This window comes from Miscanthus floridulus, chromosome 6, assembly GCF_019320115.1.
Source record: "Miscanthus floridulus cultivar M001 chromosome 6, ASM1932011v1, whole genome shotgun sequence".
Classification (NCBI taxonomy): domain Eukaryota; kingdom Viridiplantae; phylum Streptophyta; class Magnoliopsida; order Poales; family Poaceae; genus Miscanthus; species Miscanthus floridulus.
In genome coordinates, this window is record NC_089585.1 from 5,336,131 (window position 1) to 5,388,045 (window position 51,915).

Consider the following 51,915-nt stretch of genomic DNA (forward strand, 5'->3'; position numbering starts at 1 on the left):
GGCACTTGTTCAGTTCCTTCAAACTTTTTAAAAGTGCACTATATAAAAAGAAGATTTCTCGTCACATCAAATTTGCGGTACATACATGGAATACTAAATATAGACGAAATCAAAAACTAATTGCACAGTTTACTTTAACTTTGCGAGACGAATCTTTTGAGCCTAATTAGTCAATGTTTGGACAATAATTCATAAATACAAACGAAATACTACAGTAGAGAATCTTCGCTATGCAACGCAAACTTTGGTCAACTAAACACCTCCTGACGTCCTGGATTTCAAAGGCGGACGGTTCATGGACCGCCGGAGAACTTAGTACTCCTCTCGTTACTGCCGTTGAGTTTCCGTTCAGGCCTTGTGTGTCTCAAGCACAGCAAGCATGCGAGCATGAAGTGAACGTGCGGCGCGACGTGCTCAAATGAAGAAGAAAAACAAACGCAGGCAAAAGAAAAAAAAATGGCTAGATTCATTGAACCCAACAGTTGCAGCCGTTGGATTTAGCTCAGATCTCTCTACCATGCAACAACTAAAAATAACCTGAAGAAATTTGTTTCCCCTCTTTTTGCAAGCATGAAAACTGAAATGACAGGTCAGACACGAGACGGAGGCCTGCCTTGTGAACCGCGACTCCGGAGGCCCGCCTTGTGAACTGCGACGCAACCCTCCCGGTGGGTCCCGCAAAGCGGGCAGGAACGACACTACGACAGGACAGGACAGGACCGGAGGTGCTGCCAACCACGCCACTCCACCTCTCACCATGCTCGTCACGTCTCATCGCCCTGCCGCAGACGTCCATGCTTAGCGCCATACATTTTGGCGTCGAGATCGGTGTCACGGATCTTGACGTCGACCTTGGCACCATGTATTATGGCGTCGAGGTATTGGCCACGTCAACGCCATCCAGATCTCGGTTAGGAACCTCGGCGTCAAGATTTGTGGCGCCGAGACGTGTTACCTCGGCGCCATGAGTCCTGGCGTCGACCCTCAGAGTCCAAAGATGAGTTTACTTCTGCCAGAAAATCAAATATAAATTTTCTTCAGAAAAATGGCTAACTAGTAAAAAATAAATTGGGATTGTTGCATTCCTGAAGACGACGCAAAGAGAGGGCTGTGACTATCTCTAGCAACCGCGAACCAAAATAGAAGACCCATTCACGTAAAGGGTTTAATATTTATTTTTTATCTTTTCCAACAATAAGACCCAAAAGATAACTCTTTCTGTAAATGAATTTTCAGGAGAGAGAATACTCAGATTTGAGTTATGCGACATCTAAAATAGATCTTCCGTATAATACCCTGTTGAAGACTATAAATATTGTATTAGAGACCCATTTTAAGTTTGGATTCACGATCTATCTCCCGATGAATGGATCAACGAGGCCACCAACATTCCACAAAACAACATTGATTAACTTGTGATTGCTAGCCATTACACTACAACAATCCGGATAGGCGGTTGGCTAAGCCGCAGAACAAGCACAGGTTGATCCAAACAAAATAGACAAACACAGCAAAGGAAAAGAAATACTCCAGAACAAGCTTGCGCACACACACACGGAGGGAGCGCCCCAGCACAAGACTGGGGTAGCAGGCTAGCACCCAGAGGACTGAACTAAGTCCTTGATCAGCACGGCGATCCTTCCCAAATCCAACTAATCGCCTGCCGTGTGTCTAGATGTCATCACAGTTCGTGGGTGCAAATAAGAACTTGCTGTCGTGGACATCGAAGAGCACGTGGAAATTCTGCTGCTGAACGTTGCCGATGATGGACATGCTCCTAGCGGGGACCACCGCGAGGCACATCAGCCCGGCCCTCGGCTCTTGGAAATAGTTGTCTCTTGGGAGCACCATGTCCGCGCCTCCGTCGAAGTGCAGAACCAGCGGCGGAGTTTGCACGGCGCCCATCGCCACCCCGTTCGGCAGTGCGAAGCACACCTCGTAGTCCTTCACGCTTCTGTTCGTCAAAGGGTGTGGACGGAGGACTACTTCCTTCGAGGCAATGAACGCCGGCTCCACGAGTTGGCCGACGGTGGAACCTAAGTCCACCACAGTTCCCCCGTGCTTGAGCGCAAATGTAGCCTCCGGCACGTCCAGCCGCCTAGTCCCGAGGGACAGGCGGACCAGCGGGACGTGGTAGAAGAATGTAAACGATACCGGGTTCCTCAAGATAGGCACACTTTGGATCGGCCCCGTCCTCTTGCATCTCCCCAAATCAGCCCATGCACCGAAGAAGAGGGGGCTGCTCTTCCGGTCAGCATAAGGCGTGAGGCAATATGAGAACTTGGGTATCCCAGCTGCGACACAACCGCTGGACTCATCCCCAGGATGCCGGAGGCGCCGAGGAGGTTGCCGTCAGTGATCGCGCCGCGGCCGAAGCCGAAGCTCAGGTCTCCCTGCTGGTCCTTTCGCCGAAAGAGAATTCTTCATAGGCGAGGACGCCGACAGCTTCCACGCTGATGTACGGGTAGTCGTCGTACCGGCACGTCTTGTTGGAGCAGCTCTTGCTGCCGGGGTTATCCTCCGTGCACAGCTTGCTGCTGCAGGCGACGAAGGCAAAAGATGACGACTTGGCTGAGTCGAAGAGAGGCAGCCCCGGCCCTGGGGGTTCGAGCTGTGCGGTGGCACAGGGCCCTCGACGTCAAGGGGCCCCAACCCCATAAACGTAAGCTGTATAGGAGCCCAATAGCCCATAGGAAAGCCAAGAGCCCAGGACACGGAGAGGCACGTACGTGAAAGTGAAACACGTCCGTCGTTTTGGCTTCCGCATCGGCGCGTCAAGTTTCGCCCTTCTGCCACGCGGCCGCTCTGCTGCGACCTACGACTGCGTGTTGTGCTTGTGCCATCGTCGATCGGGCGTGCGCCCCTACGTCATGGAGCAACCAGCACGCGGCTGCTGGCCGGCGGCGCCCAGCCCGCTCTCTGTTCAGGCACTAGGGCACTCGTAGGCAAGACACCAAAGTTTCGTAGGGAGGTACCTAATAATTGCCCTCCTTTGATTGATGTATGTTAAGTATATATAATTAATCAATATTTAATTTATTTTTTACCCTAATATTTTTTTATTAGAATACAGGATTTAGGAATCCCTACGAAGTTACGATATGATGTTAACTAAAGCAGCGAATAATTTTTTGGAGTTATATTTAAGGGCTCATCTTCCTAGCTTCGCTTCAGGTGTCTAAACTGAGAGGACCGGGCCTGAAGAGAGGCTCTCGCTGCTTCGGCCCCGTTCGGCTGGCTGAAACTTGGCTGAATTGGCTGAAAAATACTGTTCTGGCTAAACTGTTGTGAGAGAAAAATATTTTTCCAGCTGAAAAATAAGCTGAATAGTATGGATTATAAGGTAAACCGAACGGGGCCTTCGCCGTGTCGTTGAAGAGGTTGCACTACGTCCAGGTGAGGTCGCTGGCGGTGTCGACGATGAGGGTGTGCGGCTGCGGCGGCGTGCCGATGCCGACCGTAACCGTGTACGCCTCGTTGCTGATGTGAGCGAGGGGCACGGACATGTTGCACGTGAGACGAGCTTCGAGCCTCGCCACCCGAGCCTTGCTCACGCGGGCGGAGCGGCGCCACATCTCGTGCACATGTAGCGAGCTGCCGGCGTACGGGTGCTGAAGCTCGACGCGGAAGCCGGCGTCGCTGCGGGCGAACGGGTGCTCAAGCTCGGCGTGGTAGGCAGCGGACGCGGCGACGAGACAGAGAAGAGAGAGGAGGATATGGAGGTGTAGATGACTCGCCATGGCCGACGCGGTGGGTGTTGATTGTAATCCTTGTGTGCTAGATTAGCTTTCCATATTTTTCCAGTAGCTATTTAGGCGCATGATCATTGATTGTGATTGTGTTCAAATATCTTGATTAGTTTCCTTGTAATAGCTTATTTAAGCATGGCAATACAATCAGAAACGTTGCCGCTTTGCAGCAACAAATCATCGTGTGTCCACTGTGATCGCGTGTGTTCTTCATCTTCTTCCTCTCGCCGGTTCGGGATTCTAACACTTGGTACCAGAGCCAGGTCCCGACGTCGCCATGTCGCAGTCACCATCCAAGAAGCTCCTGACGGGTGATGCCTCCGGCGAGAAGAAGGTCCAGCCGTCGAAATCGCCGCCACGTCGCCGTGGCCGCTCTCACAGCCGTCGCTCGCGCAACCGGGACGCCGGGTCGCGCGTCATCGAGCGCATCATTGAGCGACCATCAGCGAACGTCGCGTGGCCGATGCTGACCCGGACAAACTATCCGAAATGGGCCCTGGTCAAGGAGGTGAACTTCCAGACCCTCAGAGTCTGGGACGTCGTCCACCATGGCATCGCCGAGGACCCCGACGAAGATGAGTACCACAACGACCGACAGGCGATGGCCGGGCTTCTGCGCTCGGTGCCCTCCGAGCTCTGGAGCACCCTCGCCGTCAAGCGCACGGTGAAAGAGGCGTGGGACGCGGTCAAGAACTCAACGACCGACAGGCGATGGCCGGGCTTCTGCGCTCGGTGCCCTCCGAGCTCTGGAGCACCCTCGCCGTCAAGCGCATGGTGAAAGAGGCGTGGGACGCGGTCAAGAACTTGCGGATCGGCAACGAACGCGCACGCGACGCCAGCGCGCAGCAGCTCCGCTGGGAATTCGGTAACCTCTCCTTCAAGGAAGGGGAGAGCATCAACGAGTTTGGCATCCGCATCACCGCGCTCGCCACCAACCTCCGCTCCCTCGGCGACAACATCACCGACGTTGAGGTAGTGAAGAAGCTGCTGTAGGTGGTCCCTGAAAGGCTGAACCAAGCCACTGTCTCCCTCGAGATGTTCCTTGATCTGAACAAGGTCACCATCGAGGAGGTGGTTGGACGGCTGCGCGTGTTCGAGGAGAGCACCAAGCCGAAGCAGGTCACGGACGCCATGGGGCGCCTGATGCTCTGCGAGGAAGACTGGGAAGCCCGCCGCAAGGCATGCCGTGAGCAGGAGAACTCTGGTGGCGGCTCCAGCTCTAGCAACCATGGGAAGCGCCGTGGACGTGGACGCGGGCGAGGCGGTGCAGGATCCTCGTCGCGCGATGGCCGCGACGGCCAGAACGCGGGCGCCGACAACGCCGGTGGCGGGAAGCCACCGCCTGGCACTCTCTGCAACAACTGCGGCAAAAGTGGCCACTAGGCCAAGGATTGCCGCGGGAAGAAGAAGGGCGCGGCCCATGTCGCGCAGGCCGAAGAAGAAGAAGGGACGCTGATGTACATCGCCGCGGACGCTAAGGCCCGCATCCACCTCGTCGAACGGAAGGTTCTCCTCCACCTCATCGAGGAGGAGAAGGAGGCCGTGGGGCCTCACCGCTGGGTGCTTGATACCGGCGCGACGAACCATATGACGGGGTCACGGTCTGTCTTCACCGAGCTCAACATCGGCGTCACCGGAACTGTCAAGTTCGGTGATGGATCGGTGGTCGCCATGGAGGGAAAGGGCACCATCCTCTTCGCCTGCAAGAACGGGGAACATCATCGTCTCGACGGTGTCTACTATATCCCGCGCCTCACCACCAACATCGTCAGCCTCGGGCAGATGGATGAGGACGGTTTCAAGGTTGACATCGAGTCTAGGATCTTGTGCCTCTACGACTTGCAGCGACAACTCCTCGCCAAGGTACATCGCTCGCCGAGTCGGCTGTACTTCCTCGACATGAACATCACCGCTCTGGTGTGCCTCACCGCGCATGTCGGCGACGTGGCGTGGCGCTAGCATGAGCAGTATGGTCACCTCAACTTCCAGGCGCTGCGCAAGCTCGGGCGTGCAGACATGGTGCGAGGACTACCGGCGATCGACCACGTAGATCAAGTCTGCGAGGACTGCGTCCTGGCGAAGCAGAAACGCAAGTCGTTCCCACAGGCCGCGAAGTACCGAGCTCTGGAGAAGCTCGAACTTGTCCATGGCGATATCTGTGGACCGATCTCGCCGCCAACACCATCCAGGAACGCTTACTTCCTGTTGCTGGTTGACGATATGAGCCGCTACATGTAGCTCACGCTTCTGCGATCCAAGGCAGATGCACCGGCGGCAATCATGGAGTTCCAGGCTCGCATTGAGCGTGAGATGGGCAAGAAGCTGAAGGTCTTGCGGACTGACAATGGAGGGGAATTTACTTCTGTCGAATTCGCTGAACATTATGCAGGTGAAGGTGTTGAACGTCACTTCTCGGCGCCATACTCGCCACAGCAAAATGGCGTTGTAGAGCGACAGAACCAGATGATCGTGGGGACAGCAAGGAGCATCATGCGCGCACGGGGTGTGCCCAGACACTTCTGGGGGGAGGCGGTGCACACTGCCGTGTACCTCCTCAACCGGGCACCGACGGCCGCACTCGACGAGAAGACCCCCTACCAGGCCTAGTATGGGAAGAAACCCCCCGTGCATTTTCTGAAAGTGTTCGTATGCATCGCCTACATCAAGCGCCTTCACCCGCACCTCACCAAGCTCGACGACCGCGGCCAGAAGGTCGTCTTCGTCGGCTACCAGAGCGGGTCTAAAGCATACCGCTTCTACGACCCCATGACAGAACGAGTCCACATCTCGCGCGACGCGATCTTCGACGAAAGCACGCGCTGGGACTGGGCAGACACCTCCATTGACCTCGACCTGGAGCCCTTCACCATCGAGGAGGGGTACGAACTCCAGCGTCGTACTACTAGCATACTGTCGTCGGATGCATCATTGTCTGCACCCGCGACACCGTCCACCGCCCAGAAGTCCCTTACGCCTACCACATCGCCTGTACCTGCTACATCCATCGATACACCGTCGCCACGTACTCCGATCGCTCCCACAAGGATGCAGGTCGAGTTCGCGACGCCTCTCAGCGACGATCCCAACCTCGACGCTGATGATGACGAGGACGTGGAGCACAGGTATAGGAGGCTGGACAATATCCTCGGAACGGATGCCGTTCCAGGTCTGGCGCACCGTGACGCCGTTGAAGCTGAACTCCATGCAGTCAGCGTGGAGGAGCCGAAATCGCTGAAGGAGGCAGGCGGCGATCCAAACTGGATTGCTGTGATGGAGGAGGAGATGAACTCCATCCGTGACAACAAAACTTGGTCGCTGGTGGAGCTTCCACGAGGACACCGCACCATCGGGCTCAAGTGGGTGTACAAAGTCAAGCGCGGCGAGAACGGGAACATCGCCAAGTACAAGGCCCGCCTCGTCGCCAAGGGGTACGTACAGCGCCCCGAAATCGACTTTGAAGAAGTGTTCGCCCCCGTTGCCCGGCTGGAGTCGGTGCGGCTGCTGCTCGTCATCGCGGCGCACTACGGCTGGGGTGTTCATCACATGGACGTCAAGTCGGCGTTCTTGAACGGAGAGCTCCAGGAGGAAGTGTACGTCCAGCAGGCACCCGGCTTCATCGACGACCAAAATAAGCACAAGGTGCTCCGACTCCACAAGGCACTGTATGGCCTTCGTCAAGCTCCACGCGCATGGAACCAGAAACTCGACGCCTCGCTGGTGTCACTCAGTTTCCATCGCTGCGTGGATGAACATGGGATGTACACCCGTGGAAAGGGAGGAGGACGCCTGATCGTAGGCGTGTACGTCGACGATTTGATCATCACTGGTGGGGATGCAGTTGCAGTAAGCAAGTTCAAGGCTCAAATGAGGAACGCGTTCCGCATGAGCGACCTCGAACTCCTGTCTTACTATCTGGGTCTTGAGGTCACACAGGGACCAGACGGGATCACACTCCGTCCGAGTGCCTATGCCACAAAGATCCTCGAGAAGGCAGGGCTGGCTGCTTGCAACTCGAGTGCTACACCCATGGAGATGAAGTTGAAGCTGTTGAAGGAAGGGTCGACACCAAGTGTGGATGCCACTGAGTACCGTAGTCTCATCGGGAGCCTCAGGTATTTGTGCAATTCCAGACCCGACCTGGCGTATGCAGTGGGTTACCTCAGTCGCTTCATGGAGGCACCACGGCAAGAGCACCTCGCTGCCGTGAGGCGTGTGTCTCCGCTACGTGGCAGGCACGGTGCATTGGGGCCTGCACTGTCATCCAGGAAGGAAGAATGAAGGCACTCCCAAGCTGCTGGGCTACTCCGATAGTGACCTGACCGGAAGAGCACCAGCGGCCTCATCTTCTTCCTTGCCGGTGGGCCGATTGCATGGCAGTCGGCGAAACAAAAGGTGGTTGTGCTGTCGTCCTACGAGGCGGAATACATCGCGGCTGCTGGAGCTGCGTGCGAGGCAGTTTGGCTGGCACGCTTGCTGGCTGAGCTCGTCGGAGGAGCCGTCCTCGCACCCAAGCTCAAGGTGGACAACAAGTCCGCCATCGCGTTGATGAAGAATCCTGTGCACCATGACCGGAGTAAGCATATTGATGTAAAGTTCCACTTCATCTGGGAGTGCTGCGATAGGAAGCTGATCGACGTCGAGTTTGTTGGTACTGAACTGCAACTGGGCGACATTCTCACTAAAGCGCTCGGGCGCGTTCGGTTTCAGGAGCTTCGAGGAAAGATCGGCATGTTTGATGTAAATAGTAAGCATAACAAGACTTAGGTGGAGATTGTTGATTGTAATCCTTGTGTGCTAGATTAGCTTTCCATATTTTTCCAGTAGCTATTTAGGCGCATGATCATTGATTGTGATTGTGTTCAAAGATCTTGATTAGTTTCCTTGTAATAGCTTATTTAAGCATGGCAATACAATCAGAAACGTTGCCGCTTTGCAGCAACAAATCATCGTGTGTCCACTGTGATCGCGTGTGTTATTCATCTTCTTCCTCTCGCCGGTTCGGGATTCTAACAGTGGGGAGGGCGAGTGGGTGATTGAGTTAGCTGGAGGAGCTGGTGAAGAGGTACAGGAGAACTTTTTATGCGAGACAGAGAAGAGGGAGGAGGAGATGGCTCGCCATGGCCGGCGCGGCGGGGAGGGCGAGTGGTAGATTGAGCTGGAGCTGGGGATCGGAGGAGATGGCTCGCCTGCTCGCTTTGCTTGCTGCTCGCAACCATGGTCCGTCCATGGCCATGGCCCCCCGCTGTTGTCGGGAGATGGCTGGCACTGTTCGTGTGTGTCGCTTTTCCTCTCAAATCTCTCATGCACCGCATACACTGCACCCCTTCATAACTCACTGCGTCGCGTCTCATCCGCTGCAAATTGCTGCATGGTTGCAACTGCAGCAGTAGGGCAGCTATGCAGGTGAAAATGTGAAATGGGACAGTAATAAAGGGTGAGGCTTGAAGGCCTCCTCACTTCAGCAGTTCAGCTGCAATGCCGTTAGAAAGGAGAGCATGAGGATCCCAGTCTCCCAGGCATCCACGGCGCCTGCGCCTGCGCCTGTCAACGAGTACTTCCACTGGGGAGAATCAGAGTTGACACGCTTTGGCCTTGTGCTGTTGGCCTGTTCCTGAGAGCGAGAGGGCCCCTTCTTCCACTAGAGCATTCATTCACATAAAGTGATATAATAGCTGAAAAAGTGGAGACCTGAAGACCAATGTGAAGCTGCAATTTCCTTTATTAGCAAGGCTAGATATGTCCGTTTAAGGCTAATACTTGTGTCTACCGTGTTAAGTGCTTTGCTCAACTGAGCAGTGAGAACTGCTGCTTAAGCAGTAGGAATTGTGTGTGTTGTCTAGTTGAGTGCTGCTAGAGCAATTTACGGTTAGTGGCAGCAGCATTTGTCAATTCTGGTATAATATGTATTGTAGATTAATGGGTGGATTTAAGAGGAATTTTGGATATGAGAGAAGAAGGGGAAGAACAGTGAAGTTGGAAACACTGACTGGATCGATCTTCTCGATCCTTATCAGGTACTCCATCTTATCTATTTCCTATTTTACATTTTAGTCCCCAATTCTAATTATATTTACAACTCACACCAACACTCCCCCTCAAGATGGGGCAAAGATATCATATAGACCCATCTTGCTACCAAATGAAGAGAGAGTCTTTTCAGGTAACCCTTTGGTCAAAATATCAGCTATCTGGCTAGCTGATTTTACATAAGGTAGGTAGATAATTCCTCTATCCAGCTTCTCCTTAATAAAGTGACGATAGATCTCAATATGCTTGGTTCTATCATGATGAACAGGATTGTTAGCTGTATCAATAGCCGCTTTGCTGTCACAGTATAACATCAAGGGCCCACTCTCAAACAATTTCAATTCAGTTAGAAGAATCTGTAGCCACAACAGCTCACACACACCATGAGCCATAGCACGAAACTCTGCCTCGGCCGTAGATCGTGCTACAACACTTTGCTTTTTACTTCACCATGCAACTAGATTACCTCCAACAAAGGTACAATACCCAGAAGTTGATCGTCTATCATCCAAAGAACCAGCCCAATCAGCATCGGTATAGCACTCAACTTGCAGGCTTCCTTGTTTAGTGTATAAAAGACCCCTCCCTGGGCTATTCTTAAGATACCTCAAAATACGATAAACAGCATCCATATGAGATGATCTAGGATCATGCATAAATTGACTCACCACACTTACTGCAAAGGCAATATTAGGTCGTGTGTGAGAGAGATATATAAGCCTTCCAACCGGTCTCTGATAACATTCTTTACCCACTGGGGTACCAACATCTTTACTTAAACGACAATTTTGCTCAATAGGTGTGGTTGTAGGACGGCATCCGAGCATTCTGGTTTCCTTTAGTAGATCCAAAACATATTTTCTTTGAGATAGAAACATCCCCTTTGGTCCGCGGGAGATTTCAATTCCAAGAAAATATTTCAATTGCCCCAAATCCTTTACTTCAAACTCTTGAGCAAGATATTTCTTCAAATCGACAATCTCAGCAATGTCATTCCCAATAATCACAATATCATCCACATATACTATTAGGATTGCTACCTTGCTTGTAGCATGTTTATAGAATAGTGTATGATCAGCATTACTTTGGATATAGCCTCTTTTGAGCATTGATTGCCTAAAGCAATCAAACCAAGCCCTTGGGGATTGCTTCAATCCATATAGAGATCGACATAAACGAAGCACTTTTCCATTTGTTTGACCTGTTTCAAAGCTGGGTGGTATGTGCATATATACTTCTTCGTGAAGATCACCATGAAGAAAAGCATTTTTTACATCCATGTGATATATTTCCCAATCCAAGTTGACAGCACAAGATATAAGAGTTCTTACCGAATTCATCTTGGCAACAGGTGCAAAGGTCTCATCATAGTCAATCCCATAAGTTTGGGTGTATCCTTTTGCCACAAGACGGGCTTTGTACCTTTCAACCTTCCCTTCAGGTGTGTGTTTAATGGTGAAAACCCACTTGCACCCAACAGGTTGCTTACCTTGCGGTAGATCCACAAGCTCCCAAGTTCTATTCTTCTCCAAAGCTCTCATCTCTTCAAGCATTGCCTCCTTCCACTTAAGATCCTCTTTAGCTAATTTCCAGTTAGTGGGTATGGATACAGAATCAAGAGATGCAACAAAACTCTGGAAGGATGGGCTACAACATTTATAGGAGATAAAATTGGAAATGTCATGTTTATAACCAACATAATCTTTAAAACGTGCTGGAACATTGGAAGATCTAGTTAACTTTCTTAGGGCTATAGGTAGATCATTTTCAGGAGGAGGTTGAGTAGATAGTTGATTATCTCCTCTCTCCAGAGTGCTAGATGGAGCATTAGGACTAAGAGAGTGTGAGTTGGTACCAGGGTCCTCGTGCATAAGAGACTCTATGTTTTGAAAATGCAAAGTACCCTGTATATCTCTATGGCAAGAATTATTACCCCCACTCTCGTTATCGTTATCAATTTCCTCCCCCTGACTATGAACCGAATTATTCCAATAGGAACCAACTGAAGGAGGAACAAGAACGGAGCCCATATGAATACCTCCACTGTTACTCTCCCCCTCTTGTCGTCCTTCAGGTGGAGAAAGAGTAATTCCAGTATCATTGGTTGGCTCATAATAAGGTTCATATTCACGAAATGTCACATCCATACTTATAAAGAAACGATGTTCAGATGGACACCGGTAACAATAACCTTTTTTAGTAGAAGAGTAACCAACAAACACACATTTAACAGCACGAGGGTCAAGTTTTCTAATATCATTTCTGTAGTCATGAACAAAGCAAACACATCCAAAGACCTTTGGAGACACAACAAATTCATTCGAATTAAAAAGTAACTCAGCAGGAGATTTATTGTCAAGAACTCGAAGAGACATCCGATTAATTAAATATGCTGCAGTCTTCACAGCTTCCCCCCAAAGAAACTTAGGAACATTCATTGTAAACATAAGAGAACGAGCAACCTCAAGTAAATGCCTATTTTTTCGTTCAGCAACACCGTTTTGCTCTGGAGTGTTAACACAGGCTGTTTGATGTTCAATACCATTAGAAACAAGGAACTATTCAAACTCCAGGTTAACATACTCCGTACCATTGTCTGAACGTAAGACCTTAATAGTGTTGCCAAACTTATTTTTAATAAGGGCATACAAATCTTTAAAAACAACAAAAACATCACTTTTGTGTTTCAACAGATAAAGCCAAGTATATCTACTAAAGCCATCAATAAAAGTCACAAACCATCTATGTCCAAAAATAGAGTACACCTCACATGGTCCCCAAACATCAGAATAAATCACATCAAACGGTTTGTTACTTCTTAATCCCAAACTAGGATAGGGAACTCTTGTATGTTTAGCAAACTCACATGCATCACATATAAGAGATTCCCTAGGACATGCATTAAAAAGCGAAGGATAACTACGAGACATAGCAGCAAAAGAGGGGTGTCCAAGCCTGCGGTGAAGTAATAATAATTCTTGACATGGAGACATCTTGGATGCAAAAGCGACTCCATCACTTCCTTCATCAAGATAATAGAGTCCATTATGCACGGTCTCAGTCCCAAGAATTCTCCCTGTCCCTAGCTCCTGAAAAGCACAATGAGAAGGATCAAACCAACTTCTACAGTTGAGGGATTTTATCATAGAACTAACAGATAATAAGTTAATAGGGAAATCAGGAACGTGCAAAACTGGTGATAAGGATAGGGTTTTGGTGCACCGTATAGATCCACGTCCTGTTATAGGAACCATGGATCCATCAGCTACACGCACCTTATCCTTACCTGAACAAGGAATATAGGAAGTGAAAAGATTGGATGCTCCTGTCATATGGTTAGTTGCTCCAGAATCAATAATCCAAGGTTTATTTGTATAGGCTTGAACATGTTTTATACCTTGGGAAGTAGCATGGTAACTGGAATTAGTAGAGGAACCTTGAGTGGAAGATGAGCCTTCAGAGAGCTTGAGCTTAGAGTTGTATTTCTCAAGAGCTTGAGCATCTACCACTGGAAGCTCCTTTTTAGATGCTATATGATTAGCCCGATTCCAGTTAGCACCTCGAACTCCCCCTGGTTGGGATTTCCCCCCTTTTTTCCACCTAGGTGGAAAACCATGCAGCTTAAAACACTTCTCTATGGTATGCCCCTTATCTCCACAATGATCACAAATCACCTTGCTAGATGGAAAACCATGCAGTTTAAAGCACCTCTCTATGGTGTGCCCCTTATCACCATAATGATCACAAACCACCTTATTTTTTTCTTGGTCCCCTCGGGGAACAGAAATGCGGCCCTTCTTTATAGATAGGGCAGCACTAACATCAACTGTTTTATAATCATCCACTTTGGGATGTGATAGTCTAGTTTCCTCTTCTATGATGCTGGAAATTATCTAATCAAGAGTAGGCCATTCAGACTTAGAGAATATAAGCTGTCGACGAAGATCAAATTCTTGATTTAAACCATCAAGAAATAGCTTGCTCACAAAAGATTGGAACCAGGTATGATGAATAGCCAAATCCTTTTTGTCAACCGCCTCAAATGGATGATAATAGTGTAGGTCTCTGTACATTTTTTTACCTCACCAGCATATTCTACTACAGACCTTGAGCCTTGCTTTAAATGAGTCAACTCATGCATGATTCGAGTAGCTTGCATTTTGTTTGATTTTCCTGCAAATTGTCTCTCCAATTCTGACCACACCTCTGCAGACGTAGTTAAGGTTTCAACTTGTTCTCTGATAATTGGTTCCATACTGCTTAACATCCATACTAGTACTCTATCACTTATTTGCTTGCTTGCTGTATCAACCTCCCTTGTTTCTTTATCAGAATCGACAAGTAAACACTCATATCCATAGGAGCTTAGAATTAACTTACAATGACGGGCCCAACTGACATAGTTCTCTGGTCCAGATAATTTTACTGGATTAGACTCGAGTGTGTATTTGAGAATATTAGAAGTCACCACCTTAGGCTGCTCTATCAATTTGCTAAATATTTCATAAAGTTTTTCCACGTGATCTACTGATTTCTCTCCACTAGTTTCAGCCATGAGCAGCAGATTCAGTATTTAGCAACAAAAACAACAACAACCAAGAACCAGTTCCTCCTTGATACAGGAAACAAGCAAGCAACTAGCAAGCAGATCACGGTCACCAGCAAGCACGCAGCTTTTCTCTCCACCGCCGGCAAGCAACCAAGCAAGCACCTGTATCTTGCAGGAATTAGTACATCAGTCTTCGTGTTGGCAGAGGTTGTGGCCACAACGTCTCCCACAGAGCTGCTTCTAGTCTGGGCGACGACGACTCCTGTACAAGGATGGCGACGACTACGGCATCTCCACCACCTCTGCCCCCAATCAATTAACGAAAACGAGATGGACACGACAGGATTAACCCGCTCTGATACCATATTGTAGATTAATGGGTGGATTTAAGAGGAATTTTGGATATGAGAGAAGAAGGGGAAGAACAATGAAGTTGGAAACACTGACTGGATCGATCTTCTCGATCCTTCTCAGGTACTCCATCTTATCTCTTTCCTATTTTACATTTTGGTCTTCAATTCTAATTATATTTACAACTCACACCAACGATATGTCAACTACTCATTTGGAAATTTTGGCAATCTAGTATGCCAATTCTTTTGCTATTGAGTTGTATCTCAAAATTTCGGTGCAAATGTGTAGAGTAGTAACCACAGTTCATATTTGTCATGCCAACATGTGGGGAGGATGAGGTCAAGTCAAGGCAGGTCACATCATAGGGACGTGGAATCTTCTCTCATTGCCATGCATGTGAAGATACCAGTAGATGCTTTCCATGACGTGGAGTATGTTTGACCAATTTTTATAGATAAAAAAACTATAAATATTTATAACATCAAATAAATATCATTAGATTAAATATGAAATATGTTTTCATAACAGATTAATTTGGAGTTATAAATATAAAAATTATTTACTAAAAACTTAGTTACACGTGAATAAGTTTACCCGGCACTAGCTACAGTGCACAGCATGGCCTCTTGCTACTGAAGGAGTAAGGTCAAGGAAAGGCAAAGTAGGAGTATTGATTGTTGACTTTATATGCTGCCCTGACGGCCAGCAGCAGAGACTCGCGCAAGCAAGCTTGTGACAGAGCTACCTGATGCTTTCTTTTTTTGCGATTTTTTTTTTTGATAAAGAGCAAATTTATTAAAATTAGCAGCAAGATGCTGCGACGACGGTGATGGAATCACCTGATACAGATTTTATAGCTGTCAAAAGGGACAGTTATTTACATGCAATGGAATTGTACATGTAGATAATAACTCATGGGAAGTCCTATCAGTAGAGCCAGAGCATCTCAAGAGTTTCCAAAATTTAGAGCCCGTTTGGAGGAGCTCTGGAGGCTCCGGCTCTGGCACTGTTCACGTACTGTAGCACAGAGCTGGCGAAGCTCGAAATTGAGGCTTCGCCGGCTCCTCCTCTTTCCGGCTCTTTTTAGTTCATTTTGGTCCTCGATTTTCGAAACGGCTCCTGTTACAGTGTTGCTACAGTACCACGGGGTGAGGAGCCGGAGCCCCCGGAGCAGCGCCAAACGCGCCCTTAGTCCCCAAAATCCTTGTGTTTTCCAGGTCCTCAAAAATAACGGAGAGAAAAAAAGAAGCGTATCTCCAACCGTTTTCAAAAAATTAACTCCTAAAATATCAAAAAGTTAGACCACGGGAAGCTTGGGTGGCTAGAACATGTGCTGTAGTGTTGAGCTTCCTGTCTATCTTGAAAATTCTCGCATTATTCCTTGAAGTATTGTTAATGAAACTCTGCGTGAAAGGATTGATTTCCCAGTGCGGTGGATTGTTGTGATCCTTCCCATTGAAGAAGTTAACAAGTTGTTGATTGTCTGATAGAAAGAAGGGTTGTTGGACTCCAAGTGTGCAAAGCATCTGAGCTCCAAGTGCCAAGGCTGCAGCTTCAGCCATTAGCATAGATTTAGAGTCTCTGAGCAACGCTTTAATGTAGATGGGCGACGTAGTGCCTGATTGATTGTTGATTAATGAAAACTTTTCTATGAATCTCTTCCGAATTTTATCTGCTTAGATTAGTACGACAAATCTAATAAAAAATAAAAATGAGTGGATTGAGTTCGCATTGACACGTCTCAATTTTATATGTATTTTACACAGTATGGCAAATTGGTAAACATTACCAAATTTTGTGTGCTTTCCACAGTATGGAAAAAATTGGCCACCACTACTACCACTACCAGTGAGCACCGCGCAAGAAGAGGACTATATATATATATATATATATATATATATATATATATATATATGGAAATTATTTTCTACTTCCAGAGAGTAGTTACTCCCATGTGTATATCTCTAGATTTAGGGCGTATATGGCCCGACGAAGTATATGTAGATAGAATATACCATCATACTAGACCATCTAGGATACTATGTATGACAAGTATGTATATATACTTAAAGTATATGGTTATACTTATTTTATATGCTACTATCATAGTATTATATAATATATTAAAAAATGTGCTCTTTTGAAAAAAAATTCACATAGTAAAAATCTGGAGTATCTTAATATTAGTATGTCAACATACTCAAACTGATAAATGAGCATGTACACATACGCAACATGATTATATATATATAGCCTCAACTATAATTTACATTTATGCCGATGGATGTGCTGCACGTGCAACATCTCAGATGTCTCTAACCAAGGGCAGAAACAGGACACGGAGATTCTTGCGGTTTACAAGACCTCCCAACCATCCTCTAGATCATCCGATGAAGAAACCAGTTGATATCCAAGATTTTCTGCATCCTGTGATCCAGATGTCATGGCCTGATTCGTATCTGCCTGCTTCTTTGACCACCGGAGTTTCCTCGACAGGTTCCTCAAAAACATTTTCTGCAACGAGCGAGTAGTTGTTATCTCTTCAGAGACATTTGTTCAGTAATACAATATTACTTGCTTAGATTTTCAAGCGTGTCTATGACATAAGCTTCAGAAATAGTAACATCAAACTAAAAGAAGGGCTCCTCCTAGCCAGATTTATGCAAAGTGGACAATATTATGATGTAATTCGCCACCACAATTCATTTTCCACTACCACGACAGCACCAGTGTGTTTCAAATACTGTAGTACCTTAAATGATGCGTTTTCTCGTTGAGGGACTAGGTACACCTCAATTTTGTCATTTTTCATGTGCTTCTGACCATCCCTGAGGTCTATATCCACAGAATTAACCATGTTATCAGTCGACATACTTGGATCATCAACACAGCTGGACACACTTGTGCTCGAGTCATGTGAAATGCAAGTTCCTGCAGAAGATTCAATAGGAAGCATAGAAACATAAATGGTCACTGTTATGTGCAGGAGTCACTGTCATATTTCCCAACATAAATGGTTAATTATCAGAATTGATTAAAGGCGAAGCTGTTATATGCAGGAGTCACTGTCATAGTATTTCCTAACATAAATGGTCAGGGAGACATGGCAGGCCTCCAAAAGTGAACAACATTAATTAACAAACTATTGTTGGTGGAAAGTGTGTGTAGTCCTGTTAACAAACCGCACGCCCTGATAGCAGTAACACGGTTGTAACAGCTTGATGTTAGTCAAATGTGAAATGAAAGACTATAGCTTGTTAGACAGTTAGGCCGAAGGCCTCTATCAGGGGAGTAGGGGACACGGTTGGCACCCTTGGAGGGAATCAAGCAATGAAGAGTCAATTTAAGCCATTCCAATCTATAATCCCTAGCATATCAGCATTTACCCCTACGGTTCATTATACTATCTAAGCAATTGTATTGAACTGTAAAAATCATATTTCCTAGCATAAATGGTCAGTATGATTATGTGGAGAAAATGGGCCTTCCTAGCATAAATGGTCAGTATGATTATGTGGAGAAAATGGGCCTTCAATACCAAATAAACACTATCCCAAGTAAGACCATCATCTAGTTTTACTTAAGTACAGAAGAAGTTTTGTATGTCTTGTATAAAATTAATTATACTATTTAGCTCAATTATGTCAGGCAAACTTCATTACCAAATACTATGAAGTTGAGACGAATCAGAATAGTTTACTGTTGAAAACATTTTGGCTTCGAAGTGCATTTAAATATGACGGGAGAGATAACAGAACAGCAGGTCACATTCCATAAGTGTAGAGGTACAAACCATGTGTAGTTGATTCCACAGGGCTGTTTGCACTGTACGATCCAATGTGCACTTCGGGCCTGTTTGCTTGTGTCCCAGGCAGAGTTGCCTGGCAGGGCTGCATGCAAACAGTCCTTTCATAATTTGTGCTAGAATCTTCTAGCAGCGGTGCATTAAAAAAATCCGTAAAGTTTACCAGGATATCTGTGAAAATTCACTATATTAAGACACAGTAATAAGTAACATAAAAACGAATCATATGCCTTTGTCATTCTATGGATAAAGATAAGCTGGGGTTATAAGCAACTTGCCTGAATGTCCAGACCAATGCAGTCCAGCTTGCTCTGTCATTTGCTCTGTGTGCAATGTGTGAGGTACATAATCATCTTGGGTTATGGTAGTGGAATCTGCCAGAACACGTACATCATTTTTTAATCAAAATAAATGTAAAACAGATTAGTGTATTTATGACAAGTGGACAAATGTTTAAATAAGCCAGTTGTATATCTTATAAAGCACTTGGTAATTTTTTTCTCAAGTGAACAGCCAAAGATGTATATATTTTTTAAGCCATTATTTTGATTTTTTAAGATCAAATAGTCAGTATGCTTACATTTTACCTGCTTCTATCAACACTAAAACTTGCAAATGTGGAAAAAAAAAATGGGCCTTTATAACAAGCAGGCCATCATGTGGTTTGCTAAAGCATACAAGTTTGTATACTCACATCAAATTACTTTTCACCAAGTAGGACAAAATGCTGTCATGCCAATTTAATACAAGGGTATATGATTGAGAATATTTACGTTGTTATATGCATTCTTGCATTTAAGTTATTCTAAATACAAGAGGAGAGGTAACAGAACTATCAGTCACAGTTAAAAGGTGACAAGATGCAAACCATGCACTGTTACTCCAACAGGGTCTTTTGCACTGTGTAATACCATTTGCTCTTCATAATTTGCACAAGAATTTTCTAGTGGTATTACTCCACTACAAACAGAAGAATCTGCCAGGATATGAAAAAAAGAGGTTACAAGGTATTTGCCTAAGTAACTTGAAAAAAAATTGATGTGCCCTTGCCATTCTTATATAGATAAAGATAAAATGAGGTTACAAGGTATTTGCCTGAATGTCCAGAACAGTTGAGTCCAACTTGCTCTGTCACTTCTGTTTCCAAAGCATGAGGTGCATGATCATCTTGAGGTACAGTGGTAAGTTCTGTCAGGTCAATTACAAAATTTTCATTAAAATTAAAACAAATATAAAGACAGATCAAAATAGTGATGGAAGGTGATAATGGATGTAATAAGCCAATGATCTGGGCATATGGCTATGGAATGAAGTGTGATTTTACATTTTTTTTTTAAAAAACACAGTATTGTTGATATTAAAAGTTTGCAATGATCTCATGATGACACGAACCATGTGATCGCTGTGGTTTTACAGAAGTCACTGGATTCCATAAAATGACTTCCTCAGAGCTGTCTGAAAGGGAAAAAAAGAGGGAATACAGTACAGAAAAATAATTAGTTAGGCAAGAAGATGCAGATAAAGAGAAATAAAGTGTCTATTAGAAAAATTAGTACCATATATTCTAGTTGTTGAGATGTCCTCAGGCAAAATACACAGATCATTTGATTCAATATGAACTCCTTCAGATGAATTATTTTCTGGGTACACATGATTCATCAAGGATAAACCCGTACTTATTGTTGAAAATGATTCAGTTTGATGAGCATCAGTATCACAGCCACTAGAACTGTTCTCCATGGTAATGAAGGATGCAGGAGTTGAGGGTTCAGTGTTTGGTCCAACTAGCTCCTTTTCAATAGATGTTGGTGAAGATTCAGTGATAACATAGCAATCATCGTTATTTGGCACCTCATCATCAGTAAAGGGACCATAAAATATTGCATGAACATCTTCAATGAATTCAACAGCCTTATCATGAGCCGAATCAAGATACTTGATCGGGAGCTGTCCACAAATGGGGAAAGTTATTATCAAGAAAATCCTATGTTGCGTTCGAATATCCAAATGTGCGCAGACCGAAAAAATCATGTTAAACATCAAACTTATGAGAAGGAACTACTACTACCTCCATGAACTTTTTCACATTTTCCTCAAATCCGTTAAAATCGATGCCCATGTCGAATCCACCCATATGTGAGAAGTCAATATAATCTGAATTAATGCTTCTCGCCATTAGCTTTTTTTCTTTCTTTGTCAATAAAATGGTGGAAATATCCTGTTTCAGAGCACATTGAAAATTCGACATTAAGTACCAACAAACATTATTAGAGTATAACATACGGTTCTAATTGTAGCAAGTATAAATTTCTACCAGGTTCTAGGAATAAGCTTGATAGCAATCCAGACATCTGATTCAGACAGTCAGGAACAGTAGATGTACTTGTTTAAACTATTCACTGGCATTGAGTGGTAAATAAATACTAGTTTATTATACATATAATCTGATCCTACATAACTACAATCAATTAACAGGATTCCTGGTCAGAACGATACAATGTGTTTGCAATAACACTAGGCAGCTTACGTCCTGTTTCTAAACTCTAAAGGCATGCGGTTCTTCCATATCAAGTCATGTTTGCAGGATAGAGTTTGCAAATTAGGATGACACTGGTGTCTGAACCTTCAGACAAGTTGTACTATAATCCCTAGCTGAATTTAGCAAAGTGTGGTACCTGTCATTTACACAACCTACAGTGGACAGTTCTGCTCAAACAAAGCTTGATGAGACTAAGACTGAGCAGAAAAGGGTTGATTTTTATCATCGAACCGTTGGTGAAACCTCAGGCAGATTACTTAAACGAGCAAAGATTATCTGATCCCCTCTCCAATCGACCCCAAAATTAAGTAGTGAACTACTAGCATCCAAGCACCCAATCAAACCAAAGCTTAGTCCTTACACAACCCCAGTAAAAGAGCATCATACTGCCCTAAAACTAAAAGGAGCCGAACTTGGTGGAAACCAAGAAGAGATGAACCTAGTCGCGCCGTCGGATTAAACCAACGCCAGAATCAAGAATCGCAGCGACGACGAATAACCAACTTATGGAACAGAGGTAGGGGTACAAAAAGAAAGAACTGAAACCCGCACCTTCCGTCGCCGGCCGCCGGCGACGAGTGAGCTCTCGAAGCCGCCGTCTAGCCTTTTCGGGGAAGAAAGAAGAAGAAAACAACAAACGAAGTCGCTAGGGAGCTGAGTGGATGTAGTACAAAAAAAGTGGCCAAGCGCGAATCTTTTGGAGCACGAACTCCTCTCCCGGGCCTGACGCTTGTGCGGCCGCAGTTGGTGTAGCTTCAGAGGCGAACAGAACGCACTCCTGAAATCTTGTCAAATTAATTAATGCGGTCGGTTATTTTGTAGGGCTATGATTAATCCAGTGATCTCTGGGGCCGATCTGCGCCGTTTGGGTTAGGGCCCGTCGTACCAGAACTTGGAACCCCCGTTTAGGAGAGGGACACAAACTCTGTTTTTCTCCCTTTTACGGGTAAGAAAAGGACCCCTGGGTGCCTGATTGGTTCTCTGAGTCTCAACCCTCGATGTTGGATGGACCAAAGAAAACACTGTAGGAGTATTAACAGAATTTTGTGACTACTAGGTGGCCACACAAGCGATGTTTTTTTCTGAAAGAGAAGGGTGACGAAAATGACGAGTACTTCAACAGGATATAGAAGGAAAGCGAGTGATTGTGGGCTGCAAAGAGGCGCCTCGGCACACGAGGCTTTCTTTGGCCTTGGCCCCTCGCTGACACCAGTGGACCAAATTATGCCTGGCTTCATCTTCTGTCTGGCCACAGGCCCTGTTTGGATACTCTAGCACAGCTAGAGGTTAGAGTTAGTTTTTAGCTCAGGATTAGCCCTAAACTAACTCTAGCCTAAGAGATATTTGGATACAAGGGTTAAAATGATAATAAAATGTGCTTTCCAAATCATTGGTGTGGGTGAAAGTAGAGAGAAAACAGTGGACCCCACCTCAAATAGCCCCAACTAGCCCAAATAATCACCTCTTTGGGGGGATAGTTTTTTAGGGTAGGCTAGTTGCAAATAACCCACTCTAGCCCTCCTGTTTGGCTACTTTAGGGCTAGTTGAGCTCCAACTAGCCCAAACTAACTCTAACCCATGGATTCAAACAGGGCCACAGTTTCACTGGAGATAACTTGGGCTACAAGTGCAAAGCTTACATCAGCAATGCAGAAAGCATCCAATTAACCATTACCCTGAACAGAATAGCTGATATATGAACCACCAAGTGAATTAACGAATTAAACATGGGAAAGAGAAAGGTACTGAATCGAGAAACAGAATGATCCACATAGTCAATTTTTCACTTCGGCCCGAGCCTGAAACCATGTCTCTTGCAGTCATGCCTTCCCAATAGCTATGAACCACAAACAGCTCCACAGGGAGGGACATAGCTTTACCTTACACGAAAACTATAATTATTTAGGGAATATAGGTGAGGAACAACTCTAGAGACCTATGGACCTATGGCTCAACAGTCGTCACTTGCTGCCATTCACCATCCACAGCTTCCTTCCACAGGGTCACATTGTTGTTGCCATCAGACACCGCCAATATGTTCCCAGTCAGTGACCATGACAGCCTCCACACAGGGGTTCTGAAATCATACAGCACCCGGCCTTCCCACTGCTCGCCTTCTTTTGCTGCTGTCCAGATAATGACTGTTCCATCCTGAGAGGCGCTGGCGATGGTGGACTTTGGAAGGCCCAGGTTTGGCGCCCACGCAACGTCTCTCACCCAGTCCTTGTGCATCTGTAGGGCAGGGAAACAGTCCATCCGCCAACTCCCATTGTTGAGCTTCCACACCTTCACCGTGTTGTCGCAGCCACCAGAAGCGAGTTTCTGAACATACTCAAACTGAACAGAAGATCCCGCACTGATTAGAGCTCCCAGGTGCCATTGCTGGAGCCCATGAAACTGAGGTCACACCGACTGGATGCGCCTGGTCAATACGTGTGGTGTCCCAACCTCCATCAGAACGAGCAGTGAAGACTGAAATGTTCCCATCTGATGAACCACAAGCCAAGCATAGACCCAGCTCATGAGGCGCCCATGCAATGGAATTCACAGAGGACTTGTGATCAGCAAAGGTGTGTACCAGTGCCCATTCATCAGGCTTGCTTCCTTCCTTCCAGATGATCACCCGGCCGTCGTAGCTGCAGGATGCGAGCATGGAACCAAACTTGGGATGAGCCCATGCGACTTGCCATACTGGGCCCTGGTGTCCACTCAAAGTTGCAAGCTGCTGGTGCGAGTTTCCACTTAGGCCAATGATCTTTATTGTGTTGTCAGAGGAGGCTGTAGCTAGTCGCTTCCCATAGTAATCCATGGCGATATCATGCACCACATCTTGATGCCCAGTCTCGATCTTATGGGGCGGCATTGTTCCAATGATCTAACTTTAACTTAACAATATGACAACCTTCTTCTGTGTCCACCACTTCAGTCTCCTATACGATTAAAAAGCAAGGATATCAGATAAGTGATAAATCAAAGAATAATGTAAGTACATAAGGTATGCACACTTAGCAGCTAAAAAATGAGACCAAACATCATATATTCATATGGAGTTGATGGAATGCCATATTGCAACCACAACAACATCAATGTAGAACACTGATGGTATACACAATCCCATGTGTGTGTGTGTGTTCCACAATTGGGCCAAAGTCATCATTCGCCAGATTGAATACTAAAACACATGATGATTGAGGATGCACCACTGAACAATACATTTCATCTAAATTAGCTTTATCAAGCTTAGAATACTGGCAATGGTATATTTATTGCAGCATCAGAAAAATAACACCAATCCACCGTGTTAGAAATGTTCATGAATGGTGATGGGAACTTATTTTTGGAAGAAAAGTAGGAAAACACGGTCCAGCATATATGCATAAAATGCAGCGAAAACATTTGGTACAATAACATGGTTTTAACTTTTTAGATTGCAACCCTCTCAAAACCACTTGTATTCATATTAAAAAAATCCGCAATAGACCAAAAAGAGCTTAAACAAGCTTCAACAACCGACACAGGGGGCATCCTGAGAGGAAAAGCTGCAGAAGCATGAATGGTGATTGGGAATTATTTTTGGAAGAGAAATGAGAAGACATAGTCCAGCATATACACATAAAATGCAGTACATCTGGTATGATAATGTCTTTTCCACTTCTTTGAAATTTTCGAACCCTCTCAAAACCACATCTATTCATAATTAAGCCCTGAAATAGACCGAAAAGAGCTGAACGAAACTTAAGCAGCTGACACAAGGGTACCCTCTGCGCAGAAAAACTGCACAAGAGAGAGGTTGAAGCAAAAAAAAAAAATATGCAGATAGTGGCGTTACTAAATACTAATCTCACGAAAATAACGTACGAACTCAACCACAAACTTCTTAACTTGATGAGAGAGATGCTACCATAGAAGGCTGGATTGTTTAATTCTATTATCTTTTTTATGAATCCAAGGCAAAAGCAAACTTGTTTTTCAGAAACATCCAGCACAAATCAATACAAGCATACAAGACATGGCAACATGGTTTTGAGAACAAATCAAATATTTGCATCTATCGCCAACCAACCTAGCAGCATACGTTTGCAGCAGGAAACGTACAAACAAATACTGGATTCACCTACAGGAATAGTGAACACGTCCCGGTCCCGGAGACCCGAAACCGGAGGGATCAAGGGTTGGATATGCGAAACCCCTCGATATACTACCTACCAAACTAATAACAGCGTCCTCCCTAAATCCGTCACTATGCCAACACACGCCCCCGTAGGGTTCGCCGCCACGACCTAGGCTGGCTGGGTGTGGTACTAGTACTACACATCAAACGACCAATCGATTCGACGCGGGTCAGGAACAGATCACAGGGTACAGCGGAGGGGATGGAAGATTGAGCGGAGAGGTCTTGGCTTACCCGCGGACGGAGGGGGCGAGGATGAGGAGGAGCCGGCGTGCAGGGTGGACCGGAGGAGGGGATCGCTGCCGCTGCCGCTGCTGCAGCGGAAGGAAACAGGCGAGGACTAGACGGCGCTTGGCCTATACGGCCTTTTGGGCCAAGCCCATCAAACCGGGCTCGGTTCACAAATGCGATCCGGCGGTCATCTGCCGGGGGCTGTCTTCGATCCGACTAGGCCCGCACCACCTTGTCTACATGCTCACTCCGCCCGATATTATTTGATATTTTAGCTATCAGCACAGAAATTAATGAAAGAGTAAAAAAAAAGGTGTGATATACTTCCTGAGTCCTAAAACAAATGCATATCTCTCCTCAAAAAAACTCTGCTTAATGAAATATTGGCAAAATGCCTGTTCGAGAAAAAAAAATCTCTCCTAAAAAATACATATCTCATTTATCGAGAAGTCAAATCTTTTAAATTGATCAAATATATACAGAAAAGTATTAATATTTATGATGTACTATAAACATCATTAAATTGATCATGAAATATACAATCATAATAAACTTATTTAGAGATACAAGTATTCATATCATTTTCTATATAGCTAATCAAACTTAAGAGCTTAACTCCCCAATATATGTAATGTGTGCTTTATTTTTGGGACGGAGGGGGGTAACTGCCCATCTCGTATTTCGAGGAATCGATCAATTTTAAGTTTAACTAGATTTATAGAAAATAGTATTGACATTTGTATCTCTAAATAAGTTTACTATGATAATATATGGCATGATTAAACTAATGATGTTTATTGGTATCATAAACATTAGTGTATTTTTGTATATAGTTAATCAAACTTGAGATTGGTTGATTCCTTGATATGCGAGATGTGCACTTATTTTAGGACAGAGGGAGTATAGTAAATGCGAAGGCGAGATATAAAAAACTATTGAGAAAGGAGAAATATACATTGAGAAAGTGATCTACACTTAATGAAACTCGGGCATAAAGCACATTAAAAAAACTATATTGAAAAGTGAAAATAATAAATAATGAGATACGGGTAGAAGGCTAGAATAAATCTGGGCCTGTTCGGTTGGCTGGTTCGTATCGTTGCTGGTTCGTGAAGAAGTAATGCTGGCTGGTTTGTGTGAGAGAAAAATACTGTTCCGACTGAAAATTTACGATCGTTTACGACAAGCCACAGCCAAACGAACAGACTGCGGCTAGGATGTACGGAGTATCTAACATAGCAGACGGTAGAACACAGGCCGCTACTGCTGGCTTCATGAATTTGGTTTATTTTGGTACAGTCTAAAGATGGGGGCGTTAATGTTACGTGATTGATGAGAGTGAAGGCCTGAGGGGAGATGATATTTGTTTTTTTTAAAACATAGGTCTCCCCCGCTATATACTGATCATAAAGCGTCAAAACATTACAGTTCAAGTTCAATGCGTAACGGCGCGCCCGCCGAAGAAAAGGCCTAAAGGCCAGACAACGCATCCGGATTATCAGGCATTACAGAATCAGAACTCTGCTGAACCACAGCGATACAGTCCGCCACCAAGGGCTGCAACACCGATGCTTGAGAAAGTAATGGACTCCAGCCGATTCCAGGTGGTCTGTTTGCTTCCATCTCGATCTTTTGAACCACCACCATCAGTTCCTCCTCCATCGACGCCTTGTACATCGGTCTCCACCATCTTCTTAAAGTTCTTGCAATCTCCGTCAGCACCTTCTTCATACCCATCCAGACTTCTCCCTGAAAACAAATTCTGTTACGCAGATTCCACAAACACCACATGGCAGCCGCATTCACCACATTAACTAGCACAATTTTTTTTTTATTTGCTATCCAAAGAGAGACAACATGTTCATAATTCCATTGTCCAACCAAACCCAGAATGTCAGCTAGCTAGAGCTGACCACATATGCTTGGCAACACAACATTCAAAAAATAAATGATGGACTGTCTCTGTTTCAGAACAGAGAAGACAAGTCAAATCATCCAATTTTCTCCTCTTAGCTAAATTATCTCTTGTCAACACCTTATTTTTTGAGAGAAGCCATAAAAATATCTGGACTCTCGGAGGAATTTTTAGTTTCCAAACAGCTTGAACATACACAGGTCTAATGCCTCTATGATTAATAACAGCATACAGAGATTGAACCGAGAATTGGCCATTAGAGCTAAAGCTCCAAATAATTTGATCTTCTTCCTCAACTAAGTTGACTTCCTCTATAATTCCTAATAGTTCAAACCACATACCCATTAGCCTTTCAGAAACAGACCTCCTAAAAGAGAGTTTCGGAGTTTCTCCATCCCAAACCTGATCAATTGTTTTCCCCTGCTATTCATTAATGACATATAAGGGTCAAAATTGTATAGCCAGGCTAGAATTACCCAGCCATCCCAAAATCTAATCTTCTTGCCATTGCCTACATTCCACATGATGCCCATATGGGCTGCTTGCAAAGCCCAAACCACACCTTTCCAGAAAGGAGAAGCTTGACTGTCATTACAACAACAAATATTTGGTGATATTTGTTGACTGATTTCTTTTTTGCATGAATAAAGAGGAAGAAAGTCATAGAAAGACTGTTTTTTAGCCTTATAAACACGGCGTAAGTGATATTTGCTGACTGATTTCTTTGATCAATTAATCTAAATGAAATGAAACTAAGACAGAGAACACGAAGAAAGCATGTGAGGCAATTATTTATATTTCAACAAAAAAAATCCATGGAAACAAAATTTATTTATAGCAAAGTGCATGATACATCTCAACGTACAATATTTTAGTCCGGACTGATCTTAGCATAGCACGCGTTTGCATCAAAATGCTAAATATATGATCTAAGTAGAATTAGGCCGCTTGCAGTTAACCACACACTCGTGATGTGTCAAGTAGCAATCGCTGGCGACCTCGCAGCAGAAGCAAGTACCATTAGGTTGGAATTTATCGCATTCGTACTTCAAGCACACCATCAAAAGCTCGTCGTTCTTTCTCTCAACGTCTAATGGCGACGTAGAGTTAGCAATGGTGGTATCAACCGACCCTCCGCTGGCATCCAATAGCTCATGAGGAGTGAGGACGACCTGCAGAATTTGCTTATATTTCCATGCTCATCATTTCATCAATATATAGCTATATATATTTAATACATACTCACTGTGATCAGTGACTATATATATTCAACAATTCCAAGATGAGAATATTTATCACACACACACATCTAATAACGTATGTACATATAGGAACGAATACTTACATTGTGCTTGCATTGCTAGGGATCCGAAAAGAATAGCGCCCAAGAACATGGTCGCCATCATGCTGTTGCGCCGCCTCATCACGGTCATAGGTTGGATCTGCTGCTTTGCAACTGAACCGTATTGTTGAGCAATGAGGAGGGGAATTTTTTTTTAATTTAACACTTTTTATAAACTAATTCTAAATCTAATGCCCTGTCTACGTCTGCACGACTGCTAGGGTAAGTACTAGGCCTCGCCTAAAATTTTAGATTTTGACTACTGTAATACTTTCGTCTGTATTTGATAATTAGTATCTAATTATGGACTAATTAGATTTAAAAGTTTCGTCTCGTGATTTTTCACCTAACTGTACAATTAGTTTTTTTCGTCTATATTTAGTGCTCTAAGCCGCAAGATTCACTAAACGGGCCCTAGTCCTCGCTCTGTTCAGCGCACGCACGTAGTTCTAGTCCTCGCTCTGTTCACACAGTACTCTTGAAACATAGTACTAGTCCTCGCTTCTTGACGGTTCAAACACAGTACTAGCCCTTGTGAAAGTAATGTGTTGAATTCGTTACAACGACTGACTAAATAAATAAATAATTAAAGCAATCTGGTCATATATTCTAACATATAACCATGGGGATCAGCATCGGCTACAGCAATCCGGTCATATTATAAAGGTTTCACATTTGCAAGCACAGGTCTATCGAAGCAAGGATTAGCTAAGGCCCCAGCAATAACGTACAACTGCCTCCGTCGCCAAAATAACTCTCCTCATTCCCAGAGCAACTGCCTGCTCGAGGCCTTTTCAAGCAACCAGTTGCTTTAGCAAATTGTGCCAACATCAGAAAATTTGTCGCGCCTGCTCCTGCCGCCGCTGCCATACCAATATGATTATTCGTCCTCTTCGTTTAGACTTGTTTAGCTGATAAATCATAACTGAAAATATTATTAGCTAATTTAATATAAGAAAAAATAATATTCACTAACTAAAAAAACACGACATATAAACCAACTCAAGCCAACAGGTTCAATCATATCGCGGATCTGTTTTTATTCTAATAACCTGTGCGAATCGAAAGCATATATAAACACTGATGGACGATGGAGACAGTGCACTAGAGAGTAGGAACTGAAGAGTTCGTACGCCCCTGTCAGTGTGAGGTCGACGAGACGACGGGCCTATTCACTTGGAATTCTAAAGAAAATCTGAATGGTTTGAAAGAATATTGGATAAATTTATAAGAGAAAAATATTATTTTAAATAAAAAATAAATAAATTAAATCGAGTTTAAAAACATGCGAGCCGACGAAGCTGTCGCTGCTGCAGCGTCACACCAGCTAGTATATACTGGCTCGTGGCTACGCGTGGTTTTGCTTTCATCGATTGCCTGGCGTCATGTCATGCATCACCGCTACAGTGCCGTCAGCGTCACCGCTGCAGTGAGCAGGCCCTGTCTACGTCTGCACGACTGCTAGGGCCGGAGAGTGGAGCAGCGGGGGTTGATTGCCCCTCCTAAATTTTAATCAGTGTTGCATCAAATATTTAGACATATATATAAAGTATTAAATATATATTAATTATATAATTTACGACTAATTTACGAGACAAATTTTTTAAACCTAATTAACCCATGATTTGACAATATTTTGCTAAACATATGCTAATAACGAATTAATTAGGCTAAAAAAATCGTCTCGTAGAGTACTGACGAATTATGTAATTTATTTTTTATTAGTATCTGAACACTCTATGTAACATCCTCGACACACCTTCTAAATTGAGGCTTGTGTCACTACAAAGTTCAAAAGTTATAGTAATTTAAAATAAATATTTTTTTTATAGTGACATCAGCAGCCGGCAGTGTGGTTCATGCCTGCACGCTCTTTCGCTTAACAAGAATTGAGTGAACGCTCGCTCAAATAGATTTGGAGCGCCGAGGGACGTTTGGTTGCTGCGTACACCAAGTGTCTCTTTAGCAGGCTTATACCGATTTCGGTTTCATATATTTTGCGTAAATCGAGACACTGCAGCGTAAAGTCGTTTTTTTTAAGTTAGGGTTAAAATGAATTAGAAGCCGAGAAAAATTAGTTTTTTTTTACTTCACCGATTTTTGCTTCACCGGTGAAGTCGTTTTAGATGAGCCGTGCCAAAGGGGCTCAAATGTGCCCTATGAATTTTATTAAAGCAAGGGAAAAATCGTTTAACGATTCATCATATTTATCTTCAAGGCCCCGTTTGGTATACCTTAAAACCGGCTTGTTTGGCTTCTTTTTTCAGTTGAAACAGTGTTTTTCTTTCACAACAATTCAGCCAGAATAGTATTTTTCAGCCAGTTTTAGCTAAGTTTCAGCAAGTCCAACCATGCCGAAAACGCATGTGATCAACTTTACCATGTTTTATGGACGACACTTCTTCGTAAACTATCCCTACGAAATAAAAATATAGTTGAAGACAACATAAAACACAAAACGGATTTTCAGTAACTCGAGAAAAAAAAGATTTTTACGATGACGTCGACTTACTGTTTACAGTGATCTCCCTGGGCATGGTTCCAATACTCGCATGTGATGACCAGACATGATTTCTGGTGCAGTCATGTAGACGTAGGTAGGGCCGTCAGCAACACCGCTACAGTGCAGCAGGCCTAGATGCCATGCCAGGCCGTGCGGGCAGGCCTATTGCTCAGGCCATGCCTAGCTTTGCCGCGCAATTCTCCGTGGCGTGTTGCCGCGCTAATATCGGTGCAGCGGCAGACCGGTCAGGGTCCTTCTTGTCGTTACGTCATCTCTCTCGTTATGTTATCATACATAACGTAACATAGATATTTTGCTACATCATAGTAATAAGCGCGGTCAAAAATGTTAGATTTAAAAATAAAAAATAAATAATATTAGATTTAGAATTAGTTTACAAAAGATGTTCAAATTAAAAAAAAAAATAGAGGAGGGAGGGAGGGAGATCAGGCTCAGAGTATACGAACTTGAGCGACCAGGACTCCAGGAGAATACTTATATATTATATATATAGAGGTCGGCGTGCTGGCACTAATTGATTACTGTTATGCTCGATTTTAAGAATAAAATAGGATGTAAAATTTTATGTGCGTCCAGAGATCAGTCACACATGTAACCTGACAAATTATAAATAGTATCATCATAAATGTTTATTACATCACGAATAATAAGACATAGTCTTCACATTTAATGTAGCGGAAGTATAAAGAAAAATCTTTCGTGGAAGCTCTATATCACAGGGACGTCAACTGGTTGAACACAAGTCTAGTAATCCTCAGGAAAATCGTTATTACCATAGCCATTTGTTACCTATCCAGGATTTTTATCCAAATAATAAAAATAAACGAGCGTAAGTACGTGTCGTACTCAACAAGTATAAGATGGGTTCATGAGGCTCAAAAGGCTTGATACAGGTTTAACAGCATTCAGCTTTTACAGCATGTTCGCTTGGTCGTATTTGGCTTATAAGCGATGGCTTATCAGCCAACGAACAGTATATTTCTCTCACACCAAACCAACCAACAGTACTTTCAGCCATGGCTTATAAACCAAACCAACCTAAATGAACAGGACATTAGTTGTCATAATTTTAACATAAAAGTAGCAACAAGTTGTTTTAGCCCCAAAGTAAAACACATGATCCATTTAACATGAATAATGAATAGTATAAACAGATAATTCTTAGTGACCATCTATTCCATAAGGGTTTCAAGGCCGCTTGTAACCATGAACACGGCTAATATATCAGTTTTACATTCCGCAGAGGTTGTACACTTTCACTGTGAGTCGTGATACCCATATGTCCGGGTTAATTACTCTCAAAACACTTCCAAGGTGAATAGGCAGGATTCACTATGAAGTCTTTCAAAGGTTCGTTTAACAAGTTAGGGTCATTAGATTCACTCGGCAAATAGACGTAGAGCCCCCCTTTCCGATGGCACATTGACGCGCAGCCTATACACATGGGGACAAAGGCCGCACTATACCCGATTCGGTAAGTCATTCTTATGCCAATAAAGGTAACCTCTAACAAGCTAGAAAAAAGGTCCTCGTACTGAGCTAAAGCCAGAGCCATATAGCCCTCACAGCTGTACTATAAGTCCCGGATGATCACTTACAGATAAGTCCTTAGGGAGAGAAATCTAAAACATTTAGAAAAGTAGCTAAATACTACAGCTCCCTGTTTTCAAGTTGCTAAAAAGTCATATTTTATTGTTTATTGCATATACCATTAGTCAAGTTACAAGAACATGATTTAATTGAGCACTAGCAAAGCTACCTAATGCATCTCCCATAGGTGACAAGGTATAAATTCAATTCTACGGAATCCCTATTAAGATGACACATGCAACATGAATTAAATGTATTAAAGTTGATAGGAAACCAGGATAATTGCATGCTATACTTTCCTTGAACAAAGTGCTCCTGTTGATCCTGCTCGTTAAAGTAATACTCTTGGTCACCCATGAATTGCTCACCGTCTATACTCGATAACCACAGCAACGTACAAGCATCCAGAAGCAATCATGCATATCAAACAAAAGCTATAGATTATAATAGTACACCAATAGCATAAAATCTAGAGGAAAAGTTTGTAAAATAAATCTACGTCTCGCTATGAATACACAGACGCGAAGATCACAAAAATCGGAGCTAAAACGAAGAAGTTATGAATTAAACAAGATTTCCTTTAGTAAAATAATAGATTAAATCTAACCTCAAATTTTAAAAGTTGAAAACATAGTTAACAGTAGTATAAACATGTAGATTACTCAATTACGAATCTAACACAACTTGAACGGACCAAATCGGAGTTAAAACAAAGATTTTATGGCTAAAACAAGATTAGATGCAAAACTGTAAATAGATAAAAACGTATTTTTGGTCTAAACCGAAAGAAACTACGCTTTTAAAAGAACAAGGCGTATTCTGAATTTGCACATTGGACTACGGGTTATGATATAGAAAAGTGTAGGGACTCTTTAGCATAAATGCAGGGACGATGAGTTGAGATCCAAATAATTATAAGGGCCTTTTGGCAAAATGACAGGCGAAGAGGTATCTTAAGATCTGGACCGTTGGATCGGAATCGTATGGTGCAGATCAGATCAGAGGGGAGGGGAAACGGCCGACAAAGACGGCGGCGAGCCCTGACGACGGTGCCATTGACGGGACCTCGCCGAAGCTGTCGGTTTCGACGTTCCAGCCACCGTTTGGCTAAGGAAGAGGTCGAGAAGCAATAGAAGCTCGATGCGAACTCAATGGAGGGTTCGGATGGGGTTGCGGTGGCGCGGAAACGACGCGGTGCGTGCGGTAGCGGCCCGGTTCCGCTTGTGGCATTTTGGCGACGCGGGTAAAAGAACAGAGTGCAAGGAAGAAAGCAAGAGAAGCACCCAGGGTTTCCTTACCTTCTCGCGGAGCTCGGGGTTACGGTCGCGACGACGAAGGAGCGGTGAATCGGTGAATTCGACGGCGACGGCTCATTTCAAGGGCTACGGCAACGCTGCTGCTAGCTCTATGTGAGGCAGCTGCGTTGGGGCGAGATAGGAAGGTGGTGGTGCGGGGTCAGGAGCTATTTATGGGGGCTCAGAGCAACGTGGGCAGCACGCCAAGACGCGGCGTGGTGGAGGCAGAATTGGCAGTGCTCGTGCCGGACACGAGCAGAGGAAGGAGATGACCCTGACACGCGGGCTCAACGTGTCAGCGAGAGGAGAGAGCGCGGGAAGCTGTGTTGGGTGCGCTGGGCTAGGCCGCGGGGAGAAAGAGGCGGCTGCGCGGCTGGACCGGTCCAAGAGCAGGGCGCGGGAGAGGGAAGGCCGAGCGGAGCGGCCCAAGTGCGGGAGAGGGGCGGCTAGGCCTGCGGAGGAGAACAGGCCGACTGGGCCAGCAAGCCGAAAATGAGAGAGGGAGAGAGTTTTTCTTTTCTTTTTCTAAACTAATTTTCCAAACCAATTTTCAATACAAATTCAAATCAATTTGAAATTTAATTTCAAACCACACAATATAAAAATAATATGCAGCAGCATAAATGCATAAGCATGTATGTAGACCTTATATTTGATTTTAATTTGATAAAAATATTATTTTTTTTTCTATGTTGCATGCTCACACTAATGCATAAATAAATTTAATTCACCTATTTTTAAAATATTATAAATTTTAGGGTGTTACAATTATTGCTATATATCAGCGATTCATACTTTCACAGCTACTATCATTCTGCCTTATATATATTTTGTTTGAATGTTTTCCAATTTCCTTTCAAGTTGCCTCAGTGCTGCATGTCCCGCATGCATAGTTTTTGTCACGCTAGGAGCTAGCTCTCGGGGGTTTTACATTTACCTTGTGTTTCACATTTCATATATTTTTTTGAATTATTAAAGTTTTGTTTTTTTATGTATGTAACAAACAGCCGTGCCAATATAATTAACACTGTATATATAAGATTATAAGTAATTCAAAAATAATAACCTGCAGCTAAACCATTCGTGTATATGTTTAATTTGACTAATGATGCACAAAACAATATCATCGTTTGAAAATTCTATTGCGTGATTGGTTAATTAATTTCTGAAAAAGGAGGTGATTAGCAATATAGCATGCACCAGCAAATATTAAACTTTGAATTGTTAGCTAATTATATACTCCCTGTATTCCAAATTATAATATCTTTTGGTATGTCTAGATACACAGTTTCTAATATGTATCTAGACATAATGTATATCTAGGTGCATAGCAAAAACTATGAATCTAGAAAAAATCAAAATGTCTTATAATTTAGAACGGATGGAGTATATTTGTCTAGTAATATTATTAAGTAGGATAGTATGATACGGAAATGATACTAGTATTTGATTCGGATTTGGGAGTATTGTTTCAAATGATCATGATTTTGTCGCAAAATAGGGAGTAATGGCAAGCCATGCGAACATAGCAAATTTAATTACTTTTTGTGGGATTTTTTATCTCGATCCATTAAAACTTAATATCAATGTCCAAAGCCATTATGTAATATTTCCCCACTGAAGAAAAAGACTCTTACTATGAAACTACTCCCTCCATTCTCTTTTATAAGGCACAACTTGACATAACACGGTCTCCTAAATTACACTTTAGCCATCTATTTATTTTATTTTCTTTTCTTTTATACTTATCTTATAAACTTATGATAATTGGATAGTGGATTTAGTTACAGATCTAACAATATCAAGTTTATGTTATAATAATTAAAATTTATTAGTTAAATTATTGGTTAAAGATTTTGAAGTTTAAAACTTGATATGCGCGTGTGCCTGGAAAAAAGAGAACGGAGGTAGTAATGGCGTACTACAGGCAGTTCACTGAAAAATAATACGTGTCTATATAGGTTTTAACATAAGATCCCTCAATTGACGATCTTCAAAGCCAAGCAAATACACAACCTGGGAAATTCCCTTTCAAGCACTTAGGGCATGTTTGGCAGGGCTCTGGCTTCTCTAAAAATGGCTCCGGCTCTGGCTCCTCTGAAGGAGCAGCTCCTCTGGAGGAGTTGAAGCTGTTCTGGAAAATGTTTGGCAAAACGGCTTCTTCGCATTAGACGATGTGAACCCATAGCAAGGAGCCGCGCGAAGCTCATTTTTGAGGCTTCTCCTGCGCAGGCAAAAAAATAGCTCCGGTTCTTGATCGGCTCCCCATGCGGAACCCTTTCCAAAACAGGCATTTGGCACAACTCCTGCAGGAGCCAGAGCTGAAGCCCCTGCAGGAGCCGTGCCAATGAGGCTTAGAGCAATGAAGATTCCATTGGAAAAACGGTAGTAAATCATACCAGTCAGACTTCTTTTGTACTTTGTATGGTGCTCAAGCTTTAGTTCCCATGTTTGAATTTTTATAGCCGTAGAACCTGCCGCAACCATACTATAATGTCATAAATACAGAGACTTTTCGAGGTTACCGTTGATTCGTTATACTACCTGGTTCGTTTTTTTTAATATATCATCAGCTCTCTTATCTAATTCGTTTAAGAAAGACCACACTCATCCAGAGAAGACACAGCACAATACTGTATTCGTACATGTGTGTCGATGCTATACTTAGGTGGTTGTATTCAAAGTTATGTGATTTTTTTAAGTAAAGAAAAAGACAAGTCAAATAAGGCAAAAAAGACAGGCTGAAAAGTATCGTTGGCTGATTTGTTGTGAGAGAAAAACATCGTTCATTCGCTGAAAAAGTACGGCTGATAAGCCAAGCGAGCAGGGCCTCATGGAAAAAAAAAAACTAACACCGCATCTATATTTGAGGAGGCTAGAATGGACTTTTTCTATATCTTTTTTTTTTGTGAGGAAAACCTTTTCCATCCCTAATGACCCAACGAGGAATTGAGTTGGGCTGGGCCCGCTGTTCGGCCATACACACACGTGGTGTTTAAATTCAGGAGCTAAAATTTAGTGGTGTCACATTGGATATCATCTGGGAATGTTTTAATAGTAATAATAAAATAAATTACACAAATTCTTAGTAATTCGCGAGACAAATTTATTAAGCCTAATTAATCCGTTATTAGCACATGTTTACTGTAACACCACATTGTCAAATTATGGACTAATTAGACTTAAAAAATTCGTCTCGCAAAGTAGTCACGATTTGTACAATTAGTTATTTTTTAAATTTATATTTAATACTTCATGTATATGTCAAACGTACAAATATGATAGGGACTAAACCTTACAGGAGACACCACACAAGGCCCTAGTTCCTAGTCCTACTACAGTGTCATGATATCGAGGTACTACCGAGAGAGTTGGAGAACCGCAAACTTAGTTGGCGCCCAAAAACAAACCGAACGTACGTACGTACACGTGCAATTAGTACAACAATTTATTTATTTGTTTATTCAGCCAAAACCTGACCAATGAGACGAGCAGTTTTCATCCCCATCTCCAACTCCCAGCAGCATCGGGGATTGGATTCGGAGCGAGCGATTCGACGATTCGGTGACATTTTTGCGTGGAGCAGGCCGGGCCACGCCGTGCTCTTCCTTCCACGTCCCGAATCCCAATCCAACCCACCGTGGCCCGTGGGAGTCGGTCAATGATTGCGGTGGCATGTGTACCCTCCCTGCGTCGGCGTCGTCAATGCCCCGCCGCACCCGTCGTCCTCCACTGACCTCGCGCCAGCTGTGCCCAGCTCCCTACACCCCACTCCATCCACAGTCCACACGCCGGCGCGTGCATCTCTGACCCTTGGCGGCACGGCCTCTGTATTTAAGGCCACCTACCTTAACCAGCGTGCTCCGCCTCCACTGTCCATTCCCCGTCACTCCGGCAAGCGAGCAGGAGCAGGCCGGTGGGTCCGGTGACCTCCCGATGGCGTCTCCCGCTGCCGTCAAGAAGGTACACACTCTTCTCTGGCCTGCTCATCCGTACCTGTACACCGTCCTCGCCCGTGACGCAAGGCGGAGGACGACTGTGCATTGCTGTGCCGCGCTGCGCAGGTGCTGGTGCCGATCACGGCGGGCTCGGAGCCCGTGGAGGCGTTCGTCCCCATCGCCGTCCTCCGCCGCGCGGGCGCCGACGTCACCGTCGCTGCTGCGGGCGCCGGAGCCGGAGCTGACCTGCGCGTCCATGCCATGTACGGGGTCACCGTCGTCGCGGACGCCAGCGTCGCCGACTGCGCCGACGCCTCCTACGACCTCGTTGCCCTCCCCGTAAGAACCTGCCGCCCGCAGCAACTTCGTCTAGTGCTACGTCGAACTCAGGTCGCTGGCGCTCACGACGCGCGTCGTGCGTGCAGGGAGGTGTCCCCGGCGCGGAGAACCTGGGCGGCTGCGCGGCGCTGGAGAGCATCGTGAGGCGCCAGGCGCTCGGTGGCGGGCTCTACGCCGCCATCTGCGCCGCGCCGCCGCTGGCGCTGGCGCGCTGGGGCCTGCTCAACGGCGTCAAGGTGATCTGCCTCTGCCTCGTCATCCGCACTGCGCGTCTACGTACTCAAGATACTCTTACGTCTTAGCCTCACACACGTGCGTGCAGGCAACTGCGCATCCGGCGTTCGTGGACAAGTTCCCGGCGGAGGTGGCCGCCGTGGACGCCAACGTGGTGGTCGACGGCAGGGTCGTGACGGGGCGTGGCCCGGCGCCGGCCATGGAGTTCGCGCTCGCTCTCGTGGAACACCTCTATGGCAAGGACAAGGTCGACGAGATTGCCAAATCAATGGTACGTGAAAACGTGGCTTAGCTGACTATAAACCGGAGAAACAAGGTAGAATAAGACAAATTTGTTTTCTTTTTCTACACCTATATTGATTGAAAAGAAAAGGACTTGCATAGACTCTTTCACTTGTCAGTTCAGACTCCTCCATACGGGATTGTTTTGAATTTTTTTTACCGGAAAAAAGGAGAAAAGAAAGACAATTATTAGTAGTAGTATGTTCCAATTGTGGACATGGAAAAGGTGCTGCTGGTGGCGTCGGAAGACGGAGAGGTGCTGGTGGTGGCGAGCAGCTGCCGTCCTCGCCGGATCTGGGAGCCTGCAGGAGGCGCCGCGCCGCGTCCTAGTCGAAAGAGGCGCCGCGCCATCGCTGGAGGAAGGGCCGCGCAACCCGCGCCGCCGCCGGAGTGGAGAGGGAGAGGGAGGGGAAGGGTCGCGGCTTTCTGCGCGCCATAGAGGAGGGGCGCGCGGATGTCCGCGGGTGGGAGAGAGGCCTGGGAGAGTGAGCTACTAACCCTAAGTCTGGCTTATATATAAATCCGGTAGGATAATGGATACGGGCTTTCTCCGGGCTGGGATCTGGTGGCTTGATCGGTTGGCTGATTCGTATCGTTGCTGGTTTGTTTACGTGAGAGAGTGGTACTGCTGACTGGTTCGCTGCTACAGTGCTCATGGGAGGGGGCTGGCCAGCCCAGCCAGCCCTAGCCCGGCGAACGAGCTGTGGATCAATATTGGTGGGCCTTATAACGTGACCGCCTCGATAAATCGATTTTACGAGACGATTGACTGTGATCGTCTTGATTAATAAAAAATGACTGTTTCAGTTAATACAAGACATTAACCGAGGCAGGACGGTTTAAAAGCACGTCCGTCTCTGAGTCTAATTTCAAAACGTCTCGTAAAATCTTTTGTGCAGTAGTGTGAACTGAACCAACCGTCGTGTGTCTCTTCTTGTTTAGATGGTCAGGTATGAACCCGGGTACGCCTTCAAGGAACTGAACCCGGTTCAGTGGCAATGCAGCGGCACGCCCAAGGTAATCGCTGCATGCCTGCATCGCAAAGATGAACCAAAGTTCCTATCTGTCCTCATGTCAAACATGGTGACTCCTCTACCACGCACTGTACATTCTCAGGTCCTGATCCCGGTGGCCAACGGGAGCGAGGAGGTGGAGGTGCTCGTGACCGTCGACGTGCTGCGCCGGGCCAATGCGGACGTCGTGGTGGCGTCGGTCGAGGGCGGCGCCAAGGTCGTCGTCGCGCGCCACGGCACGAGGATCGTCGCCGACGCGCTGCTGGACGCCGCCGTCGCCGCCGGCCAGCAGTTCGACCTCGTCATCGTGCCGGCAAGTCGATCGCTCTCTGCATTGCTGCTATACCCTGCTCGATACGGTCGTCGCTGACATGACGCTGATGGAGTTGTGCAACTGCATCCCTGACTGCCTTGCTCACGTGGACCAGGGTGGCATGCCCGGCGCGAAGACGCTGGCCGGCACGGAGGCGCTCGTGGCGCTGCTGAAGGCGCATGCGGCGGCGGGGAGGGCGTACGGCGCCATCGGCGCCGCCACGGCGGAGGTGCTGGAGCCGCACGGCCTCCTCGAGGGCAAGAAGGCGACGACGTGCGCGGCCATGGTGGACCCGAGCGAGTGCGGGAGCAGGGTGGTGGTGGACGGGAACCTGGCCACGAGCAGCAGCCCCGGCACGGCCATGGAGTTCGCGCTGGCCGTCGTGGAGAAGCTGCTCGGCCCCGAGGCGGCGCGGGAGGTGGCGGAAGCCCTGCTCTTCGTCTGACGGACCACGGACGGAGAGGAGCTGTGCAGTGCAGGCCCCGGTCGCACTTGCCGTCGTGTCACCGAATCGTGTTTGATCCTTTGCAGTCGAGATCATGGAACGTGGCCACCTTCCACGCTTGATAACATCGATCCGAAAACATTATCTCGTATAGTAAAATCTCAAAAAAGTATCGTTACTTATAGAGGTGGTACTTGGACTGGGCACGCTGCTTCGGTTTAGTTTTTTAAAAATACTATACAACACACGTATGTTTTATAAAAAAAAACACATGGATTTTAGTCTATCGGATTATAGCCTCTGTTTATCTTCGTCGTCAAATCTGCGAACAGACTCAAAGAAAAAAAAACACAACGCGACGCACCAGCACGTTACGTAGCAGCACATGACGCAGCAGTGCACCAGCACACGACGTGAGGTACAAATTCACAAAAAAACACATGACGCGTGACGCAGCAGTGCACCTCTCTGTATTTTGTTCTTCCATAGAAAAAAAATATTTTCTATGATATATGATTTGTGATATGTGGATCTGTGATCTTGTGATTGTCTTAAGGTAGAAGAAGACTAGAGGTAGAAGGAGGATGGAGGCTGTTGGATCTTAATCTTAGAGTGTAAAAAAATCATGTGTTGAAATTGTATAAAACACAAGTTTTTTTTGTGCTTTTGTGTCACTTCGGATGGTGACTTCTAAACGTGCAAGTGCAAGGCATGTCGAGTCACCTTGGGCATTCGGTTTAAACCGACAATTCGGTTTAAACCGACAATTCGGTTTTGTTTATTTGGTTTCATAAAAGTTCGGTTTTTAAGAATGAGAAGCCGATCGGTTAATTAGAGAATGCAACACCGTCCATTTCAGTTTCAGTTTCTTACTTCGGTTTTGCGGTTTAAACCGAGAAAACCGAGCCTACCTCCAGCCCTCGCAGTCGCTCGCATCCGCAACGCGCGGAGCTTCACCTGGAGTAGCAGATGCGCCGCCGGCTCCACCTTCCACTCGTACAGACCGCCGTCGCCTGCTCGCATCCGTGCGATGCGCCACCGCCGTCGCCTCCCATCGCGCCGTGGAGCAGCCGCGCCGCGCAGCCACCGAGCACGCCTTCGCCTCGTGCCGCGCCCGTGCCGCCGCAGCTCGTAGTAGTCGCTTGTCCACACCTCACCTCGCCCGCCACCGCTTATGCGCTCGCTAGAACACCTCACAGTCGCGCCGCCGCTGGCTGGATTTAGGGTTTGGGATGGGGAGTCGGATGGGAGAGGGAGAGAGGCCAGAGGGAGTCAGACGGGTCATGGGGGGACGGGGGAGAGGGGAGACTGTGAGAGGGAGAGGGCTAAGGCCTCACGGGCCTGCCTAGATAGGTACGTCGTGGGCCTTGGTGGGCTGCATCGGCCATCAAACATTGGGGAAGAGGAGACGGTCAGACGAACACGGAGATTGCTGCGAGCCTGACTTCGGTTCTGCGGTAGTTCGGTTCTGTTCAGGTCAGAAACCGACTCCTCAACCGAACACCGAAGTTCCTAGGATCCAAAACCGAAACCGAACTAAAAAACCGAACTACCGACTATTCGGTTCGGTTTTAGTTAGGTTCGGTTCGGTGTTCGGTTTTCGATGAAAAAGCGTCCAGGCTGAATGTCGAGTACTACTCCGTGCCGTAGTCTTTGCTTCAACCAAAGCATGATCTGTGGCACTGACATGTCTTCATATATCGTACTGATCCTTAGAATATGTTTATTAGTTTTCTTCGTCCACTCGTGATGTATAAAAAATAGTGTTCTAGCTAAGGCATTAAGCGATAGTCCCTCTTCAAACAACTAATAGCAGGATAAATTAGACTACAGGGGCTAAATTGTATATACGAATAAATAGCTTGACCGTCTAGTAGCTATATATATAAGGACATAACGGCAACTATGATGGGAGATTTCAAACCTTGTAAAAGATATATATTGTAGGTATCCTTTTTTACAAAAGTTTCGATGATTTCTCATAATCTATTGAGTAATTAGATGAGATATAGTAAAGAAATACTGGAAAATTATACTGTAGCATTATATATCAAATATGGTCCAAATATAGGCCAAACCACATGGCCCATCATGCCAAGATCCTAGTCATATAGCACGACACGACCCTCGTGTTCATATTATGCCGTTCTTTAGGGCCCTCAAATAACACAGTCCAAACCCTAGCTCTTCTTATATTATGTATACACAAGCATGTTTGCTTCGATTAGATCCTAAGAAGTTTATGGTTAACGGCGATGTCTGTGGTCGTTTCATCACTATGCTGGAGAGACTAAAAAGAATAAAATTCTAGTTTCTTCACAAGTCAAATAATTTTAAATTACACTAAATATATGGAAATATTAATATTTATGATATGTAATAAATATCACTCGATTAATTATGAAATATATTTCTACTAAATATTTTTACAGATACAAATGTTGACATTATTTTTTAGAAGTTTATTCAAATTTGAGATTTTTTGACTTATGAGATTTCTATTTCTTTAATAGATGGAGTAATAAAATTCCCAGCTTTACGTACATCCTCGAACAATGTCACGACCTGATCCGTGCCATCGTGTCACCGAATCCTGTTCGCCAGAAACGTGGAAACGATTATATCATATGGCATAAAAAAAAACTTTTTTATTAAAGGGATAAAAATCCTAGCTTTGCGTACATCCTCGAACAATGGCACGACTGATCCCTTCGCGTGAATTAGGGCCATATTTTTACATGTCAGACTGTCATAGCTTAAGGCGGAAAACGTGCATCAGAGAAAGGTTTTTCCAAATCATTCTCGAACAAAACTAAAACTAGGGCGTTCGAAAACTTTTTTTCATGCCTTAATACAAAGACGTATAAACCTTTGCCGTAATCAAGAAAAAAAACAGTGAAGAAATAACATTCACGTCACGTACCTACAGTGCAAGCCCTCGTCACTGTCCAGTGTCCGCGCCAGTGCACCACACAGGAGAGGAGAGGAGGCAGGGGCACCGCCGGCTGGCTGCTGAAAGCGAAGCCGCGTCGAAGTGATGCACAGACAGGCACAGCGCAAGACCCACGAGGACACGGCACACGAGTCACGGCCAATAGTTTACGCAGGAAAACGACGGCGACGGACGACTCGTTGACACCTGACGGCCACCCCCGCCATGACTGGTGACTCAGCTCGCGACGAACCGAATCCGCAGCCACGTAGTCCCACTCCCACGACGGCAACTGCCAAAACTATACTGGAGTAGAAGGCAGTAGCCTGATCTTCGGGAGACCCCGGAAGGAAAGCCAAAGCGGCGGAACGAGCCAGACAGACGGATAGAGACCCACCTCTCCCGGAGTCCGTCCTGCTCCCGCACCGCCTTTCCGCCGAGTAACAAGGCAAGAATCCCGCGGCGAGGGTCGGCGATTCCGGATGGCCGCCGCGGCCGCAGCGTCCTCGGTGGTGAAGCGTGCCGCCGCAGCCGCCGGAGCTTCCTCGCGGGGCCTGCTCCTCGCGCGCGCCTTCGCCTCGGGAGTTGGCGGCGGCGGCGGCGAGAAGGCCAAGCGGGTGCTGGTGCCGGTGGCCGCCGGCACGGAGCCCATCGAGGCGGCGGCCACCGCCGACGTCCTCAACCGCGCCGGCGCGCGGGTCACCGTCGCCACCGCCGACCCGCCCGGGGACGACGGCCTCGTTGTGCAGGCCGCCTACGGCGTCAAGCTCGTCGCCGACAGCCGCGTCGCCGACCTGCAGGGGGAGTCCTTCGACCTCATCGCCCTGCCGGTGCATACGCGTCCCCCCTCCTTGGTCACTGTCACCATGCCGTCCGACAGTCTCGGCCCTGTCACGCACGCTCTCAGCTTGCCTCGCCCTCCTCTCCCGCATTTGCTTCCTCGCCGTTTCGCGCTGATGGTCAGTGGATAAATTTGTGTGCTGTAGGGAGGAATGCCTGGATCAGTTGGCCTCAGAGATTGCAAAGCGCTCGAGAAGATGGTCAAGACCCACGCCGAGAATGGGGGCCTCTACGGCGCCATCTGCGCTGCGCCGGCGGTGACGCTGGCTTATTGGGGCATGCTCAAAGGCTTAAAGGTGCGACATTGATCGGCATTCTGTCATTCTGTGCGGCGGTTCTGCTTGGAATTATGTACCGCGCTGAGAAACTGGCGGCCTGTTTTGTTATTCCAGGCGACCTGTTATCCGTCGTTCATGGAGAAGTTCACTGCAGAGGTGATCCCTGTGGACTCGAGGGTTGTGGTTGACAGAAATGCCGTCACCAGCCAGGGTCCAGGAACAGCGATCGAGTTTGGTCTTGCTTTGGTGGAGAAGCTGTATGGCAAAGAGAAGATGGAGGAGGTTGCTGGGCCTTTGGTAAGCTACATTACAAGCCATGACACTCATCTGTCTCTTTGCTATGTTAAGAACATGGGGATTCCAAATAGCTGATTGTATGCCTTAGTGGTTATTGTTCACAAGGAAGCTGAAATTTGCTAAATTTTATCTCTAGTTATTTTGTATCAAGCAATTGTGTTACTGATCTGTGGCTTCATCCAACAAGTTACAGTGTTGGCCACATTAGAATTTTGTTTAAATCTGACATGATCTACTACACAAGTACTTTCGTTACCTGATGATTGCGCAATTGTTATCCTTCAGTACTTGCGCCCTCAACATGGAGCTGAATATACCATAGAAGAGCTTAATTCAGTTGAATGGAAATGTGGTAGCACACCTCAGGTATGAGATGGAACTAAATTTCATCTGGAAACAAAGAAAAAGATCGTATCCATTCATTTAGGCTACTTTCTCATTTTCTTCCTCATGGAATTCATGTGATTTATATCATTGCTTCTGATAAGAGTAACTTATTGCAGCCTGCCTTAACAATATAGCAATCTGCCTTAAAACTGTTACTAGTAATCAGTTATTGGTGATTACTGAGTCATAGGAATGTGGAAAAACTTTTGCAGTAATATGGGAGGGGCAACTTTTTCTTCTTCCTACCTTTTTGAGATGGAGGCGCACAAACTTGTGTACATAGTAGGATAGTGACTAAGAACAACGACATTCATGAACCAGTTTTTCTTTTTGGTATAAAGTCATAAAGAAGACGACCATATGACGCATATATGTTACATGATGCTATTTATATTCTGGATACCCTTCATTCCCTTCATTCCCTTCATTAACAGTGGGGGACTCAGGAGCTCTGCCCTTCATTCCCTTCATTAACAGAGGAGAGTTTTCAGCAGGAACCAGTCTAGTCGTGTTTCTAGTTTTCTTCCTGTGGTGCCCCTGTGATCCTGAAACCAGCTGGTTGATTGTGTTCGGGTGGTGCTGTTTCAGCCTCACCTTTGTCTGTATACCTCTTTTCTCTCTCAATGAAATGACACGCGATGTATCGTTAATCCTAATGTTTTCCAATTATGGTGTATTAACCTGAACTTTTTAATATTTGCTGATGCTTTTCCCTTTTATGTGTCTCTAGGTTCTTGTTCCAGTCGCTAATGGTTCAGAGGAAATTGAAGCTGTCAATTTGATAGATGTGTTGCATAGAGCAGGAGCAAATGTTATTGTTGCATCGGTGGAGGAGAAGTTACAAATTGTTACCCGTCGCCATAAGTTTAATCTAATTGCTGATATGATGTTGGATGAAGCCACTGAAATGCAATTTGATTTGATTGTCATGCCGGTATGTGGCTGCTGAGTTAATTTTCCATTAACGGGGTATAACTCTTGAAGGGTCTCTCACTGACAAAAGCATTTTATCTGTAAACAGGGAGGTTTGCAAGGTGCTCAGAAGTTTGCTAGTACAAAGAAACTTGTTGACTTACTCAAGAAACAGGCAGAATCAAATAAACCATATGGTGCAATATGTGCCTCTCCAGCTCATGTGCTTCAGCCGCACGGTTTACTGAAGGTACTTTCCTCTGCCCCAATGAACATATGCACTTGTTAGCATTAGTCCTATCTTATATGTTCAGTTCAATACCATCGACATTAATGCAGAAAACCTGGAACAAGACTTAAAGTTTCAGTGAAACTGCATTAGTGTATGAACAAAAAGCTGCGAGGTGTATTAACTTTGAACTACCTGTGTCATTGTAGGGCAAGAAGGCGACAGCATTTCCACCTATGTTACACCTGCTCACTGATCAGAGTGCATGTGAGCATAGGGTTGTTGTAGATGGTAACCTTATCACCAGTAGAGCCCCAGGCACTGCGACAGAGTTCGCCCTAGCCATTGTTGAAAAACTGTTTGGTCGAGATAAAGCTGTCAGTATAGCAAAGGAGTTGATCTTTATGTGATATTGCACTGATCTGGTGGTGTGAGAAGTATAATAATGTGGATAAACATACCAGAAACCTGTTCTGTCTCTATGCCTGAACTGTTAATAGCTGCCTGAGGATTTCAGTTGAATGGTACTATTACATCACACTGTAAACTGTGAGCCAAGAATGTACAAGCTTGTGCGGACCATTTCTTTTCCCTGTAATACAAAGATATGCAGCTCTCCTACGTGTGTTCGAGAGAAAAAAAAAAACTTGTAAATACTTGTCCTGTCTGTTCAAAGAAACACTAAGTGGAGGTGCTGCCGTCCCAACACCCACCTGCTCCGCCTCTGATCATTATGGATTTACACGAAGTTAAGAAGCTGTTTGGTCAATCAAGAGAGCACAGGACAATGGCAGAATCTGGTCCTCATGTCATGATAAACTGTACTGTAAGCTATTGATTTGATAAGCATTGTACTCTTTCCCAATGTACGAACTCTTATCCTCGTTAGTACTGCTCTTCTTTTTTGTTGCTGTTATGTGCAGTTTTTAGATGTAGCATTCAGATAGGGAAAACAAGAACGAATATGTACAAGAAGTCAAAGTATACTCTTCAGAGCATTCTGTTTAGCTTGTCCCTGAAATGTCATTTCTTGACTTGGAATCCATTGCATACTCCAGAATTCTATAGAAAAGCTTAGGTGGGTTATGATTATGATTGTCACTTTCGCGTCAGGAATACTAGTTTGTGGATGGAAATAACATAATCATAAAGCTATAGGAAAGTAGCATCTTTCCCTTTTGTCCTGAGTGAGAGCGATAAGTGGCTGCAGTCTGCGGATCACTTTTGCTTTGGCGAGTAGAAGAAAATGTGGTGTTCTAACCAATCTATATTAGATTCCTGCAATAGATGCCTGTCCCATTCATATATTGCCTTGAAGTGGATGAAGGTTCTCTGTCGCACTATATGATAACCCTCCAGTTGGTTGTAACTGCATATCACTTGCACTTTATATGTTGTTTAGCATCCCTCTGAGTTCAGATCAGCATAACTTTGGCTAGTAAAGATTTGTCCCTTCTACCTTTCATGAAATGGCCTAGTTTCAAGGTGTTTTTAGCACTGAATCTGTGGAGAAAGTAGGTTGTGAAAAAGGCAGTAATAGTTAAGTAACTATTGGAAACTTCATAGAAACTTCGTTATCGATATGTTTACTCAGCACTTGTCTATTGTTGCTTACTTGCTTTCCCATATCATGTTGACAACTGACCAGAGGATAGTTTTAGCTCTACTGCTAGTGCTTCAGCATTATGGGGCAGAAGCTTATGTATTTATATTCTGATCTGAATTCCCTTTTTGTTCAAGTGCATTGGTCCTTCCACTTTGCCTATCGCTGCTTCGCATATCTGTATCATACTATAATGTATCATGCACACATTAGTGATGAAATTGACCACATAAATGCTGCTGACTCACGCTTTTTTTTTGCGGCGACCAATATCAAATATTTTTTTATTTCTCAAAATTTCCATTGTTAGACGGATTTCTCTCTCTCCTTTCATGTTAAGACATTTGATTTTAAAATCACTTATTAATAAAAAAATACTTATCACTGCGCTGGAAAGAGATATTGATTACTGCAGTTTGTGAGTTACAATAATACAAAAAAAAACTTCACTCTTTTATAATCTGTCAATGAAGAATAAGACATACTCTTACCAAGACTGCCCCTGAAATTATGAAATGGAAAAAACGCAAGGCTCTCCGAGCTCCAGGTGTTCAAGATTGCCAGTGGGCTAACCCTTGTTGCTATCACCTTTGAGCTGTATAGCCAATCACTTTTGCTTCCTTCTGATATAGAACTTTCATCTATTGAAGAATGCAAGCAACATCTAAATGTTCTTGTCACTAATGTATCTATTCTAATCTAGACGAGCACCTCACTAGAGCCTCCAATAAATAACTCTTCAAAGACAGTGATTGGTTTGTATTTTTTTAATTCTAAATATTGACGTCCAACGCTTAACATTTTCCAAGAGGACCAATGATATATGTTTTAGGGCAGACTGGTGACATCTGCTTCATTGTCTGATGTGTCCCAGCATCAAAGAATGGGTTGGGAAGGTCTCTGTTTGTTAAATTGTAAAGCCAAGGACAGATGTTGGCATCCATGAACTATTGGCCTATAAAGGATTGAAGTCATCCAAACTAAACGTCATGTCATGAATTATTTATGAGCTATGAAGACGACTTGGGAAACACAATTGTATATTAGTCACAGAGAACCAAGGAGGACGGTTGAAATGGCAATGTCAAGATACCTAGAGCTGTGTTGACATCACCCTAATAAAGAAAAAAAAATAGATTGTGGCATAAAAGTATATGCAGTTGGTTGAACTACTGGAGCAATACATATATTTTATTGTTTTTTTGCTAAAAGAAACTACCCAAATAGCATGCTCTCCAAAAAGTCCGGCGGAGACATGGAAGAAAAATGCAGGAAATTCACAAGGGTACATCAACAGATGCATCTTGTTGTGCTGATCCTGTTATTTGGATGCAAGACTGACCCAAGAAGGCATGAGATCGTTTCCCTCTGAAAATCTGTGAAGACTTTTGCAGTAAAATTGGACTTGAAAAATACTTTCAAGGATTGATATGAAGCAGACTCCTGAGGACTCATTTTATATTGAAACTACATCCTAGAAATTCCAGAAACGTTCTCCCTTTATTTAAGATAAATTTGCCTCTAGTTTACAGGTTATCTCCTCAGAGACACATTGGCTATATACATGGGTTGTTCTCTAGAAGCTGGCCTTGCAAGATTTGGTTTTCTGGCATTTGGAACAGGTGGGCCTAGATTATCTTCTCCCGCCATGCATAAAACAACTTGCACATTGGAATAGATGGACTGCATCTTTTATTTTGCATTTTCTGTTACAGTTATGGACAATGGCTCTTTCTAAATATATTGGCATCGATTCCATATGTTACATCATCATCATCCATGCTGCAGTGTACACTGTACTTGAGTCACTGCACAAGTTGCATTAGCTCATCAGCTCTAAGTCCTGACGTCAGATTAATAAGGACATAATGATCGAACAATTTGCAATTGTTCTTGTCTACTGAAGGTGTCACTACGTCAGGGATAGGTGGGAAATTTTGAACTTGCCAAGGTGTCGATATGTCTGGCACGTTTTTCGAAATGCAGGTTGCTTTAATGTTTTCTAAGTTAAATTTATCTACTTTAATCAAATTATAGGAAAATTCACCAGCAAGTACAATGTCAATTTATTTAATGCAACATGAAGTATGTCTTGATAGCGCATTTATTTGGTATTGGAGGTGTGTGTACTGTGTGTGTTATGGGTAAAGTCAAAATTTCAACCTCTAACTTGCTCAACTGTTCGATTTTCAACCATAAACTATAAAACCAGATGATGGACATCCTTCAATTATTGAAACCATCAGATAAATTTGGTCCTCTAACTGCTAACTAGTTTTAATGGTGGTTTCCTATTTTTCTGAAAATAATAAAGGTTTGATTTATTCTCTAAAATTTTGTAACTAATCTATTCTAAATCAAATAAATATACAATTAGTACCAATTATTTTATAAAAATATAATTTGCCTATTTTGGTGATCTATTTAGAGTTGTTTGAAATTTATTTATTTGTATTCTTATTGTTTTATTGCTTATAGTCGTGCTTATTATTTATTCAAATCATCATTTTGCACTATATAAGACTTGGAGATTGACCAAGATGATCTAGCAGACTATGAGTATATAGAAAGACGTGGAAGATGCTACAACCCTATAAATACCATGCTTGTATAGATCCTATTCAAGCATTGCATGGCTAGCGCTTTTACTTTATGTTGATTGTCTGATTAGATTATAGGTTTCAAACAAGATACTAATGTCTCAAAAACCATGCAATCAACTAGTTATGGAATCAACATAAGCAGAGGACAAAATGATAATTTAAATTAAACTATAGGGCCGACTGCAAACAGCAAAACACTAGAACACATGAATGAATAAAATTTAAAAAAAAACTCCAAATAGAGCACCAGCATGTAGATATCATTTTCCTGATTTAAGATAAATTACTTATGGATTTTTAGAGATTAAATTAGTTTTTATTATTTTTCGAAATTTAAAACCCATCTTTAAAAAATATCTAGAGAATTAAATTTATTCTGTTTCAATAGTTGAAAAGCGTTAGGTAACCTGATCTCGTAATTCAGGATTAAAAAAATCAAACTACAATGCAAGTTGTAGGTTGGAAATTGCCTTGGCCAAAGTTATTATAAAACAAAACTAAAACCATCTCCATCTTGGAACGGAGAGGGAGTACACCAAAGTTAAATTGGCATTTGTTTCGAATGCTACATCATCCATGTTGTTGTACTTAAGTCCCTGAACAAGTTGCATTAGCACTTCAACTCTGAGTTCGGGCGTTGGATTAGCCAATTCCAGATTGCGACGTGTACGGACTCGCAAGATGGCAATCCATCTTCCTTTCCTCCTACGCCCTGGAATTTTCTTTGTTTTCTCGATTTATCACTTCTTTCTCTTTCATTTTATCTTTCTTCTCTCTATCCTTTGCATTTTATTTTCTCACCTCTTTTTTTCTCCTTTCATTTTTTCTTTCCTTTTTTTTATATTAATCTGCCCATTTTTATTCTATATTCTGTGAACAGATTTTTTAAGATCGAGAAATTTGTCTAGAACATAAGTTGTGCATAATGTTTTTGGAAGACATTGAACAATAAAAGCTTATGTGTATAAGTTATTCGAAAAATTTATTATGTAAAGTCGTGCTATAAAAATTATCTTGAAAAATTATAAATTTGTTGACTAATAGTTATGAACAAAATTTGAGTTTTAAATGTTACGTAAAAGTTTTCATAATAAGTTGTCTATAAATTAATATAAAAAATATTTAAAAGTTATGAACAGAAGTTGTGGTAGTAAGTTATGTCGCGCAAAATACTTTGCA

The 51,915-nt window shown here is 44.4% G+C and overlaps 3 protein-coding genes and 2 pseudogenes across 3 annotated transcripts; 2 read left to right on the forward strand and 3 right to left on the reverse strand.

The window, feature by feature from the left end:
* Positions 1–1,671: 1,671 nt before the first annotated feature.
* On the reverse strand, positions 1,672–3,740 carry LOC136460143 (aspartic proteinase nepenthesin-1-like; annotated as a pseudogene).
* A 13,061-nt stretch (positions 3,741–16,801) lies between these two features.
* On the reverse strand, positions 16,802–21,923 carry LOC136457482 (uncharacterized). Its single transcript, XM_066457516.1, has 10 exons — positions 21,576–21,923; positions 20,553–20,702; positions 20,041–20,431; positions 19,877–19,939; positions 19,580–19,672; positions 19,353–19,460; positions 18,763–18,858; positions 18,473–18,655; positions 17,432–17,610; positions 16,802–17,193 (listed from the first exon to the last, which is right to left on the reverse strand). Exons 2-10 carry the CDS (start codon positions 20,658–20,660, stop codon positions 17,035–17,037), a joined length of 1,380 nt encoding a protein of 459 aa, XP_066313613.1. The 5' UTR covers positions 20,661–20,702; positions 21,576–21,923; the 3' UTR covers positions 16,802–17,034.
* An 841-nt stretch (positions 21,924–22,764) lies between these two features.
* On the reverse strand, positions 22,765–25,584 carry LOC136457483 (protein transport protein SEC13 homolog B-like; annotated as a pseudogene).
* Positions 25,585–37,883: 12,299 nt separating this feature from the next.
* LOC136457485 (protein DJ-1 homolog B-like) lies at positions 37,884–40,839 on the forward strand. The gene is made up of 7 exons (XM_066457517.1): positions 37,884–38,054; positions 38,156–38,368; positions 38,455–38,604; positions 38,691–38,873; positions 39,827–39,901; positions 40,001–40,210; positions 40,326–40,839. Exons 1-7 carry the CDS (start codon positions 38,028–38,030, stop codon positions 40,653–40,655), a joined length of 1,188 nt encoding a protein of 395 aa, XP_066313614.1. The 5' UTR covers positions 37,884–38,027; the 3' UTR covers positions 40,656–40,839.
* Positions 40,840–43,855: 3,016 nt separating this feature from the next.
* On the forward strand, positions 43,856–47,399 carry LOC136457486 (protein DJ-1 homolog A-like). The gene is made up of 7 exons (XM_066457518.1): positions 43,856–44,417; positions 44,574–44,723; positions 44,820–45,002; positions 45,288–45,368; positions 46,120–46,323; positions 46,411–46,551; positions 46,740–47,399. The coding sequence occupies exons 1-7, from the start codon at positions 44,070–44,072 to the stop codon at positions 46,938–46,940; spliced, it is 1,308 nt and encodes a 435-aa protein (XP_066313615.1). The 5' UTR covers positions 43,856–44,069; the 3' UTR covers positions 46,941–47,399.
* The last annotated feature ends 4,516 nt before the right edge of the window (positions 47,400–51,915 follow it).

Coding starts and splice junctions, on each gene's coding strand:
- LOC136457482 (XM_066457516.1), bottom strand. CDS start 20,660: ATGGCGAGAAGCATTAATTCAGATTATATTGACTTCTCACATATGGGT. Junction 19,461..19,579: donor CAACTGTTCTGGACATTCAG/GCAAATACCTTG, acceptor ATATCCTGGCAG/ATTCTTCTGTTTGTAGTGGA. Junction 17,611..18,472: donor TGTGGAATCAACTACACATG/GTTTGTACCTCT, acceptor AATCTTCTGCAG/GAACTTGCATTTCACATGAC.
- LOC136457485 (XM_066457517.1), top strand. CDS start 38,028: ATGGCGTCTCCCGCTGCCGTCAAGAAG. Junction 38,055..38,155: donor CTCCCGCTGCCGTCAAGAAG/GTACACACTCTT, acceptor CGCGCTGCGCAG/GTGCTGGTGCCGATCACGGC. Junction 38,369..38,454: donor ACGACCTCGTTGCCCTCCCC/GTAAGAACCTGC, acceptor TCGTGCGTGCAG/GGAGGTGTCCCCGGCGCGGA.
- LOC136457486 (XM_066457518.1), top strand. CDS start 44,070: ATGGCCGCCGCGGCCGCAGCGTCCTCGGTGGTGAAGCGTGCCGCCGCA. Junction 45,003..45,287: donor AGGAGGTTGCTGGGCCTTTG/GTAAGCTACATT, acceptor GTTATCCTTCAG/TACTTGCGCCCTCAACATGG. Junction 46,552..46,739: donor AGCCGCACGGTTTACTGAAG/GTACTTTCCTCT, acceptor GTGTCATTGTAG/GGCAAGAAGGCGACAGCATT.